Source organism: Musa acuminata, chromosome BXJ2-6 (genome assembly GCF_036884655.1).
Source record: "Musa acuminata AAA Group cultivar baxijiao chromosome BXJ2-6, Cavendish_Baxijiao_AAA, whole genome shotgun sequence".
NCBI lineage: Eukaryota > Viridiplantae > Streptophyta > Magnoliopsida > Zingiberales > Musaceae > Musa > Musa acuminata.
In genome coordinates, this window is record NC_088343.1 from 39,134,376 (window position 1) to 39,206,464 (window position 72,089).

Sequence of the window (72,089 nt, forward strand, 5' to 3'; positions counted from 1 at the left end):
GGGCCTTCTTATCCATACCCGCAAGATCTTCCTTTGACGTACCATTCCTTTGACGTACCATCTGGAATGTTCTCAGCACCTTGAAGTGCCAAATCAACTTCGTCTTGAACCAGAATGGCCTCCATCTTGAGTTGCCACATGCTGAAGTTGACATTTCTGTCGAATTTCTCGACAACAATCTTTGTTATTGTCATCGTTGCCAAAAGATCCCAGAACCAGGCTCTGATACCAGTTTGTTAGAGCTAGCCCCAGGAAATTTACCACAAGGTAATTTTGGCAACCCAACAAGACAATAAAACAGAAAGAATAAAAGCGAGACAAGAACACCAGATATACGTGGTTCGGTCAATTGACTTTGACCTACATCCACGGACGAAAGAGGAGCAAATTACTACTGTCAAAGAGGGACAATTACAAATGCCTTAGGAAGATGTTCCTAGGCCATAAAACACTCGAAAATACTAAACAAGAAAAACCAAACTATAAGTCCAAACTATTTAACTGAGTATGGACTTAAACCAAAGCAAACACTTAGGTTTTTCTTGTGGTGCCACTTGTGGTACCTCTTGTGATGCATCTGACTTCAAAGCCCAGGCCCTTATTTATAGTTCCAAGACGAGACAACAAGCCTGGTTTTCCTGATGTGGGACTATGAGACTTGCCAAATTAACACATTGTCTTATTTCATAGTAATATCACATGGGGACTTGTGGAGACTTTTAACCATGACCAATCACCTTGGACCCTTTGTCGAGTGACCGGTCAGAGTTTGCAAAGTCTATATTTGTCATTCCTATTACCTATTAGGTGTTTGTTGAAATAATTACTTATGAATACCAAGTTAAATAGTTTCTCTAACCTATCTTCTCTTTTGCAGGTCCTCAAGGGACCATAAGAACTTTCGAAGAAGCTAACTTTTTGCGGATGGACACGCAAAGGTGTCGTATGAGTTAAGTAAGACCAGTTAAATCATTAATAGCCTATTGTCCACTTATTGTCATTGCTCGGCATCCACGATGAAGAAGAGAGGGAGAGAGGAGGAGAGGATGAGCTACTGGGAAGGAGAGGAAAAGACGAAGGGGAAAGATCGAGCAATGGGAGAGGAGAGGAGAAGAGCGAGATAATGTGATGGTGATGACAACCAAGGGAGAGGGGTGGAGGAGAAGGGGTAGTTTGAATTAAAATGAGATAATCATTTGAAAAAATTTAAAATATAAGTATTTTTTTTAAATCATCCTTATATCTTTAAATAAAATAATAAAAACATTAAAAATTAATTCAATATATTACTATCGAGCTATATAATAAAATATTAAAATATTAAAAAATTAATTTTACATTTTGCTGTCGAGCTATATTTTGGATGTCAATGCTTGATTGGTTTTAGGGAGGAATTAATTTGGCGTCTAGTAGCGAATGGCTTCCGTCAACACGGAGGAGCAGGAAAGAGTTGACTCAATAGAGATGACGTCATAAAAGTTTTCGATTTCCAATTAAATCTTCACGAATAATCCATCAAGAACAAAGCAAGTTCGGTTCTAACGTAGGATTTCAACACGTGTCGAATGGAACTGCTTTCGGAGTCCAAGCCGCAAACTTATATGGCAACGGAAACTACGCGTCGGATTGACGGAAGCCATTCGGAGACCAGAATCTCTCTCTATATAAAGCCGCTCCATGGTAGGAATTATGCCGAGTTCACACGGTTGAAGTGCGACAAGAAGGCGATGGCGACGATGGAGACGACTCCTCTCCATGGCCATGCCGATTGGGTTCTCAGGGCCTATCAAACTGATGGGACGCCGGCATCGGCTCCGGTGGTGATCAAACTCGGCTACACCGTGATGCACATTCTTGAAGGTCGAGTCGTGGAGGAACCGCCCCTTGCCTACCACACCTTTGTCTTCACTCTCGGCGACTTCCTCCACCAAGCATCTCGCCGCCGGGCGATCTCGACCGTTCTCTTACGCGCCGGCGTCTATGGTTATGACATCTGCTTCGCCGGGCGGTTGGAGAGACAACTCGTTGCCTTCTGCAATGATCCAGTCGAGACGGCGTTCAACTCGGCAACGGGATCGAGATGATCGTGGACGTACTTTTTGTAAGATTATGTGATCCTATTTAATTAAATAAGATATATTATAGATATGATTGGATTCTGATTATGGTTATTGGTCAATAGAAAAGAAGTCCATGTTAAAGTAGGATTCCTTAGGAGATAACCTTGATGGGAGGAACTCTCCTAATAACTTATCCTAGACCCTTTGCTCTCTCCTATAAATAGACAGGACCTCTAGGGGTTAAGAGTGCGTTTGAGTAGCATCTCAGCAATTGAGAGATTAAGGTTTTTCTCTCAATCTCCCTCTCCCCTAATCCATCAATTTAGGTGTTTGTGAAAAGATAGGAAGAGAGGAGAAGGATCTAGTTTTCCTTGCAGATTGATATTTCAGATCCGAAGATGAAGCGTTTGAAGATCAGATAAGATTTATTTTTCTGAACAACAAGAAAAGGTATGCATCGTAATATTGTCAGATCTAATTTATTTGATTTCAATCTTGGCATAAAAGTTTTTTCGCATTATAGACAACATGATTACAGATTTTATGCTAACAATTGGTATCAGAGCCAGGTTCTTGAGATCAAATATATTAGATCTATTATTGTTCTTTACGATGCCTGAATGATTCGTCGGATATTATTGATTTGTTTTCTTTCTATATGATTTGCTCTATTATTGTTTATGAGCAATGTATAATTTTATGTTTGATCGATGAATTTACTGTTTATTATCATCGATGTTATTGAGATAATCATCTCTTTTGATCGTTGTCGACAAAGGGCCGTGTACCACACCGCAGTCGCGCATCACGGTCGTGCGCGGGCAGAGGTTCGCTTGCGAGCGGTGGCGGCACCACGGGCATCTCGCACCGCCTGTGAACGTGGTGACTACGGAAGGACGATGGCCGCAGATGGCGGCAGCCGCAGCTCCTGTGAAAAGAGGGCAGCGGCCGCGCCAAGGCTGCGGCCAAGCGTGGGCAGGAACCGCGGTAGTCGCGCGCAATGGCAGCGGGGCACAGGTGGCACAGGCAGCGCCGTAGCATGGCAACCGCGCATCGGCGACGACCGTGCGTGGGTAGGCCGTGCATAGGCGGCGGTCAAGCGCGGGCACGAACCGCCGCAGCGGTCGCTCGTGGGCAGAGGCAGCCCCCCCGCGGCGGCAACAACCGCGCGCTGGCAACAGCCGCGGCCAGCCGTGCGCGCCGTCCGCAGGCAGGAAAGGCCGCAGCGGTCGCGCGCGAGCAGAGTAGCGGTAGCGTCGCAACGGCCGCGCCGCACGCGTAGGCGGCAAGGCAGATTAGGGTTTTGGCATAATTATAGTTTTGACCTCGAGGTTAGGGTTTTTGCAAAATTATAATTATGCCCTTTGCAAATTTAGTAATTCCAGTTTATGTTTTGTCAACATATTTACAGTTTTACCCTCGAGTCTAATTTTGCCAAATTACAGTTCTGCCCTTCATGAATTTCTTAATTTCAGTTTATATTCTCATATATTTATAATTTTATTCTTATGAAATTGAGAATTTTAAGTTATATTCTCAATTATAAAATTGATAAATATGATTTATTATAATTATGATTGAATTTAATCATGATTATATTTTGGTTATTTGATTGGATTTAATTTTTGATTTAAAAAAATATAAATTATGGTTATTTTATAGTTTTCTCATATGAATTATTGATTATACATGTGATAAATAAAATTCAATTATTGTTCTTGGATATTTATTTAGTTATTCATATGTATATATTTAAAATTGTGAAATAATATTTACCTTTCACATGAAGGCAATGAAGACATGATTTATATGTTATCATGATTATCATATGAGTTTTCTTTACTGATTAAAGTTCAATAATTATTATGATTATTCTATTATTAAACTACTTAGCATTAATGTTCAATAATTATTATGGTTATTTTATTATTGAAACTGCTTAGCATTAATGTTCAATAATTATTATGGTTGTTATTCTATTATTGAACTGCTTAGCATAAATTAAAGAAATTAGATGAATATTATTTGTAATTCATTTCCTTAAGTTTTATCTGACTTGTAGTTGCCAAAGTGGTCTTGGATGATAAACTTTTGTGATATGAATTACAATAAAGGTCTTATCATTTATAGGACATTTTAGATTGTATTTTATATTTTTTTGTATTAGTCTTGCAGTCACCAAAATGACCTGGACCGATAATTTATAAAATACATTATGAAATTAGTCCTAAATAATATTAAATAAAAATAATATTCATAATGACATTATAAATCAGGATAAAGAAATTTAGTGAATATTATTTGTAATTTATCTTCCTAAGTTTTATCTGACCGGTAGCTACCAAAGTAGCCTGGGATGATAGGCTTATAGGATATGAATTACAATAAAGTTCATGTCATTCATGGGATATTTTAGATTGTATTTTATCTTTTTGTATTGGTCCTATAGCCACCAAAGTGACCTGGACCAATAATCTATAAAATATATTATTGAATTCATCCTAAATGACATTAAATAAAATAATATTCACGATGGCATATATAATTATGAGATTTAAATAATCCCAAAGGAGAATCTATTTCAAATAATTATGTGATAGGGTAGGATGATACTATTTTGGATATTCTTGCAGTTTAGGGTTGTATACCCAAAAGTAACAACACTATTCCACAAGAATGGTATCAGTCCTCCATAAGTGTTTTTGAGTGAACACTAGATATGTCAATATTTCACCCAAAGGCGAAATATAGATGATATCAATAGTTAATCATATTTTGGAAACTCAAAGCATTAATGTTATATTATTACTGTGGTATTTCCTTTGTTGTGTTTCTGTAAATGTCCTTATACTTTCTGAAATAAATGATTTGAGCATATACAAGTTGTATTGAGTGAGTGAGACCTTGATCAGATTAATTGAACAGAATATAATATTAATTACTGAAAGTTCTATGAAATAAATAATTGAGGTGACTAATAAAGAAAGGTATAAAAGACTCAATTTTATGATACTTAGACTTCAGTATAGTTTACAACTAGCGCATGAGAATATCTTAGGATCAATTTAAATTATCTGATAAGTCATTAGTTGACATCTTACTATGATAGTATTTGAGGAATTTAAGATTATATCCTCAAAATAAATGATAAAGCTGTAAGCTCAAGACTCATAATATTTTGAGTACTACTCAAGGAGTAGGTAACACTAAAATAAGGATGAAGCATAATTCCACCTGAGTTTATAATTATTATATAAACTCATAAAAGAATATCTTTACAATAAAATGTTACTTTTGTAGCAAATAAAGTTATGTGAAGAAGAAATATACTATAAGATTTGATTTGAAATGAAAAAGGTATAATTATAACTTTTGTATAGTTCAAATCAAATATTACGGATATTATTGATGGACTAATTTAATGCTTTATTATATGTTATCAATAATAGATATTTTTATAAAAATAAAAATGTAGAGGAATAAAATCAAAAGAGAATGAGATATTTATCAATGTAGGGAATCATCTTAAAGTGAAAGCAATATTAGTTTGTATTTATCGTTTATATCTAAAGATGATTCAATTTGATAAATTTTGAGAATCCATGTTCTTATAATTCTGGGAATTTAAGTTCTTTACCTAGAATTGTTATAATATTATTTCCCTTTTGATGGTTGTAAACTTATTGTGATTCAAAAAAAAATTAACCTTGAAGTGAAATATTGAAGTGAAATGTAGTTTTATAAACTCCTTGAGGTTATGTTTATCACTTTATGATTTTGTCTCATTAAAGAGAGACATTTTATCATCATATAAATAATCTGTTGAGATATGATTATATATATATCTAATTCATGTAAAGTCTATGACTATTTACATTCTTAAAGTGTATATAAATGAAGTTGATAGACAATTAGATAGAAAAGTCAAGATCATCATATCTGACACGGGTGATAAATTTTATGGTATTTATGATAAACCCAATTCTTTTGTTAGATTCTTAGAAAAATAAGGTATATGATTTACCAGATATGTTACAGTAAAATATGATTGTTGAAAGATGTCATCATACCTTATAGATATGGTTAGGAGCATGATAGATTATTTTTTTTGTACCCAAATCAATGTGAGAGGAAGCTTCAAAGACAACTATGTATATCTTGAATGGTGTTCCTAGTAAGTAAATTACATGACTTCTTTTAAGTTATGAAATGATAGGAAACATGACTTAAGATATTTACATATTTGAGATTGTCCTATAGAGATAAGGATCTTCAACTCACATAAAAGAAAATTAGATTTAATAATTATTTCTAAATATTTTATTATCTACTTAGAAAAGTTTAAAAGGGGTACATATCTTATTGCTTTAATCATAGTACAAAGACAATTAAATCTGGTAACATAAGATTCCTATAAAATAGCAAATCAGTGAGAGTGAAAATCTCGAAATTTAATTTTGATATAAAGGAGATACAAGTTAATACTCCTTTATTATTTGAGAGATTGTTGTTACTCAAATTATTAAATGATTTGATGAAAGTAAACAACAAAATAACATTATTAAACTCCCACATTATATTGATATTGCTATTAATGGTCTTATAGAACAACTATAATTGATAACTTTGAGAATATCTCAAAGGGGAAAGAATCATGTTATTTATGGTTATTATGTTGTATATCTATAAGAATTATATTATAGGAATCAGAATGGATCCCTTATTTTTGTCACGGGTCATGAAAAGTAATTATTCTGAAAAGTAATATGATGCAATAAAAGAAGAGTTAAAATTAATAACCAGAATGGTGTCTGATAAATTTATCGAATTGTCCAATAATTGTAAAAGAGTCTATTATATACATGTGATTCAAAGGACAATGTTGAACGATATAATGGTCAGACTTGTGGTTAAAAGTTTTACTCATAAAGAATGTATCGATCATAACGAGATTTTTAATGAACTCATTAAGAATCATCATGACATTAATGATTCATTATGAGTTTGAGTCATATCATAATGATATGAAAATATTTTTAATATCTAGCTTTATATGGGTTACTCTAAATGATTTACAAAGAAAATGAAAGAAATATAAAGTTTGGTATGCAAATTCAGGAATCCATTTATGATTTTAAATAAGCTTCAAGGTAATAATATATAAAGGTTCTTGATATCATTATTTCATATTTAAGGTAAATACTATTAATTAGTATTTATATTAGTGGGAGCAAGTTTATTATATTGGTCCTATGGATAATATTTTGTCTTACCTATAGTGATCTTGATTTATTATACTAAATCAAGAATTTATCACTAAAAGTTTTAATATGGTTGATATGAATGAGACATTTTATATTATTAACATTGAGTAATTCAAGGATAGACCTCAATGATTATGAAGATTGTCTTAGAAAGGATATATCAACCGAGTCTTGAAAAGATTTTAATATACAGTTTTGTTCAGTCAATCATAAAAGCAAAGTTTTAGTCAATAGTAAATGCTTGAAGATGACTTGAAAAGAATCAGATAAAGAAGATATTCTTTGTATATGCGCAATTGGAAGTCTATGCCCAAGCTTGTATTAAAAAAGAAGATATCAGTTTTTACAATTAAAATATTGGGTATATATTGAAGTCACCCAGAAGTAAAAACATTAAAGGACTACAAAGAAAATAATATGATATCCGGAAGGGACAAGAGATTATATGCTCACATGTATGAAATTATATCAGCTTGAAATAATGGTATTTTTCATATGCTGATTATATAAATTGCCTCGATAATAGGAAGTCCACCTTACGGTTAATATCTATGTAATTAGAGAGGCAATTTATTATTATTAATAATAGAAGTTGATTTTGTGGTATGCTTTGAGGCCACTAATCAAATTTGTGACTGTAAACTTTTTATCTCAGGACTTGGTGTGGTCAGGCTCAATTACTAAGTCGTTGAAGATATTTTATGATATTGCAGTAGTTTTCTTCTCTAAGAATGACAAGTACTATTGCATCTATATGCATTATGGTATAAAGTACTTGATGGTTAGAGAAGATGAGTCCAGAAACATCTAATGTAAATTAATTACTTGAGTTCCACTGTATTGATTGCTGATCCATTCACTTAGGACTTATAGTCTAAAGTATTTTGAAAGAACATGTTCTTATGATTGGGTTTGTGAGCAACCCATAAAGGATATGGTGATGCATGTTTGAGTGGATACTATAATTGACATTCTTACTTACGTACTTAAAGTTATTTGTTTCTGCTATCCTGTTCACAATTATGTATGTACATATTATGGTTGAATGTGAAGACAGGATTGTCTTAACAAGACAAATTATAGGGGTCATTTTGGACTACATTAGGAAAGACTAATAGTATTGTGGTACATAGAAGGAAGTGTGACATTGATGGCATACAACCGCTATGACTCATATTGTTAGTCAGACTTAATGTAGTATTATTATTGTTATTGGACTTATTGGCCTATTTTCTAAAAATTCACACGTGTGTATATAGTTTTTGTAAAATTTCATAATCCAATTGAGTCAAATTGTTTTAAATAAATTTTATTTATTTGCTTTTATTTTAAATCCTTTTATATCTTACTGATTAATGGGCCAAATGGGAGAATGTAAGATTATGTGGCCCTATTTAATTAAGTAAGATATATTATCGATATGATTGGATTCTAATTATGGTTATTGGCCAATAGAAAAGAAGTCCATGTTAAAGTAGGATTCCTTAGGAGATAACCTTGATGGGAGGAACTCTCCTAATAACTTATCCTAGACCCTTAGCTCTCACCTATAAATAGACAGGACCTCTAGGGGCTAAGGGGGGCATCTGATAGACAGGGGGTTAAGAGTACGTTTGAGTAGCATCTCAGCAATTGAGAGATTAAGGTTTTTCTCTCAATCTCCCTCTCCCCTAATCCCCTAATCCATCAATTTAGGTGTTCCTGTGAAAAGATAGGAAGAGAGGAGAAGGATTAGTTTTTCTTGCATATTTCAGATCCGAAGATGAAGCGTTTGAAGATCAGATAAGATTTATTTTTTCTGAACAACAAGAAAAGGTACGCATCGTAATATTGTCAGATCTAATTTATTTGATTTCAATCTTGGCATAAAAGTTTTTTCGCATTACAGACAGCATGATTACAGATTTTATGCTAACACTTTTGGCTCACATCCCGATCGATGAGGAACCTTCTTGGGACGTTGAAGGCGTCGGCGAGGACGGGGATTTCGGCGGCATCCCGGCGTCGACGGACGCGGTGAAGGAGCTGGCGGTGGTGAAGTACGAGCGTGGCGGAGATGTCAGAGAGGAGAGTTGCATCATCTGCTTCGAAGAGTTCGACGAGGGCGTGGAGGTGACGCGGATGCCATGCAAGCACGCCTTCCATGGCGGCTGTCTCACTCGATGGTTGGAGAGCAGCCATGTGTGTCCTCTCTGCAGACACGCCATACCTGCTTCTGCTGATCCCTGAAATGCTTCTCCTCTTCTTGATCTCCCCGAGATTCAGAGACATCTTCTGTTTCCTGCCTCTGGACTGCATATTGCTACAGATGAAGAGAAAATAAGTGCCAGCGGATGCAGTCGATTCAAAAGGTAGATAATGGCTTTGGTGTTGTACACACATTGATGAGGACATGAAAATAAAACTCTATACAATCCCATCTGGTGATCTTTCTTGTTTCGCTCTACTACTCTGTTTGTGTTGTGCTTGTTAGAGCTCTCTGTTTGTGGCAGAGATCTCTCTGTTCTATGCTTACTGCAAGCATCCTCTGTTTATGGCAGATCAAACAATTGTAGTTATGTGTCGTTCAATTTCGATTGGGAGAGCAAGAGAGTAATTATGGGTCCAATTTCAACCTGTTTTGACCCAATTCAGTAACTTGACATTGCTCGAATTTAGCATAATTGTGAACCCTAATTTAACTTCAAGAAAAATTTCAAAATAACATTCATTATTTTTTTGATATAACACCGAGTCTTTCGGAGAGTCATTTATTCTTCCGGTGTATTAACATTCTTTTGGCATCTCAGTTGATCCTCTAGTGTATCATCATATCTTTAGATATCTCAATTTATCCTTCTTCAACATTTCATATGATGTTCGATTTTTCAGCATAACATCAAGAACCTTTATCACAAGCCCTTGACACCACTTTTAATCTTCTTGCATAACATCTAAACCTTTCGTATCTTTTATCAAAATACCCTTATATAATTTTGTTTACTATAAGATTAATTTTTGAAACTTTTTAAATAATTTCATCATCAAAATTTTATATTTAACATTAAAGGTCAATATTCCACGTATCAACTATTACCAACATTTTGATTTTATTAAGATGAATTTTTTTAAATAATTAAAAAATCATAAATATTTAGGAAAATATGTAAGAAATACCATAATAATCACAAGGGAGGGGAGGATTTGATCTTGGCAGTTATTTGATTGCAAAACCTCAATGGCGAAGTTTACATCATAAATTGACCAATAAGATTGATATATATTTTATTTTTAACTTAAAATTTTGATTTTAAATTCTTTTAGTAAGCTTTCAAATTTGCAAGATATATCTTAGGTAATGTTTTATAAAATACTCATATTTTAGATATTTTCTAAACAGTTACTCTCATTTTATTTTTTTTAGATATTTTCAAACCACGCTTCATTGTCGCTATCACCTTCATCGTCGCTCTATCACAAATAAAATCATAAATAAGGTGTTTGATATGATGTAATACTCGTATATGTTCATGATTTTATTCATGTTTTATATAGCATGTAGATAACTTATAATAGGTTTGGTAACCTCATTTTGGTTAGCTTTTATGGTAATTTTAGGCTTGTAAATGTAAGTTATGTGCCATTATCACGTATAGGTAAAACTGTCCAGTAATAAACTATCTAAGTAGTTATTTTATGGATTTTCTAGCTCGATATAGTAGTGCGATATGTCAACCAACATAACATCCAAGAGCTACCTAGGTGGCACATGGCTAGATAGGCTTTTGAGGTAGTGTTCAAGGCTCCTTCGCTACCTTATTCTACTATAATGTCATGTGGGTACTTATGAGGATTTTTACTCACGACAAACCACCTTGGACCTTTTGTCACATGACCATTCGGAGTTTGCAAAATTTATGTTTGTAATATGCATCGTCTATCAAATATTTCTTGGTAACAACATTCGCTTAATATTTTTTTATATGCTATTAATATTCCTTAATCTATTTAAAATCATGCTTACCCATCTGATGAAGGCTTTAACAAAATATTTTTTGATAATAGAGAAATAAAAAGAGAAGAAAGAAATAACGATAAAAATAAATGGATAACTACGATACTCATTTTAAGACAAAGAAATGAATTCCAAAGAAAAAAACCGCATCTTCGCATGTGTTGCATGTGGACATTAGAAAAATAAATATGATATCATTACTCACATATATAATGTAAGAAAAGTTCATTGTTCACTATATTCTTATGGTCTCCATTATAATGTTCTTTTTTATTTATAGGCCTAAATTTAAGAATAAAAAGAAAAATATAATTATATCAAATCAAATATATGATAAGTTCCACTTGATAAAGGTAATAATCTTTTACTTGATTTAACAAATAATCTTTCTTTCTTAATGACATTATTTTTTGGTATATTTTCATCTTTGTAGAGATGAATTTTTAATATTTTTAGTCAATATTTGTAGTATTCGATTAAGATCGAATCTGATTGAGAATTGACTCATTTGCTTTAATATCAACATTAAATTGGATTTAGAAAGCGTTTAGATTTGGAATCCGACGCGTAAATTTAAGTGGCAATAGAATCCACGCGTCCAGTGCTAATTAGGATTACTCCCCCACGGCAACGCTATCCTATTTGGGACTGAGACGGCTATAAAGCCGCTCCGTGGAAAACCCGAGAGCACACGGTGGAAGCGCGAGAAGAAGGCGACGATGGAGTTTCGTTTCAGTTCTGCTTCTTGGGATTTCAAGGCTACGGTGACGGGCCGGACGCGGGCGTCGCAATTACATAGACAATTGGCTCCTGTGATGATCAAGCTACGCTACCCCGTGATGACCCAGCAGGGACCGCGCTACCGCCACCGCTACTTTGCGTTCACCGTCGCCCAGTTTATCCACCAAAGATCTCGCCAACACGCGATCTTCTCCCTTCTCTGCAACGTACGCACCCACGATCCTAGTTTCCTCTATATTCCGCGCTCGGAGCTAGATCTCGTTGCCTTCTCCCATTCTCCAGTTGTGTCGGTTTTTTGTTCTGGCCGTGGGATCGAGATTGATAAGGTATATGTTAGGTCGAAGACATGTCACAACCGATGCCACGCCGCGTCACAGCCGAGTCAGCAAGGGGAGCACAACTACGCGCTAAGTCAGAATCTGTACAGAAGCGTTGTTTGGCATGTCCCGTCCCGGAAGCTCTGGACGGCGCCGTCTGGTGCCGCCCCTCGCGTCCCGGGACGACGGCCGTACAGAAGTACCGTCTCATCCCTCGAGGATTAGTCGTCACGTTGAACCCACGTGCGATCAACTCTCGTACAATAATATAAAAGCCCCTGGCCGGCATCCGGCTAAGGAGGGAGAGGACACAAAAGAAGAGAAAAACAACTACTGACTTGCTCATCAGAGGGGCCAAAGTCGGGAATCACCCGACGAAGGTCATTTTTGCAGGAAAGCGGCCACTCTCGAGCCACGGGCATCTCAACTTGGGAATTGCCATCCGGTGAACGAAGATGAGCTGCCAACCATCCTGGAGACGAAGAGACACTGCTCAACACGGACGACGCCCGAACCGAGAAATGCTTATCAACACCCCGTCGCGAGGGCTTGGCCTACCTCGGCATCCAACTCAGTTGACAGAAGACTCCCGACATCGACCCGTGGACCAAGCCGTGCTAACTCATCAGCCACGGCATATTTGTTCACCAATATTTTTTGCGCTAGAAGGCAGGTCATGTCGCAGGAGCATCCCGCGGGAGCTCTCCCCGAGGGAGAACCACCGGCCGGTCACCCTTCTGTCGGGCCCGGAGATCAGCCCCTCCCCGTCCTTTGAGATGGGGGGATCTCGACCTATCTTCTCTTTTGCAGGTCCTCAAGGGACCATAAGAACTTTCGGAGAAACTAACCTTTTACAGATGGACACGCAAATGCACCACATGAGTTAGGTAGGACCAGTTAAATCCATGATAGCCCATTGTCCACTTATTGTCATTGAGAAGGGGAAGGAGAGGAAAAGATGAGAGGGATAGGTCGAGCAATGGGAGAGAAGAGGGGAAGGGCAGGATAATGTGATGGTGATGACAACCAAGGGAGAGGGAGGGAGGAGAAGGGGTAGTTTGAATTAAAATGAGATAATCATTTGAAAAAATGTAAGATATAAGTATTTTTAAAAAAATCATGCTTATATATTTAAATAAAATAATAAAAGTAATAAAAATTAATTCAATATATTACTATCGAGCTATATAATAAAATATTAAAGTATTAAAAAATTAATTCTACATTTTGCTGTCGAGCTATATTTTGGATGTCCATGCTTGATTGGTTTTAGGGAGGAATTAATTTGGCGTCCAGTAGTGAATGGCTTTCAACACGGAGCAGGAAAGAGTTGACTTTCTAGAGATGACGTCATAAAACCCTTCAATGTCCAATTAAATCTTCACGAATAATCCATCAAGAAAGAAGCAAGTTCGTTCTTCCGTAGGATTTCAACACGTGTCGAATGGAACAGCTTTCGGAGTCCAACCCGCAAACTTATGGGGCAACGGAAACTACGCGTCGGATTGTATTTAGGATTTGTACTCGATGAATTCGATCCCGTCTCGGATTCCGAGACCAGAATCTCTGTCTCTCTATATAAAGCCGCTCCATGGTAGGAATTAAGCCGAGTTCATTCACACGGTTGAAGTGCGACAAGAAGGCGATGGAGACGACTCCTGTCCATGGCCATGCCGATTGGGTTCTCAGGGCCTATCAAACTGAGGGGACGCCGGCATCGGCTCCGGTGGTGATCAAACTCGGCTATACCGTGATGCACATTGTCGAAGGTCGAGTCGTGGAGGAACCGCCCCGTGCCTACCACACCTTTGTCTTCACTCTCGGCGACTTCCTCCACCAAACATCTCGCCGCCGGGCGATCTCGACCGTTCTCTTACGCGCCGGCGTCTATGGTTATGACATCTGCTTCGCCGGGTGGATGGAGAGACAACTCGTTGCCTTCTGCAATGATCCAGTCGAGATGGCTTTGAACTCGGGCAGCGGGATCGAGATGATCGTGGATGTACCTTTGGCCCACTTCCCGAGCGATGAGGAAACTTCTTCGGACGTCGAAGGCGTCGGCGAGGACGGGGATTTCGGCGGCATCCCGGCGTCGACGGACGCGGTGAAGGAGCTGGCGGTGGTGAAGTACGAGCCTGGAGGAGATGTCAGAGAGGAGAGTTGCATCATCTGCTTCGAGGAGTTCGACGAGGGCGTGGAGGTGACGCGGATGCCATGCAAGCACGCCTTCCATGGCGGCTGTCTCACTCGATGGTTGGAGAGCAGCCATGTGTGTCCTCTCTGCAGACACGCCATACCTGCTTCTGCTGATCCCTGAAATGCTCTCCTCTTCTTGATCTCCCCGAGATTCAGAGACATCTTCTGTTTACTGCTTCTGGACTGCATATTGGTACAGATGAAGAGAAAATAAGTGCTAGCGGGTGCAGTCGATTCAAAAGGTAGATAATGGCGTTCGTGTTGTACATACATTGATGAGGACATGAAAGAAGTTTTTGTGCGGATTGTAAATGAAGTATGTAATGAATTGCCTTTCTTAGGCAAATAAAACGCTATACAATCCCATCTGGTGATCTTTCTTGTTTTGCTCTACTACTCAGTTTGTTTTGTGATTGTTAGAGCTCTCTGTTTGTGGCATGTTCTATGCTTACTGCAATCATCCTCTGTTTATGGCAGATCAAACAATTATAGTTATGTGCCGTTCAATTTCGATTGGGATTGAGCAAGAGAGTAATTATGGGTCCAATTTCAACCTGTTTTGACCCAATTCAGTAACTTGACATTGCTCGAATTTAGCGTAATTGAACCCTAATTTAACTTCCAGAAAGATTTCAAAATAACATTCAATTTTTTTGGATATAGCACCGAGTCTTTGGCAAAGTCATTTATTTTTTCGGTGTATTAGTATTCTTTTGGCATCTCAGTTGATCCTCTAGTATATTATTGTATCTTTCGATATCATAATTTATCCTTCTTATATGATGTTCGATTTTTCAGTATAACATCAAGAACCTTTATCACAAGCTCTTGATACCACTTTTAATCTGACATCTAAATCTTTCACAATCCATTTCTTTAGTCAAAATACCCCGATATAATTTAGTTTATTATAAGATTAATTTTTAAAACTTTTTAATTAATTTCATCATCAAACTTTTATATTTAACATTAAAGGTCAATATTCCACGTATCAACTATTACCAACATTTTGATTTTTTTAAGATGAATTTTTTAAATAATTAAAAAATCATAAATATTTAGGAAAATATGTAAGAAATACCATAATAATCACAAGGGAGGGGAGGATTTGATCTTGGCAGATATTTGATTGCAACACCTCAATGGCAAAGTTTAGATCATAAATTGACCAATAAGATTGATATATATTTTATTTTTAACTTAAAATTTTGATTTTAAATTCTTTTAGTAAGCTTTCAATTTTATAAGATATATCTTAGGTAATTTTTTTTATAAAATACTCACATTTTAGATATTTTCTAAACAGTTACACTCATTTTCTTTTTTTTAGATATTTTCAAACCACACCGCTAGTTTAAAAATTATCAAAACTATCTTTTCCTCCGCTTACGCTTCATTGTCGCTATCACCTTCATCGTCGCTTAATCGCAAATAAAGTGATAATTATGGTGTTTGATGTGTTAATACTGTTTGCATCTTTTTATTTTATTCATATTTTATGCAACATTTAGATGGCTTATAATAGGTTTGGTAGCCTCATTTTGGTTAGCTTTTGTGGTAATTTTAGGCTTATAAATGTAGGTTGTGTGCAGTTATCACGTATAGGTAAAACTGCCAAGAAATAAACTATCTAAATAGTCATTTTATGGATTTTCTAGTTCCATAGAATAGTGCGAAGTATCAGCCAGCATAACACCCAAGAGCTACCTAGGTGGCACATGGCTAGATAGGTTTTTGGGAGAGTATTTGTTGAATCTCGAATTTTGATGATGAAATCAATTAATAGTATTTGTGATTTGATATGCATTTTGAGTGATGCAGGAAGCTTCGATCAAAGAAAGACAATTAAATGTATGAAGAATCATATTGGGCCAGAGTAGAAAATATCATAAGATTTGACATCGAGCCGGAGGATCGGTCGACATATCGAAAGAATACTTTGGGCCATGAGTTCGGGCATTGGGCCAAGAAGAGCGAAAATTACGCCAAGAATATCGGAGTTGTGGAGATCAAATAGCTGATTGGGCAATGACATACCAGACAACATGTACCGAAGATTCGGACGAAGCGCTGATGAACCAATGACATACCGAACAACATGTGATTTAATTTATAATAATTACCTTGATTAAAGTAGGTTTTAAGTGTGCAGGATTAACTATGATAGCAATCAAAGCATAAAGCAAAATGAAGTCTCAAAGTCAAGAACAAGATTTCGTTGGGAGTTCGAGAGTTCGTCGGAAGTCCAGATGTTAATCAAAAGTTCTGCCGGAATTGATCGAGAAGTCCAAGAGCTTGCCAAAGAAGCTCATCGAAACTCACCAAGAAGATCATTATGAAGTCCAGAAGCTTGTCGGGAGTCCGTTGGAACATTGCCAAGAGATCATCGAAAGTTCCCCGGAAGAAACCTAGACTTACCAGACTTATTTAACTTAGTGTATGCCTTAAAATTCATAGTTAATACATAATTGGGTTGGAATTGGGCCAACTCAATTAGGGGCCAACTTGGCCCAAGATTAGGCTGTATTGGGTCAAGTGTAACAGTCCAAACAATGACTCAATAGGTGAAACCATCGTGGCACAATCTCCGAGACTGTCAGGCAGTGGTACTGTCAGTCTGGGCGGTGGTACCGCCAAGACTCAGTCTCCGAGGTTGTCAAGCGATGAAACTACCAGACTGGGCAGTGGTACCGCCCAATGACAGAGTGTCAAGCGATGGTACCGTCCAATGTTAGTGCTGCAAGCAGTGGTATCGCCCAACACAGGCAACGGTACCGCCAGGACCCGAAAAACCCGGGATGATACACTTTTAGGCTCCAAGTTTGAATCCACTTAAGGCCTATAAATATCCCTCTCATCCCTGGTTAACATACACAAGCACAGAGAGCTTAAAATTGGGAAAATGTTGTTGCAATCACTTGAGAGAATTCCTCCTCTAAGTCTAAGTTTAGAATTCTGTTTAGGGAGGAGGAGTGAGTGCTTATAAAAGGTTGTCTCTGTGAAAAGAAAAGGAGGGGTGTAAACGAGTAGTTGATCTTCACCTATTGAAAGGAGATTAATAGTGGATGCTGGAGGCCTCGATATAAAAGGAATCGGTGGAGTAGATGTAGGTCACTACAACCGAACCACTATAAATTAGTTTGCATTTCGTTTTGAGCAATTTACCTTTACTGCAAATTGCTTTACCTTCTTATTGCTTTCACTACACTCTCATATGTTTTCAAGTTAATATCTTTACGAAACGGTTTTCGTCAGAATTGGGTTTAATCGAAACCCGATTAAACCTTAGTGATACTCAGACAAATATGAAATGACATTCTAAGACCTAAAGGCTATTATGTTAGAATAACTTAGTACTCAAATTATTAGACTATGGGGAATATTTCAAGGTCCATATAGATGCTTTGGACTTTGATATTATAGTACTTAGGTAGGAGGGTCACACGGTGATCTATGAGAGTCCCAAGCTCAATGAGACCTAGCAATGATATTTGGTGCACAATAAGGAGATGATAGTCCACTATCTATGAGTATGTCGGTACTATCTTCTTAAAACATATTTGTGCTAAGAATTGACAATATCATATTGAATTACTTCCGAACTCAAAAAAAGCTCTCCTTAATATAAGCATGATAGCAAGACTTCATAGTTAAATTTAATATAGCAATTCAGTACAAGCCCAAAAGAGCAAATGTTGTAGCCGATGGATTAAGCAAGAAAGTATAGTTGATGAATGTTGTGCAATTAGAAGGCGAAGGCCAAGCAAGTCAATTACAATTTAACTTTCTTTTAAGATGAGGGATGGAATGTATAGTGATCTATAGGTAGTAACTATGATGCAACTGATTGAAGAAGGCAAAGTATGATAATTTTGAACCCAAGAGGGACTCGTCTACCCCTAAAGGAATATAATTTATATTTCTTGAGCAAATAATTTGAAGTGTAAACTCTTGAGAGAGTGTCATGATTCCCTTTGGGCAGGACATCTAAGTATTCACTGAACATGGACTCTTATGGAGAGAGGCTTCTATTGGTCAAAAATGAGAATTGATATAGAAGAATATGTTCGAACATGCCTTATTTGCCAATAAGATGTAATAGAGCACCAAAAGTCGATAAGACTTTTAAAGCTATTGCTCGTACCAAAAAAAGTCATGAGATTTTTTTATATTTCATATTAAATTTGTTGGTGATAAGGGGACTTGGATTAATACTTATAATGGTCGATCATTTCGAAATATACAATGTTCATTGATACTCCCCTACATTGCTCAATGAAAGAGGTGGTCAAGTTGATGATGATAAATAAGATGAAGTATTTGGGAATTCTATATAATATCATTAGCGATCGAGATATATGATTCTTGGAATGATTTTAGACTAAGTTGTCCAAATTGCTAGAATCCAAGTTATACTTCTTTATAAGTCTTCACCCTCAAATGAATTGCCAAACTAAAAAAATAAATTTACTCCTTAAGCGATATTTTTGAAACTACGTGAATGTCAATCATTAAGATTGGATAAAGTTGTTAGACATAGTCTAATTCTCTTATAATTTGTAACGGAGCTCTACGTCTAATAAGAGTCATTTCGAGATTATTATTAGATAATAGTTGTCAACTCTTTATACTTAACAATTGGTTATATCAAGAAGAGTCCATTAATGTATCACTTTATAAAAAAATAATATCAAAATTTACGCATGCTCGGATAAAGCAACAAAAAAAGAAAGAAGTTGTTAGATTTGGGAAGGGAGATTACTATTTACAACTTTTTTTTATTATTTATGATCTTATGTTAAGAACTTTGAATATTTCTAAATTATTCCTTTATAAAAAGACATATATGCCCTCAATTTATAACTTCATTCTAATAAAATATTTTTGCTCTTTACCCAGAACTTTTTTTCTTTCCTCTTTTGACATAAATTGATAAAAAAAAGATAGATAATGAAATAAGATGAACAAGAGGATGAGGTGAGAAATAGCTTTTGATATTTATTATAATGATTTAATGTTTTTATGGTTTATATTATATAATAATTCAAAAGATATCTTCTTTTAGTTCAGTTATATTAAGTTAAAAGATATCATGTTCTATGCTTTTGTAAACTGTTAGTAGGGAGAGTCGATAATAATAATATGTACAGGTGAGGTTTAAGGAGAAAGAAAAAAATTGAGAATAAAAACAAAAATAGAAGGATTGTGAATAGTAAAATATCATCTTATTAATTCATTGACGGATTCTGAATAGTAAGAATGATACTCTAAATAATTATGAAAAAATAAAAACAAGAGTATCTTGTGAAAAAATCTAAAAGAATATATAAAAAAAAAACATCCAAGATAAGATATGATTAACTTAGACAATGTCGAGATAATATAACGTAAGATGAGCGCAGATAAAATATCTCTCAACTCATTAAAGATATAAACGAAAAAGAAATTTTTGATGAGAAGAAAATTTTGACTGATAGACTATCAAAAGAGAATATCTCATTGTTATTTTATATGGAAGAGTCAAATAATTAAACGTTTTGGGTACTTAAAATGATCCAAACTACTAAACAATAATAATAATAATAATAATAAAATTTTGTCTTGAGCCAATAGCTTGGCACTCATTGTTCATACCCGCCTAACCTATCGGTGATGAAGGGAGACCCCACGGGGGACCCAGTGGTCACTCCAATGAAAAATCAAGTAGTCTCGGTGCAGGAAATTACGCCTTGTCCCAACGCAGGGGCGATACCTTTCCTACTCTCCAGAGCTACCCCGACGTCCAACCTTCCTGTTAATGGTCGCTATGATTGATCTAGGGTGGGCCCACCAGGATAGGCGAGAGATCCGAGCATTGAACGGGTAGGAAAAGATGAACAATACCCGAACACCTCTCCGATTCCCCTTCTTCATATATTCCCTTTCCTGCCTCCATCTCACCCCTTTTCTTTCTGTCGTGTGGTACGGATTCTTCGTGCCCTCTCGTCGGGTGGTTCTTCCTGCACAGAAGCGGAGAGGATGACTCATATCCTTATTCGATGATATATTTCGATTCCGTACTTGGATTTCGTTCTTATCATCTTTTCCAGATCGTTTGATGAGAGAGCGAGATCTGCGATTTCCGATTCGTGTTGGTCTCGTTAACCTTTCTTGTCGATGATTCGATCTGATTACTTGTCGTTGGTTTCGTTGTAAATGGCTGATTCGATGGAATCCTAGTTTCCGTCTCTTGATTATGCACGGATGTGATGATGTTTCTCTTAATTCTAATTCACGGGGAAACCAGAGGGAAGTTGATAGGCAGAGGGCACAAGCTCGAAAAGCTCAGGGGAAGCAAAAAGACGACGGCATGACCCCCGAACAGCGCCGCGAGAGGTATCCCTTCCCTTGTTCTAATTGATCCAGCTTCTTGTTGTTAGGGCTTTCTGGAATTTTACTATTGATTACATTCTTTTTGCATCTTATTTTTACTTTAAGTGAGATTGTTATTTTAATAATTGATTGAGCAGAAAAAGAACTGATTTTGAGTTGCACTGATGTTGTGAAGGGATGCAAAGGCGCTCCAAGAGAAGGCAGCTAAGAAGGCTGCGCAAGCATCAGGAGGAGGAGCCACCACAGATTCGAAAAACAAAGGCAACGCGAAGAAATAGTGGTGGGAGCATGAGCATGATCCAGCTGGTTATCAGTCAATGGATTGAGTACCGTGATGTAATGTTTATTTTCTTAATGGTTCTCATGTTTTAATGTGCCGTAAATTATGCACGCTGAATGATCTGTTTCTGTGTAACTCTAATTGGATCATTATGTGCTTGCTGATTCATTAGGAATATGTGTCTCATAAATTTAATGTGGCATTCTCTCGTTTCATAATATATGTCATTTACAGGTTTGCCAATTGCAGTTTTTAGTAGTTGGTTTGTTTAACTATGCTTTTGTCAAGGAATTCTGTTGTAAAGCTGATCTCTAAGTCTAAGTTTCTTTCAACTATGTTGAAACTTGCTCATGGCCCTGTGTACTCCATTGTACTTGTGGTGTTCTGATAAAGCAAACAGCGTGCCGCTTAGCTTGTAGATAATGGAAACTGTGAAATTTTTTATTCATTATAATGATTTCTTACTATTCTAATTGGTTCCATTTTCTTTTTTATTTTTGAGCAATTTTAGCGTTGGATAGTCACCGATGAAGATGGAATTATTAATCATAAGCTTCTTAGAATCATGATTCTCTGGAAATTTGATCATTAGTTCGAGTTTCTATTAAGATGGTTTTGGTTAGTTGTCTTAACAATGTTACAAGCAAGATCTATATTTGTACCCCACTGTGATTGGTCATGCTCTGGTCTCTCTAATCCTGACATTGTCACTATTTACTCCCTTCTCATCCTGATATATAAAAAATTATAAAAATATTTTCAACGTAATTGATAAGATGGAGAAATAGATGCTCTGGAATAATCAAGTGTATTATCTTGGTTCCCTTATTGTAGTCCATTCAGTGTCTTGAAGGATTTATACATACTGTTGTTTTGTATGAATAATTTAAATAGGAGTTATATCTTTCCTTGAAGACGCGTTTAAGTTGCACAGTATTCTTCTTAAGACACTTGCATTTCACTTGTATGGGACTTTGATTTGTTTGACAGTGACTACAGAATTTCTTTGTTTCAATTTGACGATTTGTTGCATCGGTAGGACTACTCTTTTAAGAAATCATTTTCCTTATGCGACCCTTTGTGTTTTGTCATGTATGTAGCATCATTGTATACCATGCTGTGTTATTGTTTCCAGTGTTTTCATGGTCTGTTGCTGTGTCTGGGTATTAAGTGATTGCCAAGATGCTTCAACCATGATGGTTTGGAATACCAATTGTACGCCTAGATTCATCTATATTTGTCTGTATGAGTGCTTATATTCATGTAAAACATGAAGCTATAACCATAAACAGTATATTCACCTAAAAACTGATCAGTTTGAGATAATATCAGTAAGTGTATGTTTATGCATGTATAAATTTAGTTAGGTTTAAACGCTTAGCATGTAATATATATTCATGTATTCTGGAATATTTTGATGTCACTACTCTAAATCCCGAGGTCAGTTTTTGATGGCTATTTGATGGAATATTCTGGAGTAGGTCCATTGCTTGAGTCATCTATAAGCTATTTGATGGCTATGGACTATAGTTGAGTTGACTTCTACTATAATTCTTTTTATACATCATTTTTATTATATTCAATTCATTTGCTTATATCAACTTAAAGTCAGGATATACTTAAGCATGTCTAGATTTCTCTGTGTTCAGTTGTAGTTCAAATTTAGGGATGTTCTTGCTTTGTGACCTGTGGATATATATGATGTAGTCGTTAGATCCATTTCTATGGCTAAGTTCTTCTTGAAAGAGGTTGTACTTGTCTATATCTCTTCTCCCTTTTTGGAATATTTATGGAAACTTGTATGTCTTAATGTTAGGTTCTTTTTTATTGTCATGGCTTCTTGGGACTCTTATCTACCATAATAATATAGGTGATATACTATCTATCATAAAGTCTTGTTAGTTCTTCATACTGCATCTTCCTTCTGTTTCATTCATATTTCAAACTGGTTCTTTTTTTGGATTTGCTAGTACATGATGCTTCTGAACTAAGTTCAAATTACCAATTTTCCAGTTCCATGCCTATTTTATACTTTCTTGGCATGTTAGTTGTTGTTGTATCACATATGAAATGTATCTTGTCATTGTCAAATGATTTGTTGATGATCATGATTGATCTGTATTTTAGCAAATCATTGTCATGATGTGGTTGAAAATTTTATGAATGTGTTAATTTTAGCTAGTTGTGTGTTTGAAATGATTTAGTCTTAGTGAAACATCATATGCCTTTGATATTATGGTTATTCTAACTTTTAGAATTATCAAATTTGATGATGGTTGCCTGTATTATAGCATACTATTTTTTTGGTCTATGCTTTCTTTGAAGCTTTTTGTTTTGCTGCATTTCTCTGCATTAATTTAACTCATAGTAAATTTGCATCATATCATTCAATTGGTTTTCTCTCTCTATCCATCACAAAAGTTAGAATCTCAAAAAATCTGCTCTGGTATCTCAAGCATTAATATTTAACCTGCTTGTTTAATCTAAATGCCTATTATGGGGATGGACTACCACATCCTGAATCCAAATCCATGTCATAATATTGTTTGAGTACACTTGATGACAGGAAATTATGTTTTTCTTTTGTTGTTGTTGTTGTTATTATGCTATCAATTTGGGATTTAATGATTTTGTTATGCAATTTGGGATTGCCAAGAGAGAAAATATTGTTAGATGAATTCTCCAAAAAAATCTCTCTCATATTTTCCAAAGTGTCTTCCTTGTTTACCATGATCATTAAAATACAATTGGGAGTAGATACATTATATCCTGTGGACTGATTCATAGAGTGAATTTTTTTTATATTTTTAATCAAAACACTGTAAGTTTATTTAAAAGGAGACAAATGAACTCAAAATCCAATAGAAATTAATTTATATAAAAATAAAATAAAATTTTAAATATATATTATTATTGATTTAGGAACACAAATAATCAAATATTCAAAAACATCTGAGAAATATAGTATAATTAGGTACTGTTTCAGTTGCATTTGCAGAAAATATTTCAAGAATTATAGTAAATAGGATACATCTTTTGAGAAATATAAAAAAGTATCTATCATGAAAAACTAAAATAAAAAAATAAAAAGCTTTTTCCGAGAATTTTTCTCAAGAATTCCAAGTGCAACCTTCACGGAAGTTAGGGGGGCAAAAGCCACCATCTTTTTGCAGGCAAAAAAGGTTCATGAAAAAGATGAGATGACAGCAGCAGCGAGCAGCGAGCAGCAATAAAAGGAACATCGACGCAGGCAGGCCACCACGGTGGAGAAAGGCCTCCCAATCATCGCCTTCTTCCAACGCGGATCGCTTTTTGGGACAACGAGCCAAATCAGAAGCAGACATGACTCGAAGAACACAGGACACACTGGCTGTTAATTCTCCGTTGTATATGCATATTGACTGTTCGTAATATTAGTAATCGAAGGTAGAAATAGATACTGCAAAGTAGTGATCCAAGCAATACGATTGTCTTCCACTGGGAGTCACTTTTGTTGGGCCCGTCGGTCCTTCCGGTTCGTACAAAACTAGCCGGTCTGATTTGGTTCACTCCCGTTTGATCAGCCAAAGCTGCTTTGCACTTACCGATTATTCTTCTCAGACCGACCGGTCAGATCTAATTTTAAGATAATTTTCTATAATATAATAATTATTATTATTATTAGTTACTATTAAGATTAATGGTTAATAAGCATTTAAAATACTCAAGTTCTACTTTTCCTGTGAGGTGCCAAAAGTTGTGCATCCGTGACAAATCTTCCTGCCGACGATTGCGATCAGTTCCGTAGCAACTCAGTCATCAATGACGAGGAAAAGTTAGTGAGAGGGCGCATGCATGCATGCATAATTAATATTGTTCTTGAATAATGTAACATTTGCATGGGATAATTCATCAGTGCAATTTGAAGTACTTGTTCTGCCCATTTCCTGGCTTCCCTGCCTCGCAGGCAACTGAGCCGATTGGAGAGGGCATTGCTTCCACTTGTGTTCCTCTCCCATCTCAATCAGAGAGGCAACGAAGTAACGCGGAATCCACTGGTTGATCCGACAGCAATACCAGCAAAGAGATGGTGCCATTACACGGATTTCCAGAGCAGAGATAGGGTGGTGTGGGGGGCGAGATGGAGTGGCAGGGAACAAGAAACCCGTGATCGCTCTCTGAGAACAGCTTTAACCCGTGACCTTTGTTGTTGGGTGCTGCCACTGTGGGCTCCTTGTGAAGCTTGGATCATCTCTAGGTTTAACTTTTATGTACTGTTTCTGTAAGTGAGTAGTAGCAGTAGGTGAGACTCGAGGCACGTATGAGTTACTTTTGTCATCTGCTCATGGGATGCACCAAGTTTAGATACTGGGATACATGTATCCCAGTTGTGCTGTGTACATGAATTCTGCAAATGGGGAAGAACAACACATTTCCATGAGAGGATGTGCATCTGTGCACATGGTTATGTTCACTGGCGGCTCACATAATAACCCATTATAATCCAATCCCTAACTCAGTTCCGAACATGCATGCAGGCTCTACTCTACAGTTCTTCTCCTCCAGAGAGAGAGAGAGAGAGAGAGAGAGAGAGAGAGAGAGAGAGAGAGAGAGAGAAAGAGAGAGAGAGAGAGACTGCTTTGATTTCAGTCGACACCACAACATCATTCTTCAAGCATTGATAAGGGAGAGAATCCACTGCATGCAAAAAGACATGCTGCTCCTGCTAAACAAGAATCAAAGAAAACTAAATGACAGGCCAAGTTTGCATCTCCTGGCTCAGTAATCTACTCCCTCATGTGACTCCCTCCTTCCACAAAACTCCGGATGGCTGGGCGTGGCTCACGAGGGCCTCCTCCTGCAGAAGCTACTGTGTCCCACCACCATCTCAATAGGTCCCTTATATATAGTATTTCTGCAAACACTTCCAAATCCACCATGGTCTTTGGTTGTCAGTTATCTTCTTCCTCTCTCATCTAGTGCATTATGATCCTATCATACCAGGCCAGGTTGCAACGGTCGCCGTTGACAAATGTTAAGCCACGGGAGTCAGATGTTCTCAGCTTCCGACACAGTGAAAATGGATGTTACTGTTCCATGTCTTCCTTTTTCTTTTCTTCTTCTTCTTCTCCTCCTCCTTCGCACGTCGGTAAGGTGCATGTGATTCAAAGACCTGTGTGTCACGTCTTGGATTCGTAATAAGCATGGATGTGGCAGTGTTCTTTTGTCTGTATCTGCTCACTCGATCAGTATCAACAGCTGTATTTAACTCATTGGATTGTCTTATTCGAATGAATGGTTAATATGGGATGCTCTAAATCATCTCAGTGTGCAGCAGCGGCGAAGAATATGAGGAAGAGATGAATGGAGTTGGATTCACCATTTCTTGGCATAAACGTTGATTGATGTGGACTCTACAATGGAAGGAACGTGGTAGTCCCCACTTGCAAAAGCTCGATGGAACTTGTTTTCCATCTGCCTCCTGCTTTTTTGGCATTATGAGTTACTGTAAATCTATATAATTTGGAATGCTTATTAGTAGATTAATTTGGAAGATGGTAGAATTAATTCTTTTTTATAAAAATGATACAAAAAAAAATATGAAGAAGGGCTCTAATTTTATCAGGAGTTCTATTTCAACTTCAACACATGATAGGATAAGATTACATTTCTTCACATTATAATGTTAATCTTGATTTTCTAATTGTTTTTTACTTATATGCATGTTTATTTGACAGTGTTTTGTAATCCTCTTGTAATCTAATCAAGAATCATTAATCTCAATAGAATTATAACTTAATAGATAATCTTTGTATTCTTAGCAAGTCTAACATGAAGTATTTAAAATAGGGTTTCTAAAATTTGTAGGAATATAGAATGGATGGTTGATATTAAAGAAATTGGTTTGGTAAACAAATTCTGACCGTCCTTTGTAACTATTATGTCTTATATGATTATCGGATAGAGAAAAATTTTATAAGACAATTGTGAGATCAAAGGATTTAAGCATTGGACAATTAAGAAATAATATATATATATATATATATATATATATATATATATATATAATTTTATATTGTCAAGATCAAAATATTAAGATGAATATGTAAGATTATTAACAAAAATATTTTTTTTATTTTAAAATAATTAAATATTATCTCGATAGAAGATATGATGGGCGAAAATTATGTAAGATGTTATGGGCATGTTGCTTAGAAGATATCCAGATATAATAATAAAAAATATGAAATAATTAATGTTAGTGATACAAGAATAGATAAAGAAAAATCTAAAATTTTTTAATAAAAATTATAAATAAAATTTTAAATATTCTAAACTCAATTAAATATATGACCATTTACATTCTCAATCCACATAATTAAGATTTATAATTTTATTATTATTATTATTATTATTATTATTATTATTATTATTATTATTATTATTATTATTATTATTTATATATATATATATATATATATATATATATATATATATATCAAATGATTAAGAGTTCAAAATCTTATAAGGTAAATTTTGATTTCTCGATATTTTGGATAAAAAATAAAACCTCTACTATCAATGATGCGCGGGGGGGGGGGGGGGGGGGGGGGGGGGGATCTGTTTAAGCCGTGGCCTCGGGGCCGTCGCGGCTCGGTTCGGGGGTCCAGATGTCGGGAATCTCGGGCTCCGTCCCTCGGGGTCTCCCGTAGGCCGAGCACGGTGGTTCGGGTCGAGAGGTCAGGTCGGCAGTTCGGGTCGGCGGCTCGGGTCGGCAGGTCGGCGGTTCGAGTCGGCAGGTCGGCGGTTCGGGTCGGCGATTCGGGTCGGGAGGCAGCTCCGCCGCAGCACCGGGAAGAGGTGACACCGTCTCGCACCTGCACACAGGTCGGGCCGGGAGCTTGGCCCGACCCCTCCGACGATCAAGTTAGCAACGTGGAGAGGGTTTTGGAGGAAGAGATGGCTCCATACGAGTGTTGTGTGTGAGTTCGTCCTCCCCTTCTCTTTAGAGTTTGGGGGTATTTATAGATGAAGTTTGATGTTACCTGACGTGATTGTCTGCAGGGCAGGACTGTACCTTCGGTGGCATCTGACATTGCCACTGGGGTTGCGTGGGAGGCCGAGCTGCCGCAGGGTATGGCGAGCCTCGGGCAATGTGTCGCTCAAGGGGTTGCTGTCATAGCGTGTCACATCGCCATTTTTACCCCTATCATATGCCCCCCCCCCCCCCCCCCCCCCCCCCGAAAGGAGCTATGCGTCGGTTCTTGCATGCAGGGGGTCCGATGCATGGCTTCTTACTTCAGGTGGGCTGGTCATGCGGATCCGAGGCGTACGACGCAGGCGGGCTAGCCGCGCGGATGTGTCTCGTGCAACATGGGGCCGAAGGGCTGAGGAGCCCGATGCAGGCGGGCTTGACCGCACAGGTGTGTCTCGGGAGCATGGGGCCAAGGAGCACGACGCAGGCGTACTGACCGCGCAGGCGTGTCTTAAGGACATGGAGCCAAGGAGCACGACGCAGGCGGGCTGGCCGCACAGGTGTGTCTCGGGAACATGGGGCCAAGGAGCACGACGCAGGCGGGCTGGCCGCGCAGGTGTGGTCTCGGGCATTATGCGGCCGAGGATCACGACGCAGGCGGACAGATCGCGCAGGCGTGGTCGTGTTGGTCATGCAACCGAGTAACACGACGCAGGCGGACAAACCGCGCAGGTGTGGTCGCGATGGTCATGCGACCGAGTAGCACGACGCAGGCGGACAGACTGCGCAGGTGTGGGCTCGGGCATCATGTGGCCGAGGAGGTGGCCTCGGACATTACGCGGCCGAGGAGGTGGCCTCGGGCATTACGCGGCCGAGGAGGTGGCCTCGGGCATTACGCGACCGAGGAGGTGGCCTCGGGCATTATGCGGCCGAGGAGCATGGCTCAGGTGGGTAGGCCGCGCTGAGGTGGACTCGGCCGTCTACGATCGAGCCGTGCGAATGCAAAAAAGTGGGAGGTTAGACCGAAGCTAACCGTGAGCCAAGAGGCGGTCAGGTAAACATGGAGCCTTTGCTTGGAAGAGACTGAAGAAGGGGCTAGATTCCTTGCACGAGGATTACACCGGATAGCAACCGCGGGTGCTTGACCGCTGCTACGGGGCCCGTTGCCCAGAGTCGCTTCTCTTCCTTGCGGTCACCCAAGCTTCCGCCGTGACGTACCGGTTGGCTCGCTGGAGCATATCTGGTACTGTGGTGGGGGGTCGCTCTACGAGGGACCAGTAGAATCTAGAAGGTCGCAAGCCTACCATGAACGCCTGCACTAACAGAGAGGGGTGAGTGTCCGGTAAGCTCCGGATTTGCGTGGCAAAGCGATCCACGAAATGTGAGAGGGGCTCGTCCTCTCCTTGTTTGAATCCGAGGAGCAGCACCGCGGAGGGCTTCGGCCGGGCATGGGCTGCGAAGTGGAGCTCGAAGTCCTTGGCGTGTTGGCCGAAGGAAGTGATCGCTCCGGTCTTCAGGTCGCCATACCACGTGAGGGCTGGCCCCCTTAGGGTCGTGGGAAATGCCCTGCACATTAAAGCGTCAGATGTTCCATACAGCGCTAGTTGGGCACGGAAAGTGGCGACATGGTCCGCTGGGTCAGTGGCGCCGTCGTATGCATCCAAAGAAGGGAGCTGGAAGTTCGGGGGAACGACATGATCTCGTATCTCCGATGCGAACGGAGATCCTCGGTATGTGTCCATCCCGAGCTCTCCCTCTGAGTTGCGAAACTCCTTCTCTAGTTCGTCGAGCCGCTGACTCAGAAAGCATAGCTGGGCTCGCAGGGAGTCCGTTGACTCTAGAGATAATACCTCGGGCTCCGGGCGATCGCCCGGGTTTGTCCTTACTGGATCCCCGAGTGGGGTTGGTCTGACCCGAGGAGAAGTGGAAGGCTCCAGAGGCGTCATGTGGGTCCGAGAGGGCGGCTCTTGTTGCCGTAGCGGTCGAGTCGTAAGTGGGGGTGTCAGTTGGGAGACGAGCGGGATGACGGTTTGCACCATATCCGTCAAAGCTCGGACTTGACGAACGAGGTCGTGAAAGGCCTCGGATGACACTGGCGAGGGGACGCTCGGAGCGCCCTCGGGCGGAAGCAGGTCCGGGTTGTCGAATGAACGCCAGTAGCGTTCAAAGGTCACGGGGAGGTCGTCAGCCCACGACCCGTCACGCAAGGGATGCACGGCCTGCGCCTCTGCTAAGAACGATCCCTCGGCAGGGAGTTCGCCGGGATCAGTCTGAGGATCCCTCGACATTCGGGCCCTCCTTCTAGCGCCAAAATGATTCGGGGGGCATCTGTTTAAGCCGTGGCCTCGGGGCTGTCGCGGCTCGGTTCGGGGGTCCGGATGTCGGGGATCTCGGGCTCCGTCCCTCGGGGTCTCCCGTAGGCCGAGCACGGTGGTTCGGGTCGGGAGGTCGAGTCGGCAGTTCAGGTCGGCAGGTCGGCGGTTCGAGTCGGGAGGCAGCTCCGCCGCAGCGCCGGGAAGAGGTGACACCGTCTCGCACTTGCACACAGGTCGGGCCGGGAGCTTGGCCCGACCCCTCCGACGATCAAGTTAGCAACGTGGAGAGGGTTTTGGAGGAAGAGATGGCTCCATACGAGTGTTGTGTGTGAGTTCGTCCTCCCATTCTCTTTAGAGTTTGGGGGTATTTATATATGAAGTTTGATGTTACCTGACGTAGTTGTCTGCAGGGCAGGACTGTACCTTCGGTGGCGTCTGACATTGCCACTGGGGTTGCGTGGGAGGCCGAGCTGCCGCAGGGTATGGCGAGCCTCGGGCAGTGTGTCGCTCAGGGGATTGCTGTCATAGCGTGTCACCTCGCCATTTTTACCCCTATCAATCAACGTCATGCAAAACCGCCATTCCACTTTCTAAGACTTGTCCAGCAAATCTAGCAGACCAATTAGTGCTCATTTCAAGAAAAGTGGGTGAACCCTGTCTCAGCTGAAACAGGCGAGCGCATTCCAATCTTTAGTTCTCATTTCAAATCAAGTTCAAACACCTACAGTAATTAACCTCAGCGAATGTGGCCACACCGTGTCTTAGATTCTATTACCCTTCACCTTCCCCTCTCCCCGCCATTATTTTTCGTGCCATGTCGTATTAGGGCAATCCACAGAGGCAGACCCAACAGTCCACAGGAACGTGACTCCCCTCTTCTGCCTCCCTTTTGGTTTCTGCTTCCGCTTGTCCATCCTTCTTCTCTTGCTTGCGATCCTAAACAACCGACGCCAGACCATGGATGCCTTGACAGGCCGAGATCATGGCACTCATCGCCGTTGATGAAGAGAAAAGATAGCTGCAGTAGTTCCAGCTTCGGCCGCCCTGCCCAACCCCCAGCATGAGGCTCCCAAATCTCCTCCTTCGTCAACTGGTTCGGGTGCTGCTCTTGTCGACGCTCTCATGCATGCTGTCCCCCTTCGTTGTCTCCGCGGGCGGCGCTGACCTGCCGACGCCGCTCAACGACGAAGTCCTTGGTCTCATCGTCTTCAAGTCGGTGCTCGAGGACCCGGCCGGCGCCCTTGCGACGTGGAACGAGGCCGATGCCACCCCATGCAACTGGTCTCACGTCGAGTGTGGCGTCGCCTCCTCCCGGGTGGTCCGCCTTGACCTCGCTTCCCTCTCGCTCTCCGGACCCCTCCCTCGCGGCCTCGACCGCCTCCCCGCCCTCGCCTCGCTCTCCCTAGCCGATAACAACCTCTCCGGCCCTATCCCCCCCGGCCTCTCCCTCCTCCCCTCCCTCCGCTCCCTCGACCTCAGCCGCAACGCCTTCTCCGGCCGCCTGCCCGACGATCTCTCCCTCCTCTCCTCCATCCGCTACCTCGACCTCTCCTCCAATTCACTCGCCGGCCCCATCCCAGACTCCTTCTTCTCCTCCTCCCACTCCTCGGCCACCACCTGCGGCTCGCTTCGCTACCTCTCCCTCGCTGGCAACCGCTTTGAGGGTCCCTTGCCTTCCACATTGCCGCAGTGTTCCTTTCTCCTCCACCTCAACCTCTCCGACAACAGGTTCTCCGGCGCGCCGGACTTCGCCAACGGTCTCTGGCCGCTCTCCCGGCTGCGAGTGCTTGATCTGTCCCGTAACTCCTTTTCTGGGCCGATCCCCGCCGGAATCGGCGATCTGCATAACCTCAAGCACCTCCAGTTGAACCACAACCAGTTCTCCGGGGTCATCCCCGCTGGCATCGGCCTCTGTCCGCACTTAGACACCTTGGACCTGAGCTTCAACTCCTTCGACGGACATCTCCCGGACTCCGTCCAATATCTGAGTTCTATGACCTTCCTCAGCTTGTCAAACAACCAACTCTCTGGCGATGTTCTGCCATGGATCGGGAACTTGACCTCCGTCCAGCACTTGGATCTATCGAACAACAAGTTCACCGGCAGCTTGCCGCCGTCGCTCGGCGGGCTGAAGGAGTTGACTTATCTAAGCCTATCCAACAACAAGCTCACCGGAACGATCCCGGACGCGGTGGCGGAATGCTCGAAGCTGACCGAGCTCCGGCTGAAGGGGAACAGGCTCAACGGTAGCATCCCGCAAGGCCTGTTCAATCTGGGCCTGGAGGTGCTCGACTTGTCGTCGAATGAACTCTCCGGCGCGATGCCGCCGGGGTCGACGAGGATTTCGGAGACCCTTCACTCACTCGACCTGTCAGCTAATCAATTGACAGGGGCTATTCCGCCGGAGATGGCGTCCTACTTCAGTCTCAGGTTCTTGAACCTCTCGTGGAACGAGCTCCGGGCGCCGCTGCTTCCGGAGTTCGGGTTGTTCCGTTACCTGACGGTGTTGGATCTCCGAAGCAGCAAGTTGTACGGGACTATACCCGCGGACATGTGCAAATCCGGTAGCCTCTCTGTTCTGCAACTCGACGGCAACTCCTTCAGCGGCCCAATTCCTGACGAGATCGGGAACTGTTCATCACTATACTTGCTGTAAGCATCATCATATTCACCTTGGACGAGAAAGAATCTATGTCGATCTTGATCTGTTCTGATGATTCTCTGCAGGAGTTTATCCCACAACAGCTTGAACGGATCGATTCCAGCCTCCTTGTCGCGGCTCAAGAAGCTCGAAATCCTCAAGCTGGAGTTCAACAACTTGAGCGGCGAGATACCGCAGCAGCTCGGTGGGCTGGACAACCTTCTGGCTGTTAACATATCGCACAACCGTCTCATCGGCCGGCTCCCCATGGAAGGCATATTCCAGAGCCTTGATGGCAGTGCTCTGCAAGGCAATCTTGGCCTGTGCTCTCCCCTCGTGTTGGAGCCGTGCAAGATGAATGTCCCCAAGCCGCTGGTCCTCGACCCGGATGCCTACACTAGAGGGAACGGCAACAACATGGTCACCGTCGACCCTGCGAACCCGGTGGTTGTTCGACACAGGAAGTTCCTCAGCATCTCGTCCATGGTGGCCATCTCCGCGGCTCTCGTGATCGCGTCCGGTGTGCTTGTGATAACTCTGCTCAACATGTCGGCCCGGAGGAGGATCGTGCAGCTGGAGAACGCCCTGGAGAGCAAATGCTCGAGCTCGACGAGGTCGACGGGGACTCCCGCTGCAGGGAAGATGGTGGTGTTCGGCCCCAAGAACGATCTGAGGTCGGAGGACTTGGCTGGAAGCGCTGAGGCTCTACTGGCGAAAGCCACTGAGATAGGCAGGGGAGTCTTCGGTACGGTGTACCGAGCATCGATGGGAGAAGGGCGAACCGTCGCCATTAAGAAGCTCCTGACAGCTAACATAGTTCAGTACCACGACGACTTCGACAGAGAGGTTCGAGTGCTAGGGAAGGTAAGGCACCCGAATCTGATGCCACTGAGAGGCTACTACTGGACTCCTCAGCTCCAGCTACTGATATCCGATTACGCTCGCCATGGAAGCTTGCATTCCAGGCTTCACGAGAACCCCGAGTCGATGCCGCCGCTGTCATGGGCCGATCGCTTCCACATCGTGATTGGCACGGCCGACGGCCTCGCTCATCTGCACCAGTCATTCCGTCCTCCGATCATCCACTACAACCTGAAGCCGACCAATATACTCCTCGACGAGAGCTGCAATCCCATCATCTCCGACTTCGGCCACGCCAGGCTTCTGCCGAAGCTCGACAAGCACATCATAAGCAGCCGGTTCCAGAGCGCAATGGGCTACATGGCCCCGGAGTTAGCGTGCCAGAGCCTGAGGGTGAACGAGAAGTGCGACGTGTACGGCTTCGGCGTGCTGATTCTAGAGCTGGTGACGGGGCGGAAGCCGGTGGAGTACCGGGATGACGATGTCGTGATACTGATCGACCAGGTGAGGCTGCTGCTGGAGCAGGGCAAGGCGCTGGAGTGCATCGACGCGAGCATGGGGAAGTACCCGGAGGAGGAGGTTCTGCCGGTGCTCAAGCTAGGATTGGTGTGCGCCTCTCAGATCCCCTCGAGCAGGCCTTCTATGGCGGAGGTCGTGCAAATACTGCAGGTGATCAAGACGCCGGTGTTGGAGAGGATGGAAGCTTTCTGATGGAATTCATTCCTCGGCACCAGCGACGCGCTCTTCCTCTGTTTTCTTGCTTTGACTTCCTTGGGTCTCCTCTCAGCTGTGTTCATGGTGGGGAGGCAAATTCGGGTTTGTTTATCTGTAATTTCATAAGCATGGATTTGGTTCTTATCGTCTCAATTGGTTGCTTCAGTGAATCCAACTTCTCATTGTTTCCAGGAAGAGAAACCTTGTTGTGGATGTGTTGGACGTGCAGCTTTTGTCACCATTGTTCCCATTATATAGTGATTTATATATGTGAAGATTAGTGACGCAATGGGGCAGATCTCGTTTGGAGGATCCACGTTTGAGTATGACCAAGGATTGGTCAATGTTGACCTGACTCCAAATTAGGTCAACATAATCATAACAGCAATTTCTAGAAATATGGGAAGTTGATGTCAACATTTGGGACACGTGGCTCGTAAACTAGAATACACTGTGCAACTCTCCACTCACTCAGAAGCCAATTCAACCAAACACTATTACTAACATTTCAATCCTAACATTACCAACATCCACTGCCACGTTTTCCTCATCATCTCTGACAATGTGCATACCAACAAGAGGGAAATTGTCTGTGAATCTTGGGGAGACTGACGAAGAGGAGAGGTGCTTCAGGGATCAGCGGAAGCAGGTATGGCGTGTTTGCAGAGAGGGCAGCAGAGATGGCTACTCTCCAACCATCGAGTGAGACAGCCGCCATGGAAGGCGTTCATGCATGGCATCCGCGTCACCTCCTCTCGCACGTCGAACTCTTCGAAGCAGATCAAGCAACTCTCCTCTCGGACATCTCCGCCACCTCCTTTACCGCATCCGACAACGCCGGCACGCCTCCGAAACCCCGCCTTCGTCGAAAGAAGCATCCGCTCCGCTCCAGACTCGACGGAAGCTTAGTCGAAGGTCATCTCAATCCCTCTGCCCAAGTCGAGAGCCAACTCAACCGCGACATCCGAGAATGCAACGAGATCTTCCTCCAAGCGCCGAGTGGACCGGAAATCATGATCATAGGCGCCTTTATGACGCCACTATATCTATTCTCATAGTCCATTCACATTCTCACCATATTGTGAATTCGATAGGATTATATATACAGGAACAGATGTGCACGATTGTTGCAGGTCCAAAATAATTTGTGTAAGAACGATAATAAAAGAGACATGCTGAAAGAGAGTGGATTCCAAGAACAGTTTATTCACTGTTCAATCAGCCAAAAACGCACACTACTGTGCAATATATGTACACCATCAAACACCATCATCTATTTGGACTCTCCAAGCTTTGTTGAACCAGCATCCACTGACACTTTTTCTCCCACCTCCAACAACAACAAGAAAGAGAAATCCGTGAATCTTGGGAAGCAGATTGAGGAAGAAGAGAAGTGCCTCAGAGGACAGCGGTGGAAGCAGATTGCTCGTGTCTGCAGAGAGGACAACCGTTGCCGCGCTCCAACCATCGAGCGAGACAGTCAACGTGGAAGGTGTGCTTGCATGGCAACCGCGTCACCTCCTCCTCCATCTCGAACTCTTCGAAGCAGATTATGCAACTGTCCTCCCGGAAATCTCCTCCAGGCTCATACTTCACAACCACCAGCTCCCTCGCCGCATCCGACGGCCCCGGCAGGCTTCGGAAAACCCCGCGGCCACGACCGACGAATTCGTCGTGAACAGACTCCGCATCGTTCCAGAAATTATCCTCGTCCCGGACGATGGTTTCGTCGTAATAAGGCTCCGGAATACTCCGGATAAGCCAGCCCACGCGGACAACTTCCAGGAAATAAGGGATGTTCCGGAGGTTGTAGAAGTGTATGTCGACGGTCAGTTGGTGAACAAATGTGTTTTGGCTGATGAGTCAGCATTGTTTGGTCCATGGGTCGATGTCTGTCGGCTGAGTTGGAAGCCGAGGTAGGCCGGGCCCTCGCGACGAGGTGTTGATTAGCGTTTCTTGGTCCGAGTGTCGTCCGTGTTGAATAGCATCTCTCTATCTCCAGGCTAGTTGGTAGCTTGCCTTCATTCATTGGATGGCAATTCCCAGGTTGAGACACCCGTGGCTCGAGGGTGGTCGCTTTCTTGCAAAAATGACCTTTGTCGGGTGATTCCCGACTTTGGCCCCTCCGACGAGTAAGTCAGTAGTTGTTTTTCTCTTCTTTTATGTCCTCTCTCTCCTTGGTCGGATGCCATCCATGGGCTTTTATATTATTGTACGAGGGTCGATCGCAAGCGGGTTTGATGTGACGGCTGATCCTTGAGGGATGAGACGGTACTTCTGTGTGGCAGTCGTCCCGGGATGTGCGGGGCGACACCAGACGGCGCCGTTCTGAGCTTCTGGGACGGGACATGCCAAACAGTGTATCGGTATGGATTCTGACTTAGCGTGTGGGTGTGCTCCCCTTATTTAACTTGGCTGTAGCGCGGCGTGACATTGGTTGTGACGTGTCTTGGACCCAAAATATACCTTATCAATTCCTCCCTCCCCCCCCCCCCCCCCATCAAGGAGTGTCATGGGGTCCCTGAGGGGGTGAGAGGCATGCTTGGGTCGAAATGCTGCGGAGGTATTGGTTGCTTATGAGGGAAAGTTGGATTGGCTTATCGCGAGACAGTTTGGAGGGGCGACGTCCTGTGCCTCAGGAGAGGTTGGCTCCGTTGGTCGGGACCAGATGAGATAAGACCGACATGTTGTAAGTCGGATAACCGGTTTGGCGTGGCTCGGAGTTAGGGCCGATGAGTTGTGAGTTGGAGATCGAGCTGGAGCGACTCGGTAGAGGATTGGCGAGTCGCAAGTCAAGGATTGAGGTAGAGCAACTCGGTTGAAGACTAGGCCTGTTGGCCGAGTGACTGAGCTCGAGCTCAAATTTTGGTGCCGGCGGGTCGCGAGTCGGGAACCGATCTTGAGCAACCCGGGCGAGAGATTTGGCAAGTCACAAGTCAAGGATCGAGCTAGAGCGACTCGGTTAAAGACTGCCTGTGGGTCGAATAACTGATCTCGGACTCAGGTTTTGGTGCCGGCGAGTCGCAAGTTGGGAACTAATCTGGAGCGACCCGGGTGAGAGATTTGGCGAGTCGCAAGTCGAGGATCAAGCTGGAGCTACTCGGTTGAAGATTGGCGAGTCGCAAGTCGTGGATTGAGTTGGAGCGACTCGGTAGAGGATTGGCGAGTCGCAAGTCGTGGATTGAGTTGGAGCGACTCGGTAGAGGATTGGCGAGTCGCAAGTCGAGGATCAAGCTGGAGCGACTCGGTTGAAGACTGGGCCTGTGGGCCGAGTGACTAAGCTCGGGCTCAGGTTTTGGTGCTGGTGGGTTGCGAGTCGGGAACCGATCTTGAGCGATCCGGGCAAGAGATTTGGTGAGTCACAAGTCGAGGATCGAGCTGGAGCGACTCAGTTGAAGACTGGCGAGTCGCAAGTCGAGGATCGAGCTGGAGCGACTCGGTTAGAGATTTGGCGAGTCGCAAGTCGAGGATCGAGTTGGAGCGACTCGGTTAATGACTGGGCCTGTGTGTTGAATGACTGATCTCGGGCTCAGGTTTGGTGCCGGCGAGTTACAAGTCGGGAACCAATCTTGAGCGACCCGGGCAAAGACTGGGCCGGCGAGTCACAAGTTGGGGGTCCGATCTGGAGCGACTTGGGCGAAGACTGGACCTGTGGGCCAAGTGACTGATCTCGGGCTCAGGTTTGGTGCCAGCGAGTCGTAAGTCAGGAACCGATCTGGAGCGACTCGGGCAAAGATTGGGCTGGCGAGTAGTAAGTCGGGGGTCCGATCTGGAGCGACTCAGGCAAGGATTGGACTTGTGGGCCAAGTGATTAATCTCAGGCTCAGGTTTGGTGCTAGCGAGCCGCAAGTCAAAAACCGATTTAGAGTGACTCGGGCAAAGATTGGGCCGGCGAGTCGCAAGTCGGGGGTCCGATCTGGAGTGACTCGGGCAAGGATTGGACCTGTGGGCCAAGTGACTAATCTCGGGCTCAGGTTTGGTGTCGGCGAGTCACAAGTCAGGAACTGATCTGGAGCGACTCGAGCAAAGACTGGGCCAGTGAGTCGCAAGTCGGGGGTCCGATCTGGAGCGACTCGGGCAAGGATTGGACATGTGGGTCGAGTGACTAATCTCAGGCTCAGCTTTGGTGCCGGCGAGTTGTAAGTCGGGAACTGATCTAGAGCGACTCATGCAAAGACTAGGCCGACGAGTCGCAAGTCGGGGGTTCGATCTGGAGCGACTCGGGCAAAGACTGGGCTGACGAATCGCAAGTCAGAGGTCTGATCTGGAGCGACTCGGGCAAGGATTGGACCTATGGGCCGAGTGACTAATCTCGGGCTTAGGTTTGATGCTGGCGAGTCGCAAGTTGAGAACCGATCTGGAGCGACTCGGGCAAAGACTGGGCCGGTGAGTTGTAAGTCAGGGGTCCGATCTAGAGCGACTCAGGCAAAGACTGGGCCGATGAGTCGCAAGTCGGGTGTTCGATCTGGAGCGACTCGAGCGAAGACTAGGTTGACGAGTCACAAGTCGGGGTCCGATTTGGAGCGACTCGGGTGAAGATTGGGCCAGCGAGTCGCAAGTCAGGGGTTCGATTTGGAGCGACTAGGGCGAAGACTGGGCCGACGTGGCGGCCGGTCCTTGAGGGGCGGCATCATGGCAGGATGATAATGGCCAATCGCTGGTCAGGGGACCGAGCTATATGGCTTGAGAGGAGACTGGTCCCGTTGAGTAGCTGATCTCGGGCTTAGGTCTGCCGGCGGGAGACCCTTTGTCATGAGCGGTGCCATCGTGCCATGTGGCGTGCTGGCTGGGGTGACATAGCTTCTAGCAGGAAACCCCTTATTTATGCACGGTGCCATCGTGCCACATGGCGTGCTAGCTGGGGTGACGCAACTTTTGGCGGGAGACCCCTTGTTTACGTGTGGTGCCATCGCGCCACGTTGTGTGCTGACTGGGGTGACGCAGGTTCTAACTCGGGCTGATCGAGCCTCCTGCGAGCTTGCGATGGGGGCGATGGAGCTGCTCCTCAGACTTGCTCCATCCTCGGCCTCTTGTTGTCCTCGTGCCTCCCTGCCATTAGGGCTTCAGTGGCGATGTATTGATCGGCGCATCAGAGCATCTCAGGGATGGTCGCGAGTGGCTTCTCGATGAGTGACCAAAATAACCTCGAGGGCCTCAAGCCCATCAGGAATGCCTGCATGGTTACAGAAGGGTGAGCGTCCGGGAATCCTCAGATTTCCGCGGCAAAGTGCACCATAAATTAGGAGAGCGATTCGCCCTCGTGTTGAGATAACACCAACAGAGTGGTGATAGAAGGCTTGGGTCGCACGCTGGCGAGGAAGTTTTGCTCGAACTCCCTTGCGAGTTGGTAGAAGGATAAGACTAAGAGCGCGCGTAGCCGGCTGAACTATATTCATACCGGTCCTCTGAAGGTGGTTGGGAATGCCCGACACATCAGAGCATCAGAGGTGCCGTAGAGGGCCATCTGAGCCCGAAACGCCACGACATGCTCTGTGGAATCGGAGCCACCATTGTACATTTCCAATGTTGGTAGCCTGAAGTTGAGTGGTACAGGCTTGTCCTATATTTCCTGAGTAAAGGGGGATCCGCCCGAGCTGCCTTTGCTCGTCTCGCCCCGCGACTTCTAGAACTTGTGCTGGAACTCGTCCAGGCACTAGTTGACATGGGACAACTGAATTCTGAACGAGTCATCTGTCGAGTCGGACGATATGGTATTAGGCTCGGCGTGGGGCGGAGTGGCCCGGTAGGGTGCGGGTATGCTCTGTTCAGGTAGGCCTCTCGGGTTCATCGTTCGCTCTCTGGCTTCTCCCGTCCCGACCTGCTCCTTGCTCGGCCTTTGCCATGTCGGGTCGGTCGGGGGAGCTGCTAGCCACACGATTTGGGGAATGAGTGGGATGATCATCTGCATTATCCCTGCCATTGCCTGCACTTGCTTGATCAGGCCGAGGAACGCCTCGGGTGACATGACCGAGGGTCCCGTGGTAAGTCCTGCAGGTGATAACCCCGGGTCGTTGAACAAGCACTAGTACCGATCTAGTGTCGAGGTCGGGATCCCCCCATCTCGAAGGACGAGGAGGGGCTGATCTCCGGGCCCGATAGAAGGGTGACCGGCCGGTGGTTCTCCCTCGGGGAGATCTCCCGCGGGATGCTCCTACGACATGACCCGCCTTCTAGCGCCAAAAATATTGGTGAACAAATATGTCGTGGCTGATGAGTTAGCACGGCTTGGTCCACGGGTCGATGTCGGGAGTCTTCTGTCAACTGAGTTAGATGCCGAGGTAGGTCGGGCCCTCGCGATAGGGTGTTGATTAGCATTTCTCGGTTTGGGCGTCATCCGCGTTGAGCAGTGTCTCTTCGTCTCCAGGCTGGTTGGCAACTCATCTTCGTTCACCGGATGGCAATTCCCAGGTTGAGATGCCCGTGGCTTGAGAGTGGCCGCTTTCCTGCAAAAATGACCTTCGTCGAGTGATTCCCGACTTTGGCCCCTCCGACGAGCAAGTCGGTAGTTGTTTTTCTCTTCTTTTGTGTCCTCTCCCTCCTTAGCCGGATGCTGGCCAGGAGCTTTTATATTATTGTATGAGGGTCGATCGTACGTGGGTTCGACGTGACGACTGATCCTCGAGGGATGAGACGGTACTTCTGTACGGCCGTCGTCCCGGGACGCGAGGGGCGGCACCAGACGACAACGTCCAGAGCTTCCGGGATGGGACATGCCAAACAGCGCCTCTGTACGGATTCTGACTTAGCGCGTGGTTGTGCTCCCCTTGCTGACTCGGCTGTGACGCGGCGTGGCATCGGTTGTGACATGTCTTGGACCTAACATATACCTTATCAATCTCGATCCCACGGCCAGAACAAAAAACCGACACAACTGGAGAATGGGAGAAGGCAACGAGATCTAGCTCCGAGCGCGGAATATAGAGGAAACTAGGATCGTGGGTGCGTACGTTGCAGAGAAGGGAGAAGATCGCGTGTTGGCGAGATCTTTGGTGGATAAACTGGGCGACGGTGAACGCAAAGCAGCGGTGGCGGTAGCGCGGTCCCTGCTGGGTCATCACGGGGTAGCGTAGCTTGATCATCACAGGAGCCAATTGTCTATGTAATTGCGACGCCCGCGTCCGGCCCGTCACCGTAGCCTTGAAATCCCAAGAAGCAGAACTGAAACGAAACTCCATCGTCGCCTTCTTCTCGCGCTTCCACCGTGTGCTCTCGGGTTTTCCACGGAGCGGCTTTATAGCCGTCTCAGTCCCAAATAGGATAGCGTTGCCGTGGGGGAGTAATCCTAATTAGCACTGGACGCGTGGATTCTATTGCCACTTAAATTTACGCCTCGGATTCCAAATCTAAACGCTTTCTAAATCCAATTTAATGTTGATATTGAAGCAAATGAGTCAATTCTCAATCAGATTCGATCTTAATCGAATACTACAAATATTGACTAGAAATATTAAAAATTCATCTCTACAAAGATGAAAATATACCAAAAAAAATGTCATTAAGAAAGAAAGATTATTTGTTAAATCAAGTGAAAGATTATTACCTTTATCAAGTGGAACTTATCATATATTTGATTTGATATAATTATATTTTTCTTTTTATTCTTAAATTTAGGCCTATAAATAAAAAAGAACATTATAATGGAGACCATAAGAATATAGTGAACAATGTACTTTTCTTACATTATTTATGTGAGTAATGATATCATATTTATTTTTCTAATGTCCACATGCAACACATGCGAAGATGCGGTTTTTTTCTTTGGAATTCATTTCTTTGTCTTAAAATGAGTATCGTAGTTATCCATTTATTTATATTGTTATTTCTTTCTTCTCTTTTTATTTCTCTATTATCAAAAAATATTTTGTTAAAGCCTTCATAAGATGGGTAAGCATGATTTTAAATAGATTAAGGAATATTAATAGCATATAAAAAAATATTAAGTGAATGTTGTTACCAAGAAATATTTGATAGACGATGCATATTACAAATATAAATTTTGCAAACTCCGAATGGTCATGTGACAAAAGGTCCAAGGTGGTTTGTCGTGAGTAAAAATCCTCATAAGTACCCACATGACATTATAATAGAATAAGGTAGCGAAGGAGCCTTGAACACTACCCCAAAAGCCTATCTAACCATGTGCCACCTAGGTAGATCTTGGGTGTTATGCTGGCTAATATTTCACACTACTCTATGGAGCTAGAAAATCCATAAAATAACTAATTAGATAATTTGTTTCCAGGCAGTTTTACCTATATGTGATAATTGCACACAACTTACATTTATAAGCCTAAAATTGTCACAAAAGTTAACTAAAATGAGATTACCAAACCTATTATAAGCCATCTACATGATGTATAAAACATGAATAAAATCAAATGACGCAAATATATATGAGTTTTACATCACATCAAACACCTTATTTATGACTTTATTTGTGATAGAGCGATGAAAAAGGTGATAGCGATAATGAAGCGTCAGTGGAGGAAAAGATTATTTTGATATTTTTTAAACTAGAGGTGTGGTTTGAAAATATCTAAAAAAATAAAATGAGGGTAACTATTTAGAAAATATCTAAAATATGAGCATTTTATAAAAAATTACCTAAGATATATCTTGCAAATTTGAAAGCTTACTAAAAGAATTCAAAATCAAAATTTTAAGTTAAAAATAAAATATATATCAATCTTATTGATCAATTTATGATCTAAACTTTGCCATTGAGGTGTTGCAATCAAATAACTGCCAAGATCAAATCCTCCCCTCCCTTGTGATTATTATGGTATTTCTTACATATTTTCCTAAATATTTATGATTATTTAATTATTTAAAAAATTCATCTTAATAAAATCAAAATGTTGGCAATAGTTGATACGTGGAATATTGACCTTTAATGTTAAATATAAAATTTTGATGATGAAATTAATTAAAAAATTTTAAAAATTAATCTTATAGTAAACAAAATTATATAAGGGTATTATGATAAAAGATACAGATTGTGAAAGGTTTAGATGTTATGCTAGAAGATTAAAAGTGGTGTCAAAGGCTTGTGATAAAGGTTCTTGATGTTATGCTGAAAAATCGAACATCATATGAAATGTTGAAGAAGGATAAATTGAGATATCGAAAGATATGATGATACACTAGAGGTTCAACTGAGATGCCAAAAGAATGCTAATACACCGGAAGAATAAATGACTCTCCGAAAGACTCGGTGTTATATCCAAAAAAAATGAATGTTATTTTGAAATTTTTCTTGAAGTTAAATTAGGGTTCAATTATTCTAAATTCGAGCAATGTCAAATTACTGAATTGGGTCAAAACAGGTTGAAATTGGACCCATAATTACTCTCTTGCTCACTCTCAATCGAAATCGAACGGCACATAACTACAATTGTTTGATCTGCCATAAACAGAGGATGCTTGCAGTAAGCATAGAACAGAGAGATCTCTGCCACAAACAGAGAGCTCTAACAAGCACAACACAAACAGAGTAGTAGAGCGAAACAAGAAAGATCACCAGATGGGATTGTATAGCGTTTTATTTGCCTAAGAAAGGCAAATCATTACATACTTCATTTACAATCCGCACAAAAACTTCTTTCATGTCCTCATCAATGTATGTACAACACGAACGCCATTATCTACCTTTTGAATCGACTGCATCCGCTGGCACTTATTTTCTCTTCATCTGTAACAATATGCAGTCCAGAAGCAGGAAACAGAAGATGTCTCTGAATCTCGGGGAGATCAAGAAGAGGAGAAGCATTTCAGGGATCAGCAGAAGCTGGTATGGCGTGTCTGCAGAGAGGACACACATGGCTGCTCTCCAACCATCGAGTGAGACAGCCGCCATGGAAGGCGTGCTTGCATGGCATCCGCGTCACCTCCACGCCCTCGTCGAACTCCTCGAAGCAGATGATGCAACTCTCCTCTCTGACATCTCCTCCACGCTCGTACTTCACCACCGCCAGCTCCTTCACCGCGTCCGTCGACGCCGGGATGCCGCCGAAATCCCCGTCCTCGCCGACGCCTTCGACGTCCCAAGAAGGTTCCTCATCGATCGGGAAGTGGGCCAAAAGTACGTCCACGATCATCTCGATCCCGTTGCCCGAGTTGAAAGCCGTCTCGACTGGATCATTGCAGAAGGCAACGAGTTGTCTCTCCAACCGCCCGGCGAAGCAGATGTCATAACCATAGACGTCGGCGCGTAAGAGAACGGTCGAGATCGCCCGGCGGCGAGATGCTTGGTGGAGGAAGTCGCCGAGAGTGAAGACAAAGGTGTGGTAGGCAAGGGGCGGTTCCTCCACGACTCGATCTTCAAGAATGTGCATCACGGTGTAGCCGAGTTTGATCACCACCGGAGCCGATGGCGGCGTCCCCTCAGTTTGATAGGCCCTGAGAACCCAATCGGCATGGCCATGGAGAGGAGTCGTCTCCATCGTCGCCATCGCCTTCTTGTCGCACTTCAACCGTGTGAACTCGGCATAATTCCTACCATGAAGCGGCTTTATATAGAGAGAGAGAGAGATTCTGGTCTCCGAATCCGACACGGGATCGAATTCATCGAGTACAAATCCTAAATACAATCCGACACGTAGTTTCCGTTGCCATGTAAGTTTGCGGCTTGGACTCCGAAAGCAGTTGCATTTGACACGTGTTGAAATCCTACGTTAGAACGAACTTGCTTCGTTCTTGATGGATTATTAGTGACGTCCGATGTATTAAGTCAACTCGTTCCTGCTCCGTGTTGACGGAAGCCATTCACTATTAGACACCAAATTAATTCCTCCCTAAAACCAATCAAGCATTGACATCCAAAATATAGCTCGACAGCAAAATGTAGAATTAATTTTTTAATATTTTAATATTTTATTATATAGCTCGATAGTAATATATTGAATTAATTTTTATTATTTTTATTATTTTATTTAAAGATATAAGGATAATTTTTAAAAAAAATACTTATATTTTAGATTTTTTTAAATGATTATCTCATTTTAATTCAAACTACCCCTTCTCCTCCGTCCCTCTCCCTTGGTTGTTATCACCATCACATTATCTTGCTCTTCTCCTCTCCTCTCCCATTGCTCCATCTTTCCCCTTCGTCTTTTCCTCTCCTTCCCAATAGCTCATCCTCTCCTCCTCTCTCCATCGTGGATGCCGAGCAATGACAATAAGTGGACAATAGGCTATCAATGATTTAACTGGTCTTACTTAACTCATGCGACACCTTTGCGTATCCATATGCAAAAGGTTAGTTTCTCCGAAAGTTCTTATGGTTCCTTGAGGACCTGCAAAAGAGAAGATAGGTTAGAGAAACTATTTAACTTGGTATTCATAAGTAATTATTTCAACAAACACCCAATAGGTAATACAAATGACAAATATAGACTTTGCAAAATCTGACCGGTCACTCACAAAGGGTCCAAGGTGATTCGTCGTGGTTAAAAGTCCCCACAAGTCCCCATGTGATATTCCTATAAAATAAGACAATGAACTAGCCTTAAATACTATCCCAAAGGCTCTTCCAGCCATATGCCACCGAGGTAGCTCGTGGATGTTGTGCAAGTTGACACTCTACACCACTCCATGGGACTAGAAAACCCTCCCAAAAAGACTACTTGGATGGTTTATTTCTGGATAATTTTATCTATATACGATAATTGCCCACAACCTATATTTACAAGCTTGAAACGACCACAAAAGCCAATAAAATTGGGGCTACCAAACCTACTATAAGTCGTTTATATGCTACACAAAGCATGAACAGAAATAAAAGACACAGACATGCATGAGCATTATATCGAACACTCTATTTACAACTTTATCTGTAACATTCTCTTCCACTTATTCTTTTAACGTTCTTGTTGAAGTCTTTACGGATGCTACATCTTCTAACTTTTACTAAATCTTTAATTTTCTACTCCAATTGCAATACACCTCTTGGCTCCCAACTACTCTCCATTGTTGTTATTGAGTAGTCGAACTTTAATCTGTCATGTTACTTCAACTTGCTAATGACTCGAACACTAGTGTAGAATCGGCTAAGTTATATTGATCATTATAAGTTCTTGTAGATAGATGAAGGAAAAAAACCTTCCTTATTATGAACTAGTCTCTTAAACGTTTCACATCGCTTTAACTGGGTGGATGCCTGTTTAAACTTTAATAAACATTGTCTCACAGACTTTAAAATTTTTGAGGTCTTTCCTTCACAAAATATGCCCATCAATTTCTCTCTTTAGTTATCGTTTTCAAGTAGGTTCGTATCATTTTTACTTGTAATTGATATTTTGTTAGGAAATAAAATGAATAGTCTACTCTCGATAGCACCAATCATCATTGGTTAGATTTTAAAAACTATTATCTTTCACTTTATTCGAAGGATCTTTAAACATAGATAGAACTCCTTTATAAGATAAATAAGAGAACTAGGGGAATCATTTTCGCCTATTTTTTTAAGAGTTGATAAGGTAAAAGTTATTTGACTTCGCCCACCTCCTCGAGGATTGTACTTCATATATTGATTTGATTACTAGCATTCGTTTACTTTTTACTCACACTTTTGAAGCATCATAAGTGATTACACTCCTTGCATTGTATTAGCTATTATAATTTACCTTCTCATTGCCATTAAACTTTTGGAATGTATAAAGTTTTATTGAAAAGAACAAAATTTTACCTCGACTTGGAGCAAGTCTCTAATAGTTTGTCATATCTGAAATTATACCTTCTTCTCTATCATTTCTATTGTCGACTATTTTGAATAGAAAAAGTATAACACTACATACTAACTTCTTCATTCCTTAGTCGAGCACTCCTGTATTGACCCGAAGTCCCTCACTTTCAACTATTTAGATAAGAAGCCGGTTGACACTAGTTTTGCAAAGTCTTTTAGTCTTTACTCGTTAGCCTTATCTCAGTACTTAAGAGTTTGACTTTGTATTCTTTATCTCCGTGGTCTCTTTTATGATAAAGTGCTCTCCCTTCATGAGAGTAAGGAATCGATAACTCAATGACAGTCCTACCTTTATGGTATCATAATGTTGTCATACTCATGATCCTATTATCTGTCATCTCATATCTACATTCCTTTCTTCGCTTTTAGCAGATTTGTCCCTAAGGCACTATGACACTTCTCTAACTCCACCTCTATTCTAATCAATGCTTGATTTTATGTTCTTGTCCCTCTAAACCTATCGCCACTTTCTCATCCCTTTTGATCATTTGCTTCAACACCTTTATGTTTTTGAGTAATTCCCCTTAATCGATGAAAAGATAAACTATAAATCTCATTCATGGCCACTACTTTCATATAGTATGGCTTGTATCGATTATATTCTCTTTTACTTCCTTAGTAACAACGTTTGCTTGGGACATATATTGATGTTTGAGATAGTTTTTTGTATTTCTTGTGTCGAATCTAGAAAATATGTGTTAAGCACGAAGTAGTCGGTATCGTCTAGGGAGCATCGTTATAATAGACACATGTGTTAAAAATATTAGGTACATGGCATCAAGATATCGATTATTTAATACCAAAGTATCAGTGAAGTGTTGGTCATATCATTATTTTTTTATCAATTAGGTTATAAGGATTCATAAAGTAAATGTTGTGTTTAGATCACCATAGATTTTTTTTTATTTTCTAATTATATTTCTTTTATTGACAGTAGATGATGAGAAATTTATTATAAAAATAATAAAAAGAGAAAGAAAGGACCATAGACCATTAAATAGTGATTGATCATAACAAATTGATTTTTAACCTAAGAGAATAAAATAGAGAAATCAAGAGGTAAGTCATGAGCACACCAAGAAGAAGAAATAAGGAATGAAAGGGAAACAAAATAAAATATATATAAATAATAATAAATTATCATACAATATAATTTTAAAGATGTACCAATCACTATATAAATTATAAGCGACTGATCTGTAAATAGATTTACATCTTTTTTTTTCATTATGAGTCAGAATTTAATGATCTTGATACCATTGGATTTCTTATTTCTCTCTGTCCTCTTTGAGATCTGTACATTTTAACAATTTAACCTGTAATAAATATTCTCATCCTTCTCTCTAAGTGATTCTAATAATCCAAATTAGGTAGAACGATGAGCCTCCACATATCCCAGATAGGATGGCATTACGTTGCAAGAAATCCTAATTAGAATTCGACACGTAATTTCCATTGCCATATAAAGGTGCAGTTTAGATTCGGAAATTTCCATTGCCATATATAGGAGAAACCAGAGTTTGCTACGTATCTAATGGATTGCTCGCTTTCGACGCCCAGTCACTGTTAGATGCCAAATTAAACCCTTCCTAAATCCATCAGGGATTCTTAAGTACTCTATTGTTCGTTCCAAAATTGACTTGAAAGGCACACAACTCAATTTGTTTGATCTGCCGAAAACAAGGATGTTTTCGGTAAGCATAGAACAGAGGACTCTTTCTTCGTCGGTAGCTGTAGAGCATTATCATTTCAAGAACCAATTATTTCCTTTAAGTCCTCATAAATGTATGTACAACTCGAACGCCATTATCTACCATTTGAATCGACCGCATCCACTGCCACTTCTTTTCTCTTCATCTTTGGCAATATGCAGTGCAGAAGTAAGAAAGAGAAGATGTCTGTGAATCTTGGGGAGATCAAGAAGACGAGAAGCATTTCAGTGATCAGCAGAAGCAGGCATGGCGTGTCTGCAGAGAGGACAGACACGGCTGCTCTCCAACCATCGAGTGAGACAGCCGCCATGGAAGGCGTGCTTGCATGGCGTCCGCGTCACCTCCACGCCCTCGTCGAACTCCTCGAAGCAGATGATGCAACTCTCCTCTCTGATATATCCTCTACGCTCGTACTTCACCACCGCCAACTCCTCCACCGCATCTGTCGACGCCGGGATGCTGACGAAATCCCCGTCCTCGCCGACGCCTTCGACGTCCAAAGAGGGTTCCTCACCGCTCGGGAAGTCGGACAAAAATACGTCGACGATCATCTCGATCCCGTTGCCCGAGTTGAAAGCCGTCTCGACTGGATCATTGCAGAAGGCAACGAGTTGTCTCTCCAACCGCCCGGCGAAGCAGGTGTCATAACCATAGGCGCCGGTGCGTGAGAGAACGGTGGAGATCGCCTGGCGGCGAGATGCTTGGTTGAGGAAGTCGCAGAGAGTGAACGCAAAGGTGTAGTAGGCACGGGGCGGTTCCTCCACGAATCGATCTTCAAGAAATTGCATCACGCTGTAGCCGAGGTTGATCACCACCGGAGACGATAACGGCTGCGACGCCGAAGTCCCCTCCGTTTGATAGGCCCTGAAAACCCAATCGGCATGGCCATCATCAGGAGGAGTCTCCATCGTCGCCCTCGCCTTCTTGTCGCACTTCAACTTTGTGAACTCGGATTAATTCCTACCATGGAGCGGAGCGGCTTTATATATAGAGAGATTCTGGTCTCCGAATCGTAGACGGGATCGAATTCATCGAGTACAAATCGTTATCTCGAATCGGACACGTAGTTTCCATTGCCACAGAAGTTTGCGGCTTTGGATTCCGAATGCCGTTCCGTTCGACACGTGTTGAAATCCTGCGGAAGAAAGAACTTGCAACGTTCTTGATGGATTATTAGTGAAGATTTAATTGGGAATTGAAAGGTTTTATGACGTCATCTCTAAGAAGTCAAATCTTTCCTGCTCCGCGTTGACGACAGCCATTACACCAAATTAATTCCTCCCTAAAACCAATCGACATCCAAAATATAGCTCGATAGAAAAATACAATTAATTTTTTATTTTAAAATATTTTATTATATAGTTCAATAGTAAAATATAGATTTAATTTTTAATTTTAATTATTTTATTTAAAGATATATGTGTGATTTTATTTAAAGATATATTTTATTATATATTACTATAATTTTTTTTATGAATAGTTTAAGTCTAATGAATATAATTGGATAAACCAAATGATATAACTAATTATTCATATAAGTCTTCTCTTTTCTTAAATGGAGTTTTTCATTCGTCTCTATAACTTATATGAATTTGATGATATATGTTATGAAGATTAATCGTTGAGAATATCTTGAACCATTGAAGTTGATCCAATATATATTCTAGTTGAAGTATGAGAAAGTGATACTCCTATGGCTTCCATCTTAGGTATCAATAAAGTCAGACTTCACATAGGCTCATACTTTCTCAAATATGCTCATTTCATATTAACTCTTCGAGTAGATTTGCTCTTCGAGTCCAATGAATTTGGTATTGAATATTTCTCATGAGGAGGTCATTTGGTAATTCTTTAAAGGTGATCTTTTTTAATTCTTTCAATATCAATTTTAGTTTTCTTAGAATCTTTACTTCACATGACTTTTCTCCCTTTACAATAAGAGCATAGTATACTCTTTTTTTCTTTAGAACTGATAATAAATTCCTGCATAGAGTTAAAAATGAATAAGAAAGACTTTCACTTCACTTTAGAAGTGTTGGATTCATCTCACTTTTTGTTAGTTGGTTGAATGATAATCTTCTTCTCATTCTACTATAATCTTTTCTTCTAAGGTGGGTTACATTTATATGCTATGGCCTTCCAAATTGCACATGACATGCATTTATATCAACTACCTCATATATAACTTTCTCCTTATGGCTACCCAATTGAGAGATGAACTTAATATATCTCAGTTACAATGATAGTTGGGCCTTATTTAATCTATTATAACTAGTATGGTATTGGATGAGCTTTTGTCTATAATTTTAAGTGCCTCACTAATGATTTAGAAATGATGTTGTTAGAGCATTCATTGTATATGATCAATGCATAGACTTTGTTATTAACACTACATCGAGAATAAAAGATTTTCTTATATTGAGATAGATATTGCCTTAGGGTGAGTAGTAATCTTTTTACAACACACCGCATGTTCTCATTTTTCCTTTGCTATTTTAGATTGTCAATATTATTAATCGTATCATTTTGAGCATCTTATTCTTTATCAAAGTCATCTTTGTTATATGCAAGGTTGAGTCTTACAAGCACGACACTCATTGGAATGATGACTATAATCCCTACATTTAAAATATTTTTCAACCAAGAATCAAACATATGGATTATTTGTGGTAATTAAGATATGTTTAGCTTGTCTTATTGCTCCTGCGGTACTTATGCCTTAATTTATAAGTTGTATTGACTCAATCATAACTTGCATTTCTTTGTTATAGTATGCCATGTTGTCAGAGTATAAAATTATCGAATAGTAATTGGAGATCAAGTCAATAATATTTTAATATTTAATATTATATTATAAGCTTCATCTACTATCTATGTTGGAGTTAAAGACATTCTATTTTTTATTACAAATTTTAGTCTGTTAGGGTACCTTGTTGTCAACTAGTTTTCTTATTTTGATAAGTTACATCTGGTTGAAAGGTATAAGAAACTCATCAATAGACTTGGTTACCGATCGAGTATCTTGGATGTAGCTTTGGTATTATTGAAACAATAATTGTTCATAATCTAGCATAGGAATCTTCCTTTGAAAAGTTACCTCATCTTCCGTCATATCTATATTGGTGTCTTTCCATATTTTATTTTATTATTATATAATATATCTTACTAAGTTGTTGTATCTCCTTTTAACTTATATACAATAAGCTTGACTTATTTATGAACAAGGACATCTCTCACCTTGAAGAAATTCTTTACTTCATAATTCTAGTAAAAAAATGCTTCAATATTGAGGTGACTATTAAACGAGGAGGTCTACTTTGAGGTGGTAATCCTCAAATAGTCTATTTTATCTAAGTGGTACTTAATATCTTGTATTATCTTTCACTGTCATATTTTGAGTCATCATCATATATTGTTTGTTGTCATGGGTGGATAATACTATGTCGATTAAAGTGTTGTGAATCTCTCAAAGATCTTAGGTCATTCTTACTTCTTGTGCTTCTAATACCACCCATAGGGCTAGCACTTTCCAATCATTATTATTATGGTTGTTGTCATTGCCTCAATCACGAAAGCTATTATTGTCAAAATTGCCATTGCTATTATCAATAACACCATCGTGGTCGCTACCATTATTGTCACTAGATCTCATCTTGATGGGTTATAAAGTTGTACTTAGCAAATTAAATTTCTGATACATAAGAACTACTATAAGTGACAAGTATAGAGCATACTTCTTAATTTCTTAACTACAAACCTATTATGCTAACACCAATAGCAAGGCTCTGATATCAACTAACACATAATAAAAATAAAATCAAGAAAATATAACTAGAAATTATTCCATCAAACTGACCTTATAAAAGGTGAAGAGAGGAATCAACTCCTCGTATTAGAGAAGATTCATATAATTCTTGAAAGATATTATTTTTCATGGTTCTATAGACTTAAAGGGGGCCTTTATCTATACTAGTTATAGGCCATGAAAACTAATTAACTAACAATATAAGATAATTAAAAGAAACACAAAAATAAAAATGATAAGTGGGTAATTTTAGACTCTTTGAAATTAGTCTTTGCATGATATCCTTGATGGATCTTGGTACCTACTTATAGATCACCATAAGATCTCTGCAATCATAAATTATACTCCTCAAGTACTTTTATATTTTGAAAGATTTGAGGCTCCAAAGAAGGCTCTTGATAAGTTTATTTTGCTTCTTTTTTTGGTATTGACTTAGTCAATACTTTTATAGAAGTTTTTTCTTCTTATTCCACATTATTTCACCTCCTTTCCCACTTCTTCTCTCCTTTCTCGTAACCTACAATCTCCTCTCTCCCCTTCTTCTCCTCCCTTCCCCTTTCTCCTCTCAAGAATGGCAAGCGATAATGGTGAGTAGACGACAAGCGATGACGAAGGTGATAGCGATAGTGAAGGAGAGTAGTGGAGGAAGGGGCAATTTCAATATTTTTGAAACTAGGGGTGTGATTTGGGAAAAACTAAAATAAGGATAACTATTGAAAAAAAAACTAAAATAATTTATAGAAAAATTACCGAAGATATATTTGGAAGATTTGATATCTTATTAAAAGTATTTAAAATCAAAATTGTAACTTAAAAATAAAATATATATTAATCTTATTGGTCAATTTCTGGTCAAGTTATAACTATGCTATTGATGAGGTGTTGCAATGAAATAAAGTGCCAAGATCAAATCCCCTTATAGTGGTATTTTTTATATATTTTTTCGTATCTTTTATATATTTTCTTAATTATTTAAGAAAGTTTATCTTAATAAAATCAAAATATTGGGAATAATTGATCCATGGAATATTGACCATCTCTTTGAGCTGGACATGTGGTTGTCATGTGCCTATAAATAATAATATTAAATTTAAAATTTTATTGATGAAATCAATTGATGAGTTTATGAAACTAATCTTACAATAATATAAGTGTTATAGGTGCATTTCAACTAAAGATGTAGATCGCCAAAGGATTATATATTATACTTGAAGATTAAAAATAGTGCCAAGGGCTCAAATGATATGATAAAGATTTTTGATTTTATGTCAAAGAATTAAAAATCATATCGGATGTCGAAGGTGCAAGCATAAAAATCATAATATGTTATTATTAAGCAGAAGAGCTTTAATGTAAAAATCTGAAATTAAATAATAATATATCTAAATATTATAATATGTACCTTTGATGTTGTTAAGAAATCATTTATTTGATCAATAAGCACACTGTTATCGGATCAAAGATCTGTAGTGATGTCGATCTACAAGGATAATTAAACTCGCATTCTCCTCTCTTTCTTTCTATCTTTTATAGGACCACTATGATTGATGGATTTATGGATATAAAATATATGTGAGAAGATCTGTAATATTTCATTGATTAGTTTACGTGACTAAAGAGAGATGAGAGAAGATATATAATCTTTCAATCATGTCACATATTCACACATTCGCATACCCATATATTTGTGTATTTGTGTATTAGACAACACACATGACAACATACATGCCAAAAGAATGCTAATGAATGACTTTCCGAAAGACAGTGATGCATTAAAAAATAATGATCGTACGAAAAAGTCGATTTACGTCTAAACTGAAATGTAATGATCGTACGAAAAAGTCGATTTACGTCTAAACGCATATTCGAAAAGTTCTCACAGAAGGCAGTAGCTATTTAGGAGGTTTGCAGTAAAGATAAAATGCTCAAAGTAAATGCAAACCGAGATTTAGAGTGGTTCGGTCAATCTTGACCTACTCCACTTTTGGCTTCCTCCATCGACGAGGTCACCGACGTCAACTAGAGGCCTTCCTTCAATAGGCGAAGGCCAACCACCCTTTTACAGTTTCACTCCTTTTGACGGGCTTAGGAGACAACCCTTACAGAAATTTTCTCTCCTCTCTTTATAACTCAAAACTTTGAAGAACAGAGGGAGGAGAACTTTTGGCCTTTACAACAATTTTGAGCTCTAAGAATCACAGAAAGATGTCAAGATTTCGAGTGTTAGTTCTACCTTTCAGTGCTGAATGGGTGGGGTATTTGTAGGCCCCAACCCAGTTCAAATTTGGAGCTCAAAACTGTCAATTCCCGGAATTCCGGGATCAGGCGGTTGCACCTCCTAACTGGGGCAGTTGCACCGCCTGGCAGAGCTCAAAGACTAAGCCTCTGGGCGGTGCCACCTCTGTCAGGGGCGGTTGCACTTCTCTGCCAGAGCTCGAAGACAGAGCTCAGGCGGTGCTACCTCCTGTCAGGAGAGGTTGCACTGCCCAATCTCGCTCAGAGACTGAGCCCAGGCGGTGCTACCTCCTGGCTGGGGCGGTTGCACCGCCCAGTCTCCCTGGGAGACTTAGCCCAGGCGGTGCTACCTCCTGGCTTGGGCGGTTGCACCTCCCACAACAATCAGGGTCCGAATGGGTAGATCCATTCAGCCCAATTTGGGTTTTTCAGGGGCCCAATTGCCCCAAGATTAAGCTAATGGGATCACCTCCCATTTCTAACTTAATCATTGTGTTAACTACGATAAATCCTAAGACAATTTCTGCAGCTTGCTCCGGTGCGTCAATCGCTTCTTCCGGCGAGTTTCCGGCGAACTTCCGTCGATCATCCGATGAACCCTCGGTGATGCTCCTGCGGACTTCCGGCAAACTCCTGGACTTGCGATGATACACTTGGCGAGTTCCGACGAGCTTCTTTGGCAAGCTTATGGACTTCTCGGATTTGTTCCCGTAGAACCTCCGACGACTGTCCGAACTTCCGTGGGGCTCTCGAACACCCAACGTGATCATTGTCATGACTCTGACGCAACTCCTACTGCATGTCTTACTTTCATTGTAGTTAATCCTGCACACTTATCTCAACATATAGGTTAGACAACAAATGACAATTGACTTCATCATCAAAATCCGAGATTCAACAGTATGAGCATTATATCGAACACCCTATTTACAACTTTATATATAATATTCTCTTCCACTTATTTTTTTAACATTTTTATCGAAGTTTTTACAAATGCTAAATCTTCTAATTTTTGCTAAATTTTTAATCTTTTATTCCAATTGTAATGCCCCTCTTGGCTCCCAACTACTCTCCAACATTGTTATTGAATAGTCGAACTTTAATCTGTCATGTTACTTTAACTCGCCAATGACTCGAACACTAGCGTAGAATCGGCTATATTATATTGATCATTATAAGTTCTTGTAGATAGATGAAGGAAAAAAATCTTTTTTATTATGAACTAGTCTCTTAAACATTTCACATCGCTTTAAATGGGTGGATGCTTGTTTGAGCTTTAATAAGCATTGTCTCATAGACTTTAAAATTTTTGAGGTCTTTCCTTCATAAAATATGCCCATCAATTTCTCTCTTTAGTAATTGTTTTCAAGTAGGTTCGTATCATTTTTGCTTTTAATTGATATTTTGTTAGAAAATAAAATGAGCAGTCTACTCTCGATAACGTCAATCATCATTGGTTAGATTTTAAAAACTATAATCTTTCACTTTATTCGAAGGATCTTTAAACATTGATATAACTCCTTTATAAGATAAATAAGAGAACTAGGGGAATCAATTTCGCGTATTTTTTTAAGAGTTGATAAGGTAAAAGTTATTTGACTTCGCAGACCTCCTCGAGGGTTGTATTTCATATATTAATTTGATTACCAGCATTCGTTTACTTTTTACTTACACTTCTGAAGCACCATAAGTGATTGCACTCCTTGCATTGTGTTAGCTATTATAATTTACCTTCTCATTGCTATTAAACTTTTGGAATGTACGAAGTTTTATTGAAAAGAACAAAATTTTGCCTCGACTTGGAACAAGTCTCTAATAGTTTATCACATTTGAAATTGTACCTTCTTCTTTATCATTTCTATTGTCGGTTCCTTTGAATAGAAAATGTATAATACCATATACGACCTTCTTTATTCCTTAGTCGAGCACTCCTGCATCGACCCGAAGTCCCTCACTTTTAACTATTTAGATAAGAAGCCCGTTGACACTGGTTTTGCAAAGTCTTTTAGTCTTTCCCCGTTACCCTTAACTCAGTACTTAAGAGTTTGCCTTTATATTCTTTGCCTACGTGACCTCTTTCATGACAAAGTGCTCTCCCTTCATGAGAGCAAGGAATCGATAACTCAATGATAGTCCTACCCTTATGGTATCATAACGTTGTCATACTCATGACCCAATTATTTGTCATCTCATATCTACATTCCTTTCTTCGCTATTAGTAGATTTGTCCCTATGGTACTATGGCACTCCTCTAACTCAATCTCTATTTTAATCAATGCTTGATTTTATATTGTTGTCCCTCTAAACCTATCGTCACTTTCTCATCCCTTTTGATCACTTACTTCAACACATTTATGTTTTTCGAGCAATTCCCCTTAGTCGATGGAAAGATAAACTATAACTCTAATGCATGGCCATTACCTTCATGTTGTATAGCTTATATCGATTATATTCTCTTTTACTTCCTTGGTAACAACGTTCGCTTACTTAGCCACGTTCTTTGGCTTTTTAGGCTTACTTAAGCGAATATAAACTTTGGAGCAATCAAACTGTCCAGTTGCTCTAATCATACCTTTGTATGAATAAGTTACTCCCGTGGGACTCACTAGTACTTATACTTGAAATTTTTCCTCGGTGGTATATAGCCCTTATATGTTGATGACCAAGGCTTTAATTCGATACAAAATTCAATGCATGCATAAAAGACTCACCTCTATGATACCATGGCATTAACTCATTGAATCCATAGCCATCCTTGTCGTATTATTCACTGAAGTTGAGCTCCTAATAGCTTTCAATTATACCTCTATGTGATCATATCTCTCACGGGACGTATCCTTCCAATGCTGAAGAAAAAATTTTAATGCTCCGTATCATCGAGTTTTGGTCACCTTGGGATAGTCATGAATAGTCCTTCATCTACATGCAAGCCCTTGTATAACTACTAAATTATTTAAGTTAGTAATTTCTCCCACCTCTATGAGCTTTGCATAATCCTTTCGGTCATTAAGCAGCCCATCCCACCTTATATAGTCTTATCCTTTGCCAAGTGCGTTGTTTACCTTGAGCATCATAAAGTTTGGTTACCAACGTCAAGTCCTAGCTCGAAGTCAACCATCCTAACCACTATATACTATATATTTTTTCTAGCTCGTTTGTTCTTGTGGTGTCTCTTGTGTGAAGGGTTGACTATTTCTTTGAATACTAATCTTGAATGCCCACTCCTCTAAGTGACTCATTTCCTTATATCTCTATTCTTGTTTTCTTTAAATAGTCATGTGTGTTGGCTACCCTTAATGCAACCCCGCTAAGTCTTCTATATTTACATATAAAATGTTTCTAAGTATACTTGTTCAACTCTAATACCAATTGTCATAGACTTAGCTAGTTTTGCATAAGTCATGTGACACTCTTACATGTTTCTCTATAAAAAATTAGCCTACTTGAAACCTCTTATGACCCTTAAAATACCTACAAAAGAGAAGATTGATTAGAAAAATCATTTAACTTGTGATCCACAAGTAGCAATTTCAGCAAACATTTGATACACAATGCATATAATAAACATAGATTTTGCAAACTCTTAACGATCATATGATAAAGGGTCCAAGGTGGTTTGTCGTGAGTAAAAATCCTCACAAGTGCCCACATTTTACAATTGTAGAATAAGGTAGTGAACAAGTCCTGAACACTATTAGAAATGAGTCGGCACTAAGGTAGTAAACAAGTCTTGAACACTATTAGTTAATCCTGCACACTTAAAACCTACTTTGATGAGGGTAATTATTATAAATTAAATCACATGTTGTCCGGTATGTCATTGGTTCATCGGCGCTTCGTCCGAATCTTCGGTACATGTTGTCTGGTATGTCATTTCCCAATCAGCTATTTGATCTCCGTAACTCCGATATCCTTGGCGCAATTTTCGCTCTTCTTGGCCCAATGCCCGAACTCATGGCCCAAAGTATTCTGTCGACATGTCGACCGATCCTCCGGCTCGATGTCAAATCTTATGATATTTTCTACTCCGGCCCAACATGATTCTTCCTACTTTTAATTGTCTTTCATTTATCGAAGCTTCCTGCATCACTCAAAACGCATATCAAATCATAAATACTATTAATTGATTTCATCATCAAAATTCGAGATTCAACAAATACTCTCCCAAAAGCCTATCTAGCCATGTGCCACCTAGGTAGCTCTTGGGTGTTATGCTGGCTGATACTTCGCACTATTCTATGGAACTAGAAAATCCATGAAATGACTACTTAGATAGTTTATTTCTGGACAGTTTTACCTATATGTGATAACTGCACACAACTTACATTTACAAGCCTAAAATTACCACAAAAGCTAACAAAAATGAGGCTACCAAACCTATTATAAGCCATCTAAATGCTGTATAAAATATGAATAAAATAAAAAGATGCAAACATATATGAGTATTAACACATCAAACACCTTAATTGTCACTTTATTTGTGATTAAGCGACGATGAAGGTGATAGCGACAATGAAGCATAAGCGGAGGAAAAGATAGTTTTGATAATTTTTAAACTAGAGGTGTGGTTTGAAAATATCTAAAAAAAATAAAATGAGTATAACTGTTTAGAAAATATCTAAAATATGAGTATTTTATAAAAAAAATTACCTAAGATATATCTTGTAAATTTGAAAGCTTACTAAAAGAATTTAAAATCAAAATTTTAAGTTAAAAATAAAATATATATCAATCTTATTGGTCAATTTATGATCTAAACTTTGCCATTGAGGTGTTTCAATCAAATAACTGCCAAGATCAAATCCTCCCCTCCCTTGTGATTATTATGGTATTTCATACATATTTTCGTAAATATTTATGATTTTTTAATTATTTAAAAAATTCATCTTAATAAAATCAAAATGTTGGTAATAGTTGATACGTGGAATATTGACCTTTAATGTTAAATATAAAAGTTTGATGATGAAATTAATTAAAAATTTTAGAAATTAATCTTATAATAAATTAAATTATATCGGGGTATTTTGACTAAAGAAATGGATTGTGAAAGGTTTAGATGTCAGATTAAAAGTGGTATCAAGGGCTTGTGATAAAGGTTCTTGATGTTATACTGAAAAATAGAACATCATATAAGAAGGATAAATTATGATATCGAAAGATACAATAATATACTAGAGGATCAACTGAGATGCCGAAAGATTGCTAATACACCGAAAGAATAAATGATTTTCCAAAAGACTCGGTGTTATATAAAAAAAAAATGAATGTTATTTTGAAATCTTTCTTGAAGTTAAATTAGGGTTCAATTACGCTAAATTCGAGCAATGTCAAGTTACTGAATTGGGTCAAAACAGGTTGAAATGGGACCCATAATTACTCTCTTGCTCACTCCCAATCGAAATTGAACGGCACATAACTATAATTGTTTGATCTGCCATAAACAGAGGATGCTTGCAGTAAGCATAGAACAGAGAGATCTCTGCCACAAACAGAGAGCTCTAACAAGCACAAAACAAACAGAATAGTAGAGCAAAACAAGAAAGATCACCAGATGGGATTGTATAGCATTTTATTTGCCTAAGAAAGGCAATTCATTACATACTTCATTTACAATCCGCACAAAAACTTCTTTCAGGTCCTCATATATGTATGTATGTACAACACGAACGCCATTATCTACCTTTTGAATCGACTGCATCCGCTGGCACCTACTTTCTCTTCATCATTAGCAATATGCACTCCAGAAGCAGGAAACAGAAGATGTCTCTGAATCTCGGGGAGATCAAGAAGAGGAGAAGCATTTCAGGGATCAGCAGAAGCAGGTATGGCGTGTCGGCAGAGAGGACACACGTGGCTGCTCTCCAACCATCGAGTGAGACAGCCGCCATGGAAGGCGTGCTTGCATGGCATCCGCGTCACCTCCACGCCCTCGTCGAACTCCTCGAAGCAGATGATGCAACTCTCCTCTCTGACATCTCCTCCACGCTCGTACTTCACCACCGCCAGCTCCTTCACCGCGTCCGTCGACGCCGGGATGCCACCGAAATCCCCGTCCTCGCCGACGCCTTCGACGTCCGAAGAAGTTTCCTCATCGCTCGGGAAGTGGGCCAAATGTACATCCACGATCATCTCGATCCCGTTGCCAGAGTTGAAAGCCGTCTCGACTAGATCATTGCAGAAGGCAACGAGTTGTCTCTCCATCCGTCCGGCGAAGCAGATGTCATAACCATAGACGCCGGCGCGTAAGAGAACGGTCGAGATCGCCCGGCGGCGAGATGTTTGGTGGAGGAAGTCGCCGAGAGTGAAGACAAAGGTGTGGTAGGCACGGGGGGGTTCCTCCACGACTCGACCTTCGACAATGTGCATCACGGTATAGCCGAGTTTGATCACCACCGGAGCCGATGCCGGCGTCCCCTCAGTTTGATAGGACCTGAGAACCCAATCGGCATGGCCATGGACAGGAGTCGTCTCCATCGCCTTCTTGTCGCACTTCAACCGTGTGAATGAACTCGGCTTAATTCCTACCATGGAGCGGCTTTATATAGAGAGACAGAGATTCTGGTCTCGGAATCCGAGACGGGATCGAATTCATCGAGTACAAATCCTAAATACAATCCGACGCGTAGTTTCCGTTGCCCCATAAGTTTGCGGGTTGGACTCCGAAAGCTGTTCCATTCGACACGTGTTGAAATCCTACGGAAGAACGAACTTGCTTCTTTCTTGATGGATTATTCGTGAAGATTTAATTGGACATTGAAGGGTTTTATGACGTCATCTCTAGAAAGTCAACTCTTTCCTGCTCCGTGTTGAAAGCCATTCACTACTGGACGCCAAATTAATTCCTCCCTAAAACCAATCAAGCATGGACATCCAAAATATAGCTCGACAGCAAAATGTAGAATTAATTTTTTAATACTTTAATATTTTATTATATAGCTCGATAGTAATATATTGAATTAATTTTTATTATTTTTATTATTCTATTTAAAGATATAGGGATGATTTTTTAAAAAAAATACTTATATTTTAGATTTTTTCAAATGATTATCTCATTTTATTTCAAACTACTCCTTCTCGTCTGTCCCTCTCCCTTGGTTGTCATCACCATCATATTATCCTATTTTTCCCCTATCCTCTCCCATTGCTTGATCTTTCCCTCTCATCTTTTCCTCTCCTTTCCGGTAGTTCATCCTCTCATCCTCTCTTCCTTTTTCTTTTCTCTCCTTTCCGTTATCTCCTCCCTTCTTCTCCCATAGTGGATGGCGAGCAATAACAATAAGTGGACAATGAGCTATCACGAATTTAACTAGTCTTATCTAACTCATGTGATACCTTTGCATGTCCATCCGCAAAAGGTCAACTTCTCCGAAACTTCTTATAATCCCTTGAGGAACTAGAAGATAAGTTATATAAACTATTTAACTTGGTATTCACAAGCAATCATTTTAATAAACACTTAATAGGCAATACGAATGACAAATATAGACTTTAGAAACTCTGAACGGTTACTCGACAAATGGTCCAAGGTGATTCGTCGCGGTTAAAAGTCCCCACAAGTCCCCATATGATATTACTACGAAACAAGGTAATGAACTAGCCCTAAATACTATCCCAAAGGCTCATCTAACCATATGCCACCTAGGCAACTCTTGAGTATTATGTAAGTTGACACTCTACACCACTCTATGGGGCTAGAAAACCCCAAAAAGACTACTTGGATAGTCTATTTCTGGACAATTTTATCTCTACATGATAATTGCCCACAATCTATATTTACAAGTTTGAAACGACCAATAAAGCCAACCAAAATGGGCATACCAAACCTACTATAAATCGTTTACATATTATGCAAAACATGAACAAATCCAAAAGACATAGACATGTATGAGCATTATATCGAACACCCTATTTACAATTACATCTATAACATTCTCTCCCACTTATTCCTTTAACGTCCTTGTCGAAGTCTTTACATATGCTACATCTTCTAACTTTTGTTAAATCTTTAATCTTATACTTTGCAATGCACCTTTTAGCTCCCAACTACTCTCAATCGTTGTTATTGAGTAGTCGAACTTTAATCTGCCATGTTACTTCAACTCACCAATGACTCGGACACTAATATAGAATCGACTAAGTTATATTGATCATTATAAGTTATTGTAGATAGATGAAGAAAAAAGTCCTTCCTTATTATGAACTAGTCTCTTAAACATTTGTTTGAATTTGGTAGATGCTTGTTTGAACTTGAATAAGCATTGCCTCACAAACTTTAAAGTTTTTGAGGTCTTTCCTTCATAAAATATACCCATCGATATCTCTCCATTTAGTTATCATTTTCAAGTAGGTCAGTATCATTTCTGCTTTTGATTGACATTTTATTAGGAAATAAAGTGAATAGTCTACTCTCGATAATACCAATTATCATTGGTGAGATTTTAAAAACTAGTATCTTTCACTTTATTCGAAGGATCTTTAAACATAGAAAGAGCTCCTTTATAAGATAAATAAGAAACTAGAGAATTCAATTTCGCCTATTATTTTAAGAGTTGATAAGGTAAAATTTATTTGACTTCGCCCACCTCCTCGAGGGTTGTACTTCATATATTGATTTGGTTACTAGCATTTGTTTACTTTTTGCTCACACTTCTGAAGCACCATAAGTGTTTGCACTACTTGCATTGTGTTAGCTATTACAATTTACCTTCTCATTATCATCAAACTTTTGGAATGTATGAAGTTTTATTGAAAAGAACAAAATTTTACCTTGATTTGGAGTAAGTCTCTAATAGTTTGTCACATTTAAAATTATACCTTCTTCTCTATCATTTCTACTGCCTACTCCTTTGAAAAAAAAAAGGTATAACACCATGTATTACCTTCTTCATTCCTTAGTTGAGCACTCTTGCAACGACCTGAAGTCCCTCACTTTCAACTATTTAGATAAGAAGATCGTTAACACTGGTCTTGCGAAGTTTTTTTGTCTCTGGCTATTAGCCTTATCTTAGTACTTGGAATTTGTCTTTGTATTCTTTGCCTCCTTGGCTTCTTTCATGATCAAGTACTCACCCTTCATGAGAGCAAGGAATCGATAACTCTATGAAAGTCGTGCCTATATGGTACCATGACATTGTCAAACTCATGACCCTATTATCTGTCATCTTATATCTACATTCCTTTCTAAGCTAATGATATATTTGTCCCTACGACACTATGACATTGGTACTATCTTTTTCACATGCTTGAACTCCATTTCGATAATTACTTGGAAGTTATCCAACGACACCACCATCATGTTTATGCTTTGGCTCTACATTTTGATTTTGATAAAGACCTTCTTTGCTAACCTGAAGATCTACTTAACCTTCGATTTCATAACTTTCATTTAATTTATACTCTTCTCTAGGTTTAGCCTAAGTCATCTTGCCTCTCAGTCAGTAATAAAATTATAAGTAGCACATGTGTCCATCGCATAGGTTGTTTGGTCATTTGGCTTGATACTCATATACATCAATTTGTTGCTCTATACTTTTTGTTACTTTATCTTTATATTCTCTCCTACTTGACCTTGTAACATGTTTAATAAATGTATTGATCTCGTTTGGGGTTCTTACAACTCCTCGTCGTCATTGTGGGATTTCGAACTACTTAAACTAAGGGTGATGATCTTGCCCTTATCCGATTTGGAGGGATGGATTAATGATGTCAATGCATTAAATGCCTACTTTTGTAGGCACTCGCTCACGATGTTTGATTCTCCACATAAGAAGCATTTGTCAAGTTTTGGGACCTTGTACTTTGAACTCAACCCTTTACGGGACCTCTTTTTCTTTTATTAGATTATAAACTTCTTCCTCGGGAATACTTAAATAAGTGATTTCTAGAAGATTATTTCTTCCCTGAGTTCTTGGAGGAAATAAAGTTAGTAACCTTTTCATAACTACAATTACCTTAATAAAATCGATGACATTCCTTCAATGGAGTTTCTATTTTGCCCATGGCTTCGGGCTATCGAAGAAGCTAAACAATTTATCCTTTTTTAGACATATCTTATATGCCTAGCATCAATACTAAAAATTACTCTACGCAGTCTTAAATGGAAGTGCCTTAGTAGAGTTGTCTCAGCTTCATTCTTTTGACAAACTTAGTGTTCTTAGGTTGGAATTGAGTTTTGAACTTCTATTTCAAAGTCCTCTCATGTGTCCATACAACACTGACCTTATTGGATCTCTTTCCAACACATTCACTATCAAAGTTTTACATCTCCATTTAGATACATGATTTTTATTAAAATTTTAATTTATTCATAATCAAGCTTTGTAGCTTAAAAGTATTATTCCATATTGAACAAAAAATTCTCATGCTCATTCGTATCTCTAGCACCCCCTGGTAATATAGCTTAAGTACCCTCAAGTTTTGTGGTGGAGCTATATAAATGTTGTTCGAACCCTTATGAGTAACATAATCCTAGACATGAGTTCTCCCATGGCTTTGTATTGGTATTGTATTAAGTTTTTAGTGTCTTCTATCAATCGATCAACTTGGGACTCGACTTTGTTGATATGAGATTCTACATTCTTTTACAAGTTCTTTGCTTCAAGAAGCTTTCGTTGACCTTACTAGATTCCTCTAGACTTGTTTTGAAAACATCAAGATCAGTTTTCGTAGCTATAAGCCTCTCCTTATATTTTCTCTTTCTAATTGGCACTTTGTATTATGATTCCTTCACTTGCGAAGAATACCCAAATCTCGCTTACCATTTTTATTATTGTGCTTCTCTTGAGTAGCTATGATAACTGAAGAGTGAGTTTTGAGTTTGCACTTACAGCTACTTGGGGTAATAATTTGACTTACTCCATCTTGCTCAATTCACTATGGTGCTTCTCCAAGCTAAGATTGTAAACTTTTATTATTTGCTCAAATTGCTTGCCTACTCTGATACCAAAATGTTATGAACTTAACTAGAATTACCTAAATTATTAAGCATTTTTATGTTATCTATCCACAAAAGGTCAGCTTAGTTGCAATCTTGTTCAAGTCCCGAAAGACTTATAAAAGAGCAAATTAATTAGTTTAGAAAATAAGTAATGGATAAGTTCGGATATATCGCAAAGAGAATAATTTTATAAGCAATTTAACAAACACTTAGTTTACAAAAGAGAAAAGATAGGAAGGAGAAAATAAGGATTTTAAAAGACAAACAAATAGTTGTAAGTCTATAAACGATTGTTCACCGAGTGTTCAGGCATGTTGGCAAGTCCTGGTAAGCTTTACATACGAATTTGTAAATCTAATCGATACCCAATACCCGAGTAGTTCTAAGGTACTAAAATGGCCGATGTTTCATACTATACTATAGTCTATAAAATACATATCATGGCAAGTGAAAATTAGATAATTCTAGAGTAGTTTTACCCATTCTAGTGAGCAATTGCTTTGCAACCTTGTAAATTATTTTTGCTCATACCTTTTGAGCAAAAATACATAAAAATAAGATAAAACATGTTACAAAATATATGTATAAGCAAACAAAATGGATGAATGATCCATTGATGTGAGTGCACAATGACCATTCATGATAATATGATGCCCATATTTTTTATAATCTCATAGATACCCCTCATTGGTCGTTGCCTCCTATATGAGGCCTCATCGCCTTTTGCTACATCAGTCACCATGCCCTCCCCATGCCCTCCCCATGCATCGTGATCATTATTTTTGCCCCTAGCTATTACTTCTACCGTACAAGGCTTCTCCTCTCTCCTCACCTTCATGGCCTATACCTCCTTTTCGAACTACTTTGCACCCCCTGATTGAGTGACAATATGACAAAAGTGAGTAGGTGAAAGCAACGAGGATTGAGGAGCGAGGGGCACAAAATGATCATGATACATGGAAAGGGATTGGTGATCGATGTGAAGGAAGGCAACGAGGCGAAAACAACAAGCGAAAAGGGGCATTTAAGAGATAACAAAACATACAAGGCACTATCTAGAAAAATAAAAATAGAGGCACTTTTTGGGGAAAAAATAAAAAAAATAAATATTTTTTTTAAAGAAAATCGTCCTCTAATTTTACAAGATTTTTTTTTATCGAATTCGATTTATTAGTATTAATGTATATTCCAATAGATAGCTTATAAAACTTCACCCTAAATCAATCACTGTTATAATGATATCACTTTGAGTGATGAGGACGCATCGGCATCTGATACTTGGTCTATGGGCGTCGGCTTCCATGGAGGAGAATCCATGTAACTGATAAGCTGGCAAGATATCCTATGCCCACCTTCAATGGTTCCAGGCTGGTAGCTTCTCCATCATCACCAAAGCTCCTGTCTTTCCGAAACCCCAATAATCCATCCTACACACAAGGGGGTTCTGCAGCTTCCATGAAAGAAACTTCAGGTAACATAGTTTTTTTCCTTTAAAGTACAGTATTGTGTGATGAAAGGAATCCAATCTGATCTCTGCAGAGTTTAGATTTAGGTTGCATGTCGACTTTAGATGGATGAGACTGATATTAGATGAAGTTAGGTCTAGAGAGTTAACAGGATAAGACCTGATAGTGGCATGTAGTTCTTCTAGTCCAATTAGTATATGCCTTCACCATAGAAGATGGCAATGGATTTGATGATGCCCTCAGGTCTAATGAAGCCTAAACATGAGTTCTAGAGAAATCCATATATGCATCTTAAGCATTTTGTTGATAAATGTCCTGCATGAGATTCATAAAGCATAAACATATAATAACTTTAGCATTTAGGTTGATGTTTTCTGTAGCATCATTCTGAAAACAGGTTGATCAGTAGGAGGATTGATTGTTTCATATCAAAGACAAAATTCTTCAAAGATTATCATACAAAGCAGGAGGAATGATTCATATAGTAAGTAAATGCTAGATTTTTGGTTGCATATCACATATCAGCCTTGATGTAATTAAAATGATACTAGTAGTTATCTGGACATTTCATTAAGTAACTCAAGTACAGCGATGCTAAAGTTCAGCAAGCTGCAAGGAATTGTGTTTTTCAGGACTGTTACGCTCATTCTCTGCACTGAAATCATTCTCTGACAAAGTGGGAGATGCCTTTGCCAAACTTAGTTCTTCAATTAAGCATAGAAAAGATCATCAGAATCTTAAGAGGAGATTGTTAGAGGCCATGAAACAGAGAGGCTATTCGAACCAAAATACCTTCAGATCAATCAATAGCATCATCATGTGGTTCCCGCATTTCAAAGAAGGGTTGCAAAATATCAAGAATATCTTTGAAAAATACGGTGAGTAGAAATTTCCTTGCTTGTTTGAAAAATTGGTCATCAATTTTAATTTTTGGTACAATGGCAATGGTTAGTTTCTCAATTTGATGCTGATTTAGTACGAGCCGTAATTAAAAGAACAAAGTGTGTTCTGGCACACATTCCAGATGAGGATTCAAATGGCACGATGGATCATGAAGAACTAAAGAAGTGCCTGAGAATGCTGCAAATCCAACTTTCGGAGAAGGATATCGATCGTCTTTATCATTACTGTGACATGGATGAAAACAAAGGAATACAATACCATGAATTTATTGTTCTCCTTTGCTTTGCTTATCTTCTGGCAGGACCTGACTCTGCAACTAATAATGTAAGCATAAATAAGTCAATTATTCAGTCTGATACACCTGCTACTTAATTGGTGCCTTATAATGTTATCAGATGTCAAATTCTGCATCACGACATGTTGAAGCCACCTTTGATAAGCTTGCAGAAGCATTTGCATTTCTTGACAAAAATGGTGATGGAAAGCTGGATAAGAAGGACATCATTCTGGCACTAAACGAAGCACCTTCAAAGGAGAAATCACCGACTCATATTACAAGCAGAAGATTCAGTAAATTCATGATTGATTTTTTTTTTTTTTTGTCAGTTTTATAGTAATTGTAATGTAACTATTCTTTTTTGTAAATTAATGCAGAAGAAATGGACAGAAACAAGGATGGAACAGTGTCTTTCAAAGAGTTCCTTTTCTCCTTGATAAAATGGATTGGAATAGACACAGATCATGAGAAAGAACCTCTGAGAACCATTGAAGTTTGGTAACACAAGCTTTATGTTTGTGCTGCAGATGGTGAGTTTAATAATGAGATTCATGTTAATGTCTACTATTTCACTCACTAGACATTGAACTTCCTATTCATATTTGTTGCTTTGGGGTATAATATCTCATGATACTTACTTTTAGGAAATTAAGTTTTGGTGTAGTGTTTTTAATCTGATTTCTGAAGAAGTATTCTGTCCAAAAGTATCTAAATCAATGTACACTAAGAGGTTCCCTAAGCTGAAGTATGATTGAGAAGTGCTGAAAATTTTCTCAACAGTATGTTGATTTCACTTGTTTGCTGCTTGTTTCATTGTAAAACATTGATTAGGATCATTTGAGAAATTGTGGGTATTGCACTTGTACAAGGAAGACTAACATGGAACAATAAACCATGAAGAACCAAAGAAGTTCCTATGTGATATGCAGCTTCACTGACAAAGTAGGAGACTGAAGAATATGAGAAGATTAGTCTACTGTTCTTCATTTTTCTTGGTTAATAACTATAGTGATTTATGACATGATCTTTTCCATCTTCCTTCTGGATTGGAACAAGGATGATCAAGGACCATCGCGATCATGAGATCTAGAACCAGTCAGATCATTGCACTTACAGATGAAGTTTACTGATACAGGAATTATTTTCTGCCTTTGGAAATCCACAACTTTCGTGATTCACAAGATGCATAAAGCAAAGTTCCAAAAAGTTTTGGGTGAAGACTTGGCATCAGATTCTGACCAAACTCCTTTAACTTCCTGGAATTCTTGCAGCAAAAGATATGGATGATGGAGACATTTGGAAAGCTACAGAGCAACACATTGTTCTAATGTCCTCATGAAGAATCTACGATGTAATGTAGATACAATCGACATTGTGTTCCTTCTGCAACATTTGTATCTCTTGATCAGATCTCAGAAACAGGACTGTGTTGCCGAAGAATGCCTACTTGCAGTGAGCAGATTCACAAGCTAAAGAGTGACAAGCAGTATTTACAAAGACAAAACAAAGATCTCACAGCACGGTTTTGAGTACACAAAAATGAGCTCTGTATCTGAGATCTTACTGTATGCCAAGAGCTTGTATTCTCCTGACCATTGACAGGGAAGAAGCGTTCTTCTCATCCCAGTCTTCTCCACCCTCCTTTCTATGGCTCGTCATTCTCAGTAACTCATCATTGCCATCTAATATGCTCACGATCTGCTTCATGCTCGGCCTCGATTCCGGATTCGAGCGCGTGCACGCTATGCCAAGCTTCACCAGCCTCATTAGCTCCTCATGGTGGAACGCCCCGTCGAGGTTCCGATCTGCAAGCTCTGCCAATGGCCTCTGACTGGATTCGAAATTCCACACCTTCTTCACCAGAAGAACCTCCGGCCGCCGGAAGTCAACCGCCATCATCCCGCTCACGACCTCGAGCACGACCACGCCGAAGCTGTACACGTCCGCCATCGTCGTCGCCTCGCCTGTCCTGATGTACTCCGGCGACATGTACCCGAATATTCCACGAGCCGAAGAGCCGTGGCCGGAAGCAGGGGCGTGGTGGCCGTGGCCGTTCCTGGAGAGGAACTCCGCGAGGGCGAAGCTGCCAAGGCGGGGGTTCATGTCGTGGTCCAGAGAGATGGCGGAGGACGTGATGTTCCTGTGGATCACCTGCTCCTCCCACTCCTCGTGAAGGTAGAGAATGGCGGAGGCGAGACACTTGATGATGTTGTACCGGTGGTGCCATGCCAAGACCGAGCGCTTCCTGTGGAAGAGGTAGTGGCTGAGAAGGCTGGTGGTAGAGAAGTCGTAGACGACAAGCATCTCCCCCTTCTCGATGCACCACCCACGGAGCTGAACCAGGTGACGGTGGCGCAGACGCGCAAGGTTGTGGAGCTCGTCCGAGAACCGGGCGCGCAGCGCCGGGCACGTCCGCATCCCCAGCCGCTTCACCAGCACGTGGAAGCGGTTGTCCAGGTAGCCGTGGTAGCCGGTGCCGAAATCGAGCTCCGCCACCATCTGCGACTCCGAGAAGTTGTTGGTGAGGGCCACGATTTCCCGGTAGGTAATCTCGCGGGGCGTGTCGATGCTCGGGATCGGCTTCTGGGTACGACGGCTGTCGCTGCTGCCTCCGCTGGAGGCGCCGCTGTTGTCGGCGGTGAGGAACATGGTGGTGTTCGCGGCAGTGAGGTAGTTGGAGGTGGTGGCGGTGGTGGTAGTGGTGGCGGTGCTGGAAGAGGAGAAGGAGATGTACCGGGGATGCGACTGGAAGGAGGGGAGCGCCGGGAGCTTGGCGGAGGAGCTCTCCGACAGAGTCTCCATCACCCACTTCATGGTCGGCCGCGACTGCGGGTCGTAGAGGGAGCAGAGGAGGCCGAGGTGGATGAGCCGCCGCATCTCCGCCAGCGGATAAGAACCGTCCGGCAGCTTGTGGTCTCCGGCGTCCAGGAGCCGCCCCTCGTCGGACAGCCGCCGCAACCAGTCCAACATGAAGATTTGGTCATCCGGGAAGGTCAGATCCACCGCCCGCCGCCCGGTCGCCACCTCCAGCACCACAATTCCGAAGCTGAATACGTCCGACTTGGCCGTCGCCGCACCCCGCTTCTGGAAGCTCTCCGGCGGGAGGTACCCGATGGTGCCGCCGATCCGGCTCGTCTCCGTCAGCCGGAACTGGTAATTCTTGGCGGAGACCGACCGCATCGAGTTGTCGAACTCGTCGCCGTGCTCGATCCACCGGGCGAGGCCGAAGTCCCCCAGCCGGGCATTGAACTCCGAATCGAGCATCACGTTGCTGGTCTTGATATCGCGGTGGATGATCTGCGT

General features: G+C 40.7%; 7 protein-coding genes across 11 annotated transcripts in view; 4 read left to right on the forward strand and 3 right to left on the reverse strand.

Annotated features, from left to right (window-relative positions):
• The first annotated feature begins 3,060 nt into the window (after positions 1–3,060).
• On the forward strand, positions 3,061–9,553 carry LOC135613969 (uncharacterized). Its single transcript, XM_065110963.1, has 2 exons — positions 3,061–3,310; positions 9,213–9,553. The coding sequence occupies exons 1-2, from the start codon at positions 3,061–3,063 to the stop codon at positions 9,551–9,553; spliced, it is 591 nt and encodes a 196-aa protein (XP_064967035.1).
• A 4,414-nt stretch (positions 9,554–13,967) lies between these two features.
• Positions 13,968–14,693, forward strand: LOC135613970 (E3 ubiquitin-protein ligase SIS3-like). The gene has a single exon (XM_065110964.1). The coding sequence runs from the start codon at positions 13,968–13,970 to the stop codon at positions 14,691–14,693; it is 726 nt and encodes a 241-aa protein (XP_064967036.1).
• Positions 14,694–29,330: 14,637 nt separating this feature from the next.
• Positions 29,331–30,467, reverse strand: LOC135613971 (uncharacterized). Its single transcript, XM_065110965.1, has one exon. The coding sequence runs from the start codon at positions 30,465–30,467 to the stop codon at positions 29,331–29,333; it is 1,137 nt and encodes a 378-aa protein (XP_064967037.1).
• Positions 30,468–31,301: 834 nt separating this feature from the next.
• Positions 31,302–34,863, forward strand: LOC103989277 (probably inactive leucine-rich repeat receptor-like protein kinase At3g28040). Its single transcript, XM_009408078.3, has 2 exons — positions 31,302–33,146; positions 33,222–34,863. Exons 1-2 carry the CDS (start codon positions 31,555–31,557, stop codon positions 34,705–34,707), a joined length of 3,078 nt encoding a protein of 1,025 aa, XP_009406353.2. The 5' UTR covers positions 31,302–31,554; the 3' UTR covers positions 34,708–34,863.
• Positions 34,864–44,480: 9,617 nt separating this feature from the next.
• LOC135613972 (RING-H2 finger protein ATL68-like) lies at positions 44,481–45,161 on the reverse strand. The gene has a single exon (XM_065110966.1). It carries the CDS (start codon positions 45,159–45,161, stop codon positions 44,481–44,483), a length of 681 nt encoding a protein of 226 aa, XP_064967038.1.
• A 22,233-nt stretch (positions 45,162–67,394) lies between these two features.
• Positions 67,395–70,407, forward strand: LOC135581018 (probable calcium-binding protein CML22). 5 transcript variants are annotated; one of them, XM_065114154.1, is made up of 6 exons: positions 67,395–67,611; positions 68,239–68,484; positions 68,559–68,833; positions 68,905–69,079; positions 69,164–69,316; positions 69,922–70,407. In XM_065114154.1, the coding sequence occupies exons 1-5, from the start codon at positions 67,485–67,487 to the stop codon at positions 69,286–69,288; spliced, it is 948 nt and encodes a 315-aa protein (XP_064970226.1). In that variant the 5' UTR covers positions 67,395–67,484; the 3' UTR covers positions 69,289–69,316; positions 69,922–70,407. The 5 variants fall into 5 exon arrangements, with proteins under 5 accessions (XP_064970226.1, XP_064970227.1, XP_064970224.1 ...); XM_065114155.1 differs by having other exon boundaries at positions 70,058–70,407; XM_065114157.1 differs by lacking the exon at positions 69,922–70,407 and adding an exon at positions 68,004–68,090 and having other exon boundaries at positions 67,473–67,611; positions 68,223–68,484; positions 69,164–69,574.
• The window catches only part of LOC135615521 (receptor like protein kinase S.2-like), a 2,926-nt gene continuing 918 nt past the window's right edge, over positions 70,082–72,089 (reverse strand). The window contains exon 1 of the mRNA XM_065114148.1: positions 70,082–72,089. This exon is cut by the window's right edge and continues 918 nt beyond it. Within this exon, the coding sequence (XP_064970220.1) occupies positions 70,347–72,089 (1,743 nt within the window). The 3' untranslated portion in view covers positions 70,082–70,346.

Coding starts and splice junctions, on each gene's coding strand:
- LOC135613969 (XM_065110963.1), top strand. CDS start 3,061: ATGGCAGCGGGGCACAGGTGGCACAGGCAGCGCCGTAGCATGGCAACC. Junction 3,311..9,212: donor CGCGCGCGAGCAGAGTAGCG/GTAGCGTCGCAA, acceptor TTCGCATTACAG/ACAGCATGATTACAGATTTT.
- LOC135613970 (XM_065110964.1), top strand. CDS start 13,968: ATGGTAGGAATTAAGCCGAGTTCATTCACACGGTTGAAGTGCGACAAG.
- LOC135613971 (XM_065110965.1), bottom strand. CDS start 30,467: ATGTCGAGGGATCCTCAGACTGATCCCGGCGAACTCCCTGCCGAGGGA.
- LOC103989277 (XM_009408078.3), top strand. CDS start 31,555: ATGAGGCTCCCAAATCTCCTCCTTCGTCAACTGGTTCGGGTGCTGCTC. Junction 33,147..33,221: donor TGTTCATCACTATACTTGCT/GTAAGCATCATC, acceptor GATTCTCTGCAG/GAGTTTATCCCACAACAGCT.
- LOC135613972 (XM_065110966.1), bottom strand. CDS start 45,161: ATGGCGACGATGGAGACGACTCCTCTCCATGGCCATGCCGATTGGGTT.
- LOC135581018 (XM_065114154.1), top strand. CDS start 67,485: ATGCCCACCTTCAATGGTTCCAGGCTGGTAGCTTCTCCATCATCACCA. Junction 68,834..68,904: donor CTGACTCTGCAACTAATAAT/GTAAGCATAAAT, acceptor TAATGTTATCAG/ATGTCAAATTCTGCATCACG. Junction 69,080..69,163: donor TATTACAAGCAGAAGATTCA/GTAAATTCATGA, acceptor AAATTAATGCAG/AAGAAATGGACAGAAACAAG.